The sequence below is a fragment of the Mustela nivalis genome (genome assembly GCF_964662115.1).
Source record: "Mustela nivalis genome assembly, chromosome: 9".
Lineage (NCBI taxonomy): Eukaryota > Metazoa > Chordata > Mammalia > Carnivora > Mustelidae > Mustela > Mustela nivalis.
In genome coordinates this window covers 101,560,194-101,613,148 of record NC_139028.1, presented here as the reverse complement: position 1 = coordinate 101,613,148, position 52,955 = coordinate 101,560,194, and the positions used below count along the sequence as shown (strand labels likewise).

Here is a 52,955-nt window from a genome sequence, read left to right as displayed (position 1 = left end):
AGGTCTGAAAGGAAACTATAAGAATGTAAGAACATTGCAACACAAATGCGTAAAAGATGATTTCATGAAGTTCCCAAATTCTGTCACGAGCTTGCTTTGTGACCTTGGGCAAGTTCAACCTCTTCCAGCCTCATCTCATAGCCTGAAAAGTGGGGGCTCATAATAGAACCCACCTTATAGATTATTATGGGGATTAAATAAGATTGCTCATGGGAAAGCCTAGAGACCAGCACCAGACAGAACAGGCATTTAATAAATATTTGCAATTATTATTATTGTTATTACAATAATAGTGTACAATTACATTGGGGAAAAGTGCAAGTAGACATATTGTTAATCTTTTTTATTATTTCACCCAGGGTCATGCTGGGAGTGTGGCTGGCTGGCTGGTGGTTTAGAAGGTGAGGTGACTGGTCTGCTGGAAGAAAAGAAAGACAGTTGCAGTGCAGAGGAGGCTCAGAGGCTTAATTCTGAGGGTCATTTAGTCACTCAACAAACACAATGATTCCTCAGTGCCCCACGAATATAGCTTGGTGGGGGGTTGCTCACAGGTCAGTGAGGGGAAGACACCCGGGGTGGGGGGTTAGCCTAAATAGCCCTAAGCTCCTGTCCGCCCCTCAGATGGACAAAATCAAGCTGGGAGCTGCCATTGACCCTGAGCTGACCCATGGTTCCAATGATCGCAGCAGCTCATTGTAGAAAGTGCTTGGGACAGTTCTAATAGAGGAACAGACACTTTCACCCAGGAAGTAGTGACATTTAGACTTGGCAGTGATAGACGGGAGCATCCCGACAAGAGGGAGGAAAGGCTTTCCAGGTGAAAGTGCAGAGGCATGAGAATAAGGGATGTATCTGGGAAACATCCAATACTGTTTTTTTTGTATCATGGGACTTACCCCTTCCAGCCCAGAAGTGCTTCCTGGAGGAGGGGACACTTGGGGGCTGACAGCTGGCTCTGGGTTCAAGTAAATGGCTACACTGCATTGTCATAGTCATCCTGCCTAGGAAGTAGGTGGTGATGTTGTTATTATTATTAGTATTGTTATTTTTAAGATTTATTTATTTGTTTTGGAGGGGGGCTGGAGGAAGGGCAGAGGGTAAAGGAGAGAGAGAATCTCAAGCAGACTCCATGCTGAGTGTGGAGCCCCATGTAGGGCTCAATCCCACTACCCTGAGATCACTACCTGAGTCGAAACCAAGAGTCTGACCATCAGCCAACTGCACCACCCAGGATCCTTGGAAATGGGAGGTATTATTATCCCCATTCTGCAGAGGTGGAAACTGAGGTGCAAACAGGGCAAGTGCCATGGCTACAGGCTTGCTCAAGGTCGGAATCCCAGCTGGTGGGTTCAGAGCCGGTCCTGGCTGTCCCTCCTCTCCTCCTTCCTAGGGCCTAACTTGCCCTCTCCTAGGCCCTGGCTCTGGCCAAGATGAATGAGTCTTTCTGGAAGCAATTTCAGGCAGGGGAAGGCCAGAGAGACAATTCACAGGAGTTGAACTGAGAGGTCATGCTTGCAATGTAGAAAGTCTGCAGGTAAAGGAAAGGGAGGTAAAGGAAAGCTGGCTCTCGGTTACCTCCTAACCCAACGTGCATCTAAAGCCCCTTCAGGCTCCACATTGGGGAGGGGTAGCTGGGACAGAAGGAAGGACAACTTGGACCAAATGCTGATGGGAAGAGGAGGGGGAGAGGAGACCGGAGGCGGGGAGCCTCCAACGGGGCCTCTGCTGATGCTATGAGATGAGTGGCTAGAAAGTTCTGAAGTCCCCATCTGCGATTGTTGGGTGGGGTCATTCATTTCCACCCTTCTGGGGTTCAGGACCTAGCAAGGGAGATCATGCAGGGTGAGGTCACAGTTAGGAGAATTTCAAGTATGTGGCTTTGGAGAGCTGCAACATAAAAATGCTAATAAATGTTTATGCACTGAGTTGGGAATCACACGAAGCCCCTCAGTTAAGACAGATTGTCAGAATTGCAGTTTCCTGGACTCGGAGGAGCTAAGTGAGTTGTTAAGTGGGAGCTGTAAGCCTGCCACATGGAGACGCTGCTCTGGTTATGAAATAGAATCTATATGCATGCACTTTTTTTTTGCATGCATCCGAATTTCTTCCAATTTCGGTGTGGGGATGCTGGAGACAACTGTGCAGTTTTCCCAACATTCACAGTTATTATAACTTTAAATCTTTTATCTGTATCCTGTCACAATGTCATCCAAGTGTTCTTTAAGTGGTGGGGCCGAAAAATGCACCCGAAAATCGATCGCGTTGGAAGGGAAGTGAGATGTGATAAAACGTTATGAAGAAGGCCAAACCACCGGCAGGAAATGCTGCGCTGTTAATTTAGCAGAGAGCGCGCTGTGAAATATTAGAGATAATGCTGGGAAAATAAAAAGCAGCACTAAAGCAAAAATATGCCACAATGCGGGTAGATTTATGCAACACATCCTTGCTATTTTGCATTCATTTCCATGGCGAAATTAGCCTGGAAATATGCATGTTTTGAATTATGCAGGGTCTTCAGAAACATGGGCTTTTTGCAAAAGGTAAGACTGCCCTGTTGCTTATCAGTGGCTGGTGTAATGGGCCAGTCACTCTAGGGCTTTCTAAGGCCAGGCAATTTTATCTCCCCATCCTGGCTTGTGCCTCAGTGACTCCATCTTTAAAATGGAGCAGTCGGACTGGCTTATCTCGCTCTTTTAGACTTTCTAGAGCTAGTCACCATCTGTTCTGAAGGTGTCTTTTCCCGGATGGAGTCCATGGTCCGCACTGAGTTCATCTTTATTAATTGTGAGGCTGGCTGGAGACCAGCTCTCTTTACTTCCACCCCAGATTTTACAGACATTAGCCCTGGTGAGGACGGGTGGGAAGTTAGAAGACCGCCTGGGTGAACAGGAGAAAGCCAGATGCGATGGCGACCCAGCGCCACCAGAGGGCAGCACCAGCATACAGCTGAGGCCGACTCTCCCAGATGGGGTGCTGGAGGGAATGCATCCCACTCACCGCAGCCCACCAGGTACCAGGCACCTTGCTGGGTGCCAGGCATGGGGGAGTGGGGGTTCGGAGACGGGTTGGGGAACAGGAGACCCTAAGTCCCTGCTCTTACGAGGTTCACCTTCTCCTGGGGGAGACAAAATGAGCACTTAAGCACATTAATAAAGGAGGCAGTTTCAAAGAGGAATAAGCAGTAGTGAGAGGGCAGGGCACCAGCAGGGAGGTGTGTTTGGGGAAGTGACAGCTGACATGAGATCTACCTGGGAAGCAAGAGCAGAGATCTCAGGATTTAGATGCAGGCAGATACGGAAGGGTCGATCTGGGGCCTCCAGAGGGACTTGGCGGTGTGGGTGAGGGACAGCAGCTTCATCACAGAGGAGGAAACCAAAGGACAAAGCAGCGAAGGCACTTATTCGGGGTCACAGTACTTTATGGACAGAGTCTGACAAAACCGGAGGAGAACTTACCTCCGACATCCCTGCTTTTCTTTGACCCTTCCTCTCTAATCAGCCTGGGACAACAGGTTCCAAACCATTCCCCATTCCTGACCATCATCCCCTTTGGGAGACCGGGAAGGGGTCATGGGCTGTGAGCTGGCACACGTCTTCTCCCACGCTGGGTCTCAGCTTTCTCGGTTATAAAATGCAGGGTCCCCCAAGCCTTTAAGTTCTGGATTCTAAAGTAGCCGCTCTTCGGGCGCCTGAGTGGCTCAGTGGGTTAAGCCTCTGCCGTTGGCTCAGGTCATGATCTCAGGGTCCTAGGCTCGAGCCCCACGTCGGGCTCTCTGCTCAGCGGGGAGACTGCTTCCTCCTATCTCTTCCTGCCTCTCTGTGTACTTGTGATCTCTCTCTCTCTCTCTCTGTCAAATAAATAAAAATCTTAAGGAAAAAAAAATAAAGTAGCCATTTTTCTGGGACTCCTGAATTCTAGTTCCTGTTCGCCCTCTTGTGGACATCTTTGGAAGCACATGCTCAACTGGAAAGGATAATGGGAAACTGATCAGAGCCAATTTCTAAGCGGCTGGTGGATTCTAAGGGATTGCCGAGTGAGTGTGCATATGTCTGGGTCTTTCTAAGTGTGCTGCGTTTGTGTGCACATGCATGCAGGCATCTGTGCTTGTCTGTGCCCGCGTCTGTGTGTGCAAGTCGGGGAGGATGTGTGTTTCAGCAGCTGGGACATGATGTTGATTTGGGAAGTCCTCAGTCTTTCTCATGAAACCCTAACCACTTGCCCTGCAGCTAACTTCCTGCTCCTCTTGCTTCTGCCTGAGCCACCACCTGACTTCTGGCATTCTGGGATCCTGGTCTCTCCTCCCTCACTTCTCCCCTGCACTGTGTCAGTAAGCTTCTTTGTTTTTCTCTTTTGTGTCACTTGAGGCTCCTTTGGATGTTATAGATCATGGCTCAAAGAATAATTCTGCTCTGTTCTACCCACTTGGACCTTCAGATTCATGCCCCACACCCCCGGAGTGGGGTTGATTACCCACTGCCCTACTGCAAGGGTAGCAGACACGTGGGGACTTGTGCACACTTGTGCCCTGGAGAGATGAGCAGAAAGCCAGGTGTGTGGTAGCTAAGACACGATGGCTTGTTAACACGATGCTTTAAATTCCCCTCACACAAGTGCGTCATCTCATTTGAGTTCCATGATGATCCTTCAAGCCTAGGTGAGGCAGGACTTATCCCCATTTTACAGATGAGGACATTGAGGTCCAGACAGGGAGGTGATAACAGGAAGCCCTGGGGTAACCCTCGGAGCAATACACAAACTCTTATCTGGTTTTCCTAACACCCTAAGAGGTGGTTATTAGCACTACCTTTCTTTAGCAGACGAGGACATGGAGACTTTCACATTAGGTGAGTGCCTGGCCACTGTTAGGCCTGGGGGTTGGAGGGTGGTAGAAAAGGCAGGATTTGAACTTAGCCTGGAGGTTAAAGGCTGATCATTCCCTCAGGCACAGTGGCCTGTGGGACGGCTTCCCAGCCATTCCTGCTTCCAGCTCCCTGCGCCGCGTCCCCTCCCCGTCTCCAGGGCTCCTTTCTTAAGAACCTTCTCTTAGGGGCCCCCGGTGGGGCAACCTCTGTCTGGCCTCCCTCAGTCCTCCCTGGAGTGGGGGTGGGAGAGTCAGTTTACCTGCACTGCTTTCTGAAGCTGCTGGATGGGGGCTGAGCATTAATTATGCAATAACCTCTCTGTGGTATGCCTAATTGCCTGATAACCATAATTGAATCTTATGGATTACACCAACATTATTGCAGGAGGCCGTTAAGGCAGTTAATGGCATTGTGATATTTGTTTCTGATCTCCCTGGCTGGTCCTACTGTCAGCCCCTTTGTGGGGGCTGGGCTGGGTTTGTGGGGAGCCTGCGGTGGGGGGGGGGCGGTGAGAAATAGCCCAAATATCACATCCCCTTACTCCAGGAGGGAGAAATGCTGTGGCTGCTGGCATTGTCATTTGATTAACGAGAAGGTGGCCTGGGGAGGTGAAGATTTTCCCTGGCTCATTCTTGATCATTCCTACGGGCCTTTCCAGCCTCTGCTGGGACCTTTTGGAAAGGTGGAATCTCAGAGCCCATGGTGAACTCACAGACTCAGGACCCGCATTTTAGTAAGAACCCCAGGTGACTCATATGCATGTCCTAGTTTGAGAACAACCCAGGGCTGCTTGGTTTACTTATTTATTTGTTTTGCCTACAGGGGATCCCTTCTTATTGGAGTAACAGCATCTTGTTTTCCCTTCAGGAAACAAGCCCCTCCCCCAACCGCATCCAAGGCTTCAAGAGAGTGTAGCTGCTCCAAACCAGGCCATCGAGTCCATTCCAAGATTTCTGAGGCACTATGGAGGAAGATATATTTGGTGACCATCTTTCTTCCCTCTCTGTCTGCCTGTCTGCCATGGCTTGCTGGTGGGGAAGGGTCTTCTTACCCAGGGGAAGGTGGCCTTGGCCATCTGACTTGCTCCAGTCAAGGAATGTGAGTAGAAGTGACAAGGCACCAGTTTCCAGCCAGGCTTTTGAGAGGTACCTCAGGAGCTGCTCTTGAGCTGCTCTTGCGCTCCTGACCCCCACCATGAGAAGCCTTGACCTTCATCTGGAGTTCCATGGTGGAGAATGTGAAGCAAATGGAACCCAAGCTGAAGATCTGAGTCCAGCCCTACCCAGCTCATATTAGGTACCCCCCCACCCCCCGCAACTTACCGATAGACTCATGAGTGTGCAATGAATGATTGTTACTGCAAGCAATTGCAATTTTCAGGGCTGTTTGTTAGACAGCATCATTGCAACAGACACTTGACTGATAGAAAGGAGATGCGTTCTTTCCAGAGTCACTAAGCAGAATCTGGACCAGGAGGGTAGAGCCTGCCTAAGGCTGAAATCAGCACAGAAGGACAGAAAGCTAAGCTAGAATGAGAATCTTAACCCTGAGGACAGTCTTTGTTTTTGTGGATCTGACCTTACTTGAGTTAGTCCACTGGTCTAAACCAGAAAGGGAATTAGTGGCTCCCATAATGCAAAAATTCAAAGCAATTTTAGGTGAGGCTTGATCCAGTAGCCAACTGATGGACTAGTGTCTTTGTCTCTTCATTCTGCTTCTGGTTGTGTTCATTTCATTTTGATGCTCGTTCCCCTTGTTATATGGCAAGATGGCTTCCTTATTCAGGTCCAATAGGAGAGAGTGTTCCTTCTGGCAGCAAGGAAACTTCTTTTCCAGGAGCTGGAAGTGCATGTTTCCTCAAGTCTCTCTGCCTCACACTGGGTCACACACCCAGCCCCTAAGCCATTCTTAGAGGCTGGGGAAATGGCAGGTACCAAGCTGTCTAAGCCAACTGAGGTGAGAGCAAGTCCGCTTTATAGAACCACATGGATCCTCAAGAGGGAATCAGAACTTTTGGACAGCGGGGCAGGCTCGAATGCTGGTAAGGAAGTGATAGGCATTTCCTAGGCTGCCCTAAAAAGTAACCACAAACCTGGGGACTTAAAACAACAGATATTTATTCTCTCCCAGTTTTGGCGTTTGGGAATCTGAATTCAAGATGTCAGCAAGGTTGGTTTCTTCTGGAACCTTCTGAAGGACAATCTGTTGTACACGTCTCGCTTGTGGCAGTGGCTGGAAACCCAGGGCTGTGGATACATGGTTCCAGTTTATGGCTCTGGTCATCATAATGTCCTCCCTGTCTGTGTCTCCGCAGGGCCTGCTTATAAAGACGCTAACCTGTCATCATTAGAATCAGAGCCCACCCGAATCCAGTGTGCCCTCACTTAACTAACTGCATTTGCAAAAAACCTATTTCAGAAGTCCCCTTCTGAGTTTCCAGATGGATATGAATTTTTGAGGAACACTATTCAGCTCAGTACAGAAGACAATCAGCAAATGCTCACAAGATTATAATTCTTTTATACAAAAATAGGATTATAGGATCCATTCTGTTAAATTTTTTTTTATTTGGAAATAATTATAGACTTACAGAAAAGTTGCAAAAATAGTACAGAGTATCCTTAATATCCTTTGCTTAGCTTTCCTTCATGTTAACATCTTGCATAACCATAATGCAATTATCAAAACTAAGAAAGTAACATTGGAATAATACTATTAGGTAACCTACACGCTAGATTCAGATTTCACCGGTTTTTCTATTAATAACATTCTTCTGTTCTGGGACCCAGTCCAGGATTCACACTGCATTTAGTTGTCAGGCCTCCTTAGACTCCTCTGGTCTGGCAAAATGTCTCCGTTCTTTGTTGCTCATGACCTTAACACTTTTGAAGAGTACCCATCACTTATTTTCTAGAACATTCCTCCATTTGGTTTTGTCTGCATTTTTTTTTTTTTTTTTTTACATGACTAGATCGAGACTTTTAGGCAAAAATACTCAGAAGTAAGGTGCCTTTCCCTGGGGGAGTGGAGGGTGAGGTTGGGTGGGTGGGTGGGTACGATGTCCATGGGTCATATCACAGGTGTCACTAACCTTGGTCACTTGGATTAGTTGACATCTGGTGGGTTTGTCTCCTGTGAACTTACTGTCTAACCCTCTGTAATTACTAAATATCTTGGTGGTGGTTGGAATACTTGGGTCATAAAAAAGGTATGTTTTCTCCCCCATTCATGCTGTTTTTATAACTTTATCCCCCCACTTAATACTAACTCTTGGAGTAGTCTATGTACAACTCCATCATGATTATGACTCACTCATTTTTCAAGTGCTAGACACTATTTCCTCATTTTTTTCCAGTTACAAACAACATGGCAGTGAATTGAGTGTACTTGTATTTATTGTGACCTCCTTCTGGGAAGATTTTTCGGGGGGGGGGGTTTGCAATCCCCCAAATAGGAAGTGTGAGGTCAGGGGTATGAGCATATTTAGTTTTTCAAAGATATTGCCAAATTGCCCCTCAAAGAGATCGTACCGAGCAACTACACCACCCTCATTCATTCATTCGAGGAGCTTGTCCCTGCTTAGACTTCCGGAGGGCACACGATGGGTACAGAAAACCCCCAGACCCTTTACAATCTTAGCTTGCTCCTCCTGGGCTCTTTATTCCCTTTCCTGTCTTATCTGCTTTGGCATGAATAAATTCCATGTGTACAGTGTTTCAGAAGAGCATCTTTTTTTTTTTTTTTGAGATGGAATTCATACAAAATTCCCTTTTTAAAAAGAGTACAGTTTAGTGTTTAGTGTGTGTGTGTGTGTATTTACAAGGTTACGCAACCATCCCCACTATTTAGTTCCAGAACATTTTCCCACCCTCCAAAAAAGAAACCCCATCCCCCGTTAGCAGTTACTCCCCCATGACATCCTGCTTCTAGCCCATGACAAACAAATCTATTTTCTGCCTCTATGAATTTGCCTGTTCTGGACACACATATGGAGTTGTACAGCATGTGGCTTCTTTTCATTTACCATAACATTTGCCGGGGTCATTTGGATGAGAGCACAAACCAATGGTCCATTCCTTTTTTACGACCGGATGCTATTCCTGTGCATGGCGATATCACATTCTGTTTATCTGTTTCTCAGTTGATGGACGTTGGCTTGTTTATACCTTATGGCTATTACGAATAAGGCTGCTATGAACATTCATGTACGAGTTTTCATGTGGACATAGATTTTAATTTCTCATGGGTATACATGCCGAGGAAAAAAGGTGCTGGGTCATAGGGTAATTCTTTTTAACTTTTTGAGGAACAGCCAGACTATCTCCAAAGAGGCTGCACAATTTTATTGTCTTTAAAAAATAAACATTTATTTATTTGATAGAGAGGGAGAGCGAGCACAAGGGGAAGGGCTGAGGAAGAGGGAGAGAAAGTCTTTTAAGCAGACTCCATGCTGAGAATAGACCCCGATGCAGGGCTCAATCTCATGACCCTGGGAGACTCTGCGATCACAACCTGAACGGGAACTGATAGTCAGACTCCTGACCAACTACAGCACCCAAGAGTCTCTCATCGTCTCTTTGATTACAGCCATCCCAGTGGGTGGGAAGTGATAGCTCACTGTGGTTTCGATGTGCATTTCCCTGATGACTAAAGATGTCAAGCATCTTTTTGTTTTTTAAATTTTATTAACATACAATGTATGATTTACTTCAGGGGTACAGGTCTATGGATTATCAGTCTTACACAATTCACAGCACTCACCATAGCACACACCCTCCCCAATGTCCATCACCCAGCCACCCCATTCCTCCCCACCACCCCCTAGCAACCCTCAGTTGCTAGTTTCATGAGATTAAGAGTGTCTTATGGCCTGTCTTCCTCCCTGGTCCCATCTTGTTTCATTTTTTTCCCTCCCTTCTGCCCACAACCCCGACCCCCCTTGCCCTGTCTCTCAAATTCCTCATATCAGAGATATCATATGATAATTGTCTTTCTTTGATTGACTCAATTCACTTAGCATAATACTTTCCAGTTCCACCCATGTGGTTGCAAATGGCAAGATTGTTGATCATCTTTTTATGCACCTGCCAGCCACTCACATATCTTTTCTGGAGAAGTGTCTGTTCAAGACCTTTGCCCATTTTTAAATAGGGCTTTCTTTTTATTGTTGAGTTGTAACAATTCTTTATATATTCAGGAAACTAGACTGTTTTCAGATATGTGATTTGCAAATATTTCCTCCCGATCTGTGACTTGCCTTTTCACTTTCTTAATAATGCCTTTTGGGGCACAATGTTTTAAATCTTGATGGAGGTCAATTTATCTATTTTTTTCCTTTGGTTGCCTATGCTTTTGGTGTCATAGCTAAGAAAACTTTGCCTAATTCGAGCTCATGAAGATTTATAGCTATATTTAGAGCAGTGTGCTTTCTTTTTAAAGTTTTTATTTAAATTCCAGTGGAGTTGACATACAGTATAATATTAGTTTCAGGTGTACAATGTAGTGATTCAGCACTTCCATACAACACCTAGTGCTCATCATGACAGCTGTGCTCCTTAATCCCCATCACTTATTTCTCCCATCCCCCCAAACCCCACCTCCTCCCTGGTCACCATCAGTGTGTTCTCTATAGTTAAGAGTCTGTTTCTTGGTTTGCCTCCTAGAGCAGAGTACTTAAAAAAAAAATTTTTTTTTAAATAGGTTTGGTTTATTTATTTGAGAGACAGAGATCACAAGTAGGCAGAGGGACAGGCAGAGAGAAGGGGAGAAGCAGGATCCCTGCTGAGCAGAGAGCCCAATGCGGGGCTCTATCCCAGAACCTTGAGATCATGACCTGAGCTGAAGGCAGAGGCTTAACCCACTGAGCCACCCAGATGCCCCAGCAGTATACTTTTTTTTTTTTTTTAAAGATTTTATTTATTTATTTGACAGACAGAGATCACAAGTAGGCAGAGAGGCAGGCAGAGAGAGAGAGGGAGGAGCAGGCTTCCTGATGAGCAGAGAGCCTGATGCGGGGCTCGATTCTAGGACCCTGGGGTCATGACCTGAGCTGAAGGCAGAGGCTTTAACCCACTGAGCCACCCGGGCGCCCCAGCAATATACTTTTTAATACAACTTTTTTGACCACTACTTATGGGAAGAAAATAGTATATACTGCAATCCAGAATTCCCATAAGTGCATACATTCCCATATGTGTGCATATATATATTTCATGTTTCATAAAAATTCTGTAAAGCAATGTTCTTTAGCCTATATTCTATCCCATTCTATTTTGTTAAAAATAATGCTGGTTGGGGCGAGCCCCACATCAGGTTCTCTGCTCTGTGGGGAGCCTGCTTCCTCCTCTTTCTCTCTGCCTGCCTCTCTGCCTACTTGTGATCTCTGTCAAATAAATAAATTTAAAAAATCTTTTAAAAAAATGCTGGTCAAGAGCACCTAAATTGATCTCGTGACTCCTTTACCGGCCAGCCCTGCGGAGTGAGGAACTACTGTTTAAGAGTTTACAGTGTGCTCTTGCATACCTTGCATACCTGACTTCCATTTCTCCTCAAGGCAAATGGGCGAGGCAGGCGATCCTGTGTCTGTTTTACAGATGAGGAAACTGAGGCTCAGAGGGGTTCAGTTACTTCCAGTCACGTAGCTGATCCATGGCAGAACTGGAATTCCATGGCGTGCTTGCCTGTGTCCATCTTTGCACTCAACCTCCCCGTGGTGATTCCCATGCCTTAGTGTGCTTAAGAATTCCCTGGGGTGACTTGTTAAAAAAAAAATGCCGATTTCCAACTTCTATGCACAGAGACTCTGACCGCATCTCCAGGAACAGAGGACAGGGAGACTAGCTGGGAGCTTGTGGAAAGGAGCCTTGCCTAGGACTCAGGATGCCTGGTATCCCCTTGCTGGCACCGGCCTGGGCTTCCACGAATGTTCCCTACCACGGATTGAGCACTCCCTGTGCTGGCCTGGGAGATGGCTGGGGACAGGCATGAAGTCAGGCCTGGAGCTCAGGAGCTCACACTCCAGTGAGCACATTTATGAGGTGAGGTGATGGGATTGGATTTTTAGAGGTTGCTGACTATGGTCAGTAGGCTAGAGCCAAGAAGCAGTGGTGTTTTGTTTGCCTGAACTGTGTTTGTTCATTCTCTTGAACTGCGAGCCAGCATAGACAGATAGGAAGATTTCACGTGATCATTTGATTGCTGGCATTTCTTGAAAAGTCAAGCGATTGGATGAGCCTGGGCTGGTGTTGCTGCATGCCCTCGGTGGGCTGGGGTCAGACTGGGTCTGCGCCTGCTCAGTCATCACGGTCCCCCTCGACCCCCTACTGTCTTGGACCCCACCAACTCCTTCACGGGCCACCTCCCTCCTGCGGGCATGTCCCAGTGTGGCCTCTGGATCTCCACAGTGCCCAGAGACCCTCTGGGCTCTCACTCTGAGGCAGCAGATTTTCTCCAGCTGCACTTGACCCACAGTTGGATGCCCTTAGCTTTCCCTCTGCCCTCTTCCCCACACTCTCTCTTTGTTCCCTTTTCCTCGCTCTCTGCTTTTCTTACAGAGATGACTGTGGTGATGTTGAAAACCCACAGTCTCTGGAGCTGGACAGCCCCAGGTTTCAGTTGCCAACCCCACTGTTTCCTCACTGATTGACCTTGGACAAGTTACCAAACCTCTCTGTTGAGTAACCTCTGTTTTCACATCTGTAAAATGGGGAGAGCACTTCTCACCCACTCCGAGGTTTCTTTCTTCCACGTGGAGGAAGCGTCCATTAGAGTAACATTCTGGGCTCCCCCCCCCCATCCCCGCCACCCCAGTCTTTTCCGGGAAGGAGGGGTGGCATGTCCCTGGTGCACTGGGGACTAAGCTGTTGCTGTGTGCAGCCTCCCTTTTCTTTTTGGGGGTGTAGCCATTACTTACTGTTGTGTGCCCCAAGTTTCACAGGGCTCTTTCTCCACCAGAGGAGACTGGGGTGTGGTGCCCACAGTCTAGTAATGAGTGTTTGTCTGGTCCCTGAGTTCAGAATTAGGAAACTACAGACCTAAGACAGAGTATCCCCAGTCAGCTTGCTCAACAGTCAAGAGGCCATTTGAAATTCATCTGCCTGGGTCAGTCTCTGTTGGTTCTGAACAGGGGCTGGGAAGAGGGGTTCTCTTTACTGAGTACCCTCAGACGCCCTCAGACAGTAGTTCTTGGGAGGGGCAGGACAGGACACAGAGAAGGTGCTCAATAAAGGGTAATTGTTCTTTTGAAAAAAATACTGCTCATCCTGTTTTAGTTCCTACATTCAGAAATAGGAAAGCAGGGCCTGTGCCTGGGGGCGGTGGTGGGGGGTGGGTTCCAAGGAACAGGAAGAAACTGAGAGATAAGGAGGAAAAAGCAGTCTCGATAATACTTCACTTGAAAACTGCCTTCCAGGGTCCTTATAAGTGAATGCAAATTGCATGCAAATCTCACGCATATTTATTAGCAGCTCTCCTCAGGAAGTCGGCCTGGATGTGGCCCTGGGGAAAATTTGGGTAGAGGTCACAGAATTCCAGGGAGTTTGTGGTCAGAACTAGGGGAGCCTGTTGCCTGGGAACAGTGTGAATGGGGGGTGGGCGGGGCGGTGAGGGGGGTAATGGTGGGAAGAAATGGAGGGGTGAGTCCAGTGGGGCTGGGATCTCTGGAGTGGGATGGGGGTAGAGGTTGGGGGTGGGAGGAGGCCACTCACGATGGAGACAGAATCCTATGGGAGGGGGGACCCCTGAGTGAAGGTCCCAGCTGCTGCCATGGCAATGGGTGTTTTGCAGTCCCGTACCCTGGACCCTCCATCAGCCAACCCTGGTCGGCTCCTCGGGGTCCCAGGTCCACTCCTTAGCCATTCCTGAGGCTTACAAACACAGTATGGGATACTGGAACAGGCCCAGGGGTCCTGGGCTCAGCCAAACCTCATTTACTTCCAGCTGCATGTCACGTCCAGCTGTGTGACTGGGGGCTAGTTACTGAGCCTCAGTTTCCTCTTCTATAAAATGGGTTCATAGCAGTCTCTCCCTCAGAGAGTGCTCATGAGGACTGTGGAAGATGAGGAGCCGTGAGGCCTGAGAGGGAAGGCACACAGCAAGCATGACTTGCTATAACTTGCCCCAGAACCTTCACAGCTCAGCTCGGATCTGCTCTCTCTGCGTTTACTCCCCGTGAGCTCCCCACATGGAGACACCACAGTGCTCCCATTCTAGGGATGCAGATGCTAGGGTCCAGGGAGGCTGAGAGCAAGGACAGTCGGCTTTGCACCCAGACCTATGCTCTTCCACAACGCTCGACTGCCTCCTCCCCAAATGTTAGATCTCGGGGGTGGAGGGGTGCGCGAGGGCAGGCAATCTATTCATTTTATTTTATTTTTTAAAGATTTTATTTGTTTATTTAAAGATCACAAGTAGGCAGAGAGGCAGGCAGAGAGAGAGAGAGGGGGAAGCAGGCTCCCTGCTGAGCGGAGAGCCCAATGTGGGACTCGATCCCAGGACCCTGAGATCAAGCTGAAGGCAGAGACTTAAACCACTGAGCCACCCAGGCGCCCCCAATCTCTTCATTTTATAAAAGAAATGAAACCCAGAGCGGTTGGGTGACTTGCCCAAGGTCATTTAGACAGTTGGAGGCAGAGCCGGGGCTAGATCCCTGTGACCTGACTACGGTCATAATTTCTTTCCTGCATATATCATTCAAGACCCTCCCCAAGGCACCCCAGCCTGATAACTGTGGGGGACTCTGGTTCCTCTTCGCTGAGTACGAGAGGCCTGGGGTACATCTTATGGCACCAATCATAGGGGGTGAATGCTGGGAGCACTTGGGGTCACAGTCTCATATCTCCGGGGAGTAGGGGGATTGCAGGTCCTAACAGCTGGAGAGTCCAGCGGAGGCCTGCCGGGAGCTTCTGGGGGCCCCTCACTCCGTCCTCTTCCTTTCCCCCTGGGTCTCTCTGCCCCCACTCATCAGCTGTCCCTTCCTCTTTCCCAGCTCTGAGGCTGTCAGTGTTTGGGGGAGATTATGCAGTGTTGACATTGGAATATGAATTAGGCGGCAACAGCAGCCAAATATTGGAATTAGGGAAAGCAGGAGCCCAGGCTGGGATCCAAGAGTGGCTGAAACATCTGTGTCTTGGCTGTTCCAGATGCCTGACCTTGCCGCCCACCTAAAAACGGCTGGTCCCAGAGCCACAGACAAGCTCTGCTTCAGCCAAGCTTTGGTCCTCTGGTTGCCAGCTAGGAGTCCCACAGACCTTGGACTCATCAGCAGTCTGTTCTGAGGCCCAGAAGGAGGCAGATGCTTCTGTTGTGATTTGGGGGACAGATGGAAGCCTGCCCAAGGAAATATCCTTCATTTAAGTGTCTGCAAACTCACCTTTAGTGCTGCTTCTACTGGTGAGGTCAGTGTTTGTCAAAATGGGTTTCATGGACCCCCAATTCTGCAGATTGTTAGTAATTTTCCATAAGAAGGAGTTTCACGACCACGTTTAGGGAATGCTGAGTTAAACAGAATTACTGCAGGACTTCTCAGAGCCTTTGATAATTTCAGAAGCATGGTGGTTTTTCAAAAGGGGGATCAAGTTTGTATTATTTCCCAAACTTGCTTGACAGTAACCCTTTCCTCCTGCAGGAATGTCTACGCTAGGGTTAATAGATCTTACTTTAGCCGAGCAGCTGCTGGTACCGCTATCCAGGGACGGGTGGGAGGTAGACACTCAATGCATTTGGGTTGAATGGGAATCTTTCTGAACCTGTTTCTTGCATCTGTGAAATGCAATAGCTGCACCTGCGCTGGGTGTTTATTTAATTTATTTTTTGGTCAAATGAGAGGACCTCAAGGGTAGAAGTGCATTTTGAAACGCATACTTGTATACATTTCAGGGATGATGATGATCAGCCCTGTTTCTTCTTGTAACTTATCTAATAAATGTCAACACATGGGCAGCTTGGTGATAATGCTCCCCCAGGGGCTTTTCTGCTTTCCTCTCCAGGAAGAGGGTCACGTTTAACACAACATTTGTCAGTATGAGTTCTGTGCCTTCATTAAGCTTCTCACATGGGATCCTTCCAGGATGAGCTCAAGGCCAGCTTACTGAGTGTTGGGACCGGAAGGCACTAGATTCCAGGGCTTGCCTCCTGAGTCCAGAGCTCTGTCTGAGGCACTGTGGTGCCTGTCTTCTGGCATGGGGCAGGGTGCCAGAGAGAGGCCCTTACTACCTAGGCCAGCTCTTGGAGCCACCATGCCCACTAACCAGCCATCCTTCCCAGTGCCCCAGTACTGCCCAAGGCCCCTGAGGTCATCCGTGCTTGAGTCGTTGCTCTGAACACACCCCTTAGGGAGGCCCAGATCTCTGAGTGTGACCTTTGCTGCCCAGACATCAAAGGGGGGTGTTCTATTCCCTCTCTCTTCTTGCCTGTCCCCCTGAATGGGTATCCTCTGAATCAGAAGATAAACAAGATCATATTCTAGAAGGACTGAGCCACATCTTCCAAGAGGCCCAGAGAAAACTCAAAGTCATAAAACCAATGGCCTGGAAGCCCTCATTCCTCCTATCTGGGCCTCAGTTTCCCCATCTGTAAACTGAGCCGTCCCATCTAGCTCTGGCAGAATGTAAATCTGGATTGGTAAACATCATAACCTCCTGTCCTCCTTAGGAAATGTCTCCTGTAATTCCCTTTCCTCCCATCTGCCTTCTGATAGGGTCCTTATCTTCTCCCCCCCCCCCCCCCGTGGGATTCTAGTAGCCTCCTGGGGCATCTCCCTGCCTCTGGTACTTGTCCACCCACCATGCTGGAGCCAGAGAGATCTGTCTGGGTGCTGTTCTCCTCAGGTCCTTCTCTTACTTTCAATATTGAATGATTTCCTACTGCCCCAGGGAAAATCGGTGGCCTCAAACCATCTCTGCCACCTCCATCCAGAGAACAGAAGGGATATCTCTAAGCCACCTGAACTTCCACGCTTCCCCGGCTTTGCTTTTGCTGTCCCTTCCGCCCCAGATGCTTTCTTCCTTTGCTTTAGGATGAAACTGTAGGCGACCTACAAGACCTCACTTCTTCCCACCCCCTTTTCCTCTCTTCACCTCTCTAGTACTCCTGTTGTGTAGCTGCCTCTCTGAGATGGTTGCACTGTATGCTAACCATCCGTGTACACACTTTTCACTTCCATAAATCTCATTATAGTATCAACCATCCTCTATAGTCTCCAGTGTGTGAGTTTTCTTTAAGTTAACAAAATAATACATGCTCTTGTAACATATCCCAATGGTTCAGAAGTGAAAGTGACATTTCCCCCTTTTCTGTTCCTGTTGGTCAATCCTGCTGCTAATGCTAACATTTCTTGTGTTATTCCCCACACATTCATCTGTGTATTCAGCATATATGGCTGCACAAGATCTGTTTAACCTGCTCCCACTGTTTCCCCTTCCCCACTGATACAAATATCACTGCAGTGACCATCTTCAGATGCAAATATTTCTGAAGGTAGAGTCTTAAAAACGGGACTGTTGGATCACAGAGTATGTATACTCAGAATTATAATGGGTACTATCAAACTGTCTTCAGAAAAGTTGAGCTATTCACCCCTCCCAGCAGCAGTCTTGCAATGATGTTTCAATGTCTGTCTCCTTCCCTCAAGAACAGAGACGGGGGTCTTATTTATTGCAGTGTCCCTGGAACACAGTACTAGGTAAATTCTTCTTGAGGCAATCAATGGGTTGCCAAGCCCTGGCCCTACTTTCAAGATGCCCATCTATCTCTAAAAAGTCTGTGAAGTGTGGGATCAGGAGACCTTGACCGTGCCATTCAGCTCTCTGGATTGCAAAAAATCTAAGGAGGTCCTGTGTACCTCTTTGAAAGTGTGGAGTGTGTGGTTTTTGTCTTCATAGCTGGCCTCAAGGAACTGGGTTACCATGGCAACTCCTAAGCAGAGCCCCCCTTTCCCTACCCTCCATCTTGGGAGGCCTGGTTGCCATAACAACCACTGATTCACTCCTCTTCCCCCAACCCTGCCACAGGGCCTCCATCTTTCCTGTGTGGGTGCCACTATTCTCAGGTCTAGAGCAACCTTGATGCCACTGGACCCAGGCATGTTGGGGCCTTCTTGAGAGGAGATCTGAGGGGGATCACTCCTGGGGAGGGGTGGCAGCAGAAAGCAGCATCGCTGTGAATGGGGGGGGGCGAGATGACGGAAGAGTGAGGACTTTGCTCCTTCTGAGCCTGGCAGGGTCACTTGCCTGTGACCAGAAGGTGGGATTTGGTGGTGGTTTGGAGGATCAGCTAGCTAGAGGGGCTGTGTGCCTCTGCTTCCTCAACACTCCCATTTTAGATGGCGGAGCAGATGGAATGGACACCACCAACAGGGCCCTTGGGGGGACCAGGTCCTTAGACTTGGAGGAAGCAGGAGGCCTGGGCCATGGGGCCACTCACAGGTTCTGCCAAGAGCACCTTGGAGTTTATTGAGGTCCTTTTTAGAATACTTGGAATGGTGGTCTGTGGAAGTGAAATATGTGCATTTATTAACATGATGGAAGACGTTGGGCCCAAATTAAAGGACTTTTGAGGATTCTGTTGACACTTGGAAAGTGCTGTTAAGAGAAAAAAAGCAGGACCCAAATTGCTATGTGGATAGTGACTGCAACTCCATAATACCAGTGTGGACTTCTCAGAGGCTGGAATTTGGAGAAATGTAATATAAATGCAAATATAGTTTCCCCACACCTGCTGCTCCACTAGCATTCCTCCCTCTCTGTGGACAGTCTTGCCACCTGCTCTGTGGCCCAAACTAGAAACTTGGGATTCAAACTAGACTCCTCCCACTGCCCTCATGCCCAATTCCTATTAGTCACAAGTCCTGGTGATTCTATCATTGAATAGTTTTCATATTTATTCCCCCTCACGTGGCAAATGCCTTGAATTTACCTCCTTGCCATCTCTTACGTGGAAACCACTGTCCTATTCCCAGTGGCTCTCTCTCTTTTCAGGTGTGTCTGGCCCCTGCTCCCTTAGCACACCTGCTATGTTGTTCCTTTAGGGGCAAATCTGGTCATGTGACTCCTCTCCCTTATGCTTCCCAATAGCTCCACGGTCAAAGATAAAATTCTTGGCACACAAGGCCCTGCATTTCCTTAGCACCCACCCAGCTTCTTCCCCCCTGAACCTTGCTTCCTACCATCCAACATTGTAGACATCTCTCTTTATTCTTTTTGAGTGTGAACACACAATTCTAGGAATACTTTTCCCTGTCTCATCTGCCTGGTCAGCTCCTATCCACCTTTGAGATTTAGCTCAAGACTTTTCAAGGTAATGGAACAAAGATGTTTCCACTCTGTGTTCCTCCTAAAAACTACAGAAACCACCAGAAGAATAGGAAAAGAAGGCTGAATTCTGTCTTTGATGGATACATACTCCTAGATGTCCATACATGAAGGGGAAAAGCTTCTCAGGGAGGGATAAATGACTTACTGGAGAAGTGGAAGACTAAACCTCTGGGTTTATGAGTAGGGAAAGCAATCAGATTCCTTATGCAGTAACTTAGACGGTTAGGGATTAGAGGTACCAGGTGCCACAGGAAGTGGACTAGAGGTAGAGGCTAATGGGGGCGGGGTGTAGTTTGAAAGTCTGTTAAATCTTGTAAGATTTATAAGGGGAAGGAGTGAGTAGTCCTACCAAAAGCAGGCGGATTGAGTCTGCAGATAAACCGAGAGACTCCCAGTCCCCTCTCCCACCTACCTACAGAGCACCAGAATCAGGTTTTCATTTGTACTCCATCTCCCACTCCATTAAAAACAGAGCAAGATATTTTCTTGGAGGAACTAAAGACCCCCCCCCCCCCGCCAAAATGACCAATAGATACTTACATTGAGGGGTCCATAGCAGAGAAGCTGGTGGAGGCAATCGAATGTCCTAAGGTAAAGCTTATCCAATAACCTTGTCAAATTCAAACACTTAAAAGTGGTGGCCTTCTGGTGGTGTACTTTTTAATGTGAACACACAGCCAAGAATCACTGACATCCAAAGGAAGCTTTCACTCATTTTTCCTGAGGAAAACATGAATCAAGAAGAAATGGAGGGCGCCTGGGTGGCTCAGTGGGTTAAGCCGCTGCCTTCGGCTCAGGTCATGATCTCAGGGTCCTGGGATCGAGTCCCGCATCGGGCTCTCTGCTCAGCAGGGATCCTGCTTCCCTCTCTCTCTCTGCCTGCCTCTCTGTCTACTGTGATCTCTCTCTGTCAAATAAATAAATTAAAAAAAAAAAAATAAGAAATGGAGATTATGCAATGAGCAGGATATAAGGTCAAAGAAACCATAATTAATATCTTTAGAGAAACAAAAGAACATACTGCATTCATGGAAAAATAACAAAGTGGAATTAAAAGAAATAATCAGAGACCAAGAAAGAACTCTTGGAAGTAAAAACTCTAGTAGTAAACTTAAAAAAAAAAAAAAAAGAGTTGGAAGATGAAGTAAAAAAAAAACCCCTTTCTTTGGAAATACATAGATATGGGCTAGAGAGGAAGCATAAAAAACTAGGGGATCAACCCAGGGGGGCCAACATTCAGCTAACAGGAGTTCTAGAAATAGAGAAAGGAGGGAATGAAATTGTTAAAGAAATAATACAAGAAAAATTTCCAGAATTAAAGGACATGAGTTTCTAGATGGTATTGTCCATTGAGTATCCAATATTTTGGGATGAAAAAAAAAAAAACAACACCCCACATCCAAGCTCTTTATATTTCAAATGCAGAGGTCAAGAGTAGTTAATTCAAAGTTCCTTTAGAGGAGAATGGGATTAGGATGAAGTAAGTGAATTGCTTGCCTTGTGTGCAAAATTTAAAAAGCACCAGAAAGCTCAGTAATCAAGATTAAAAAAAAAAAGATGTACTACTTAAAAAAAATACAAAACAATTCAAAATAAATAATGGTGAACAAAATTCACCATTTAAATAGCAAAATTTAAAATAAAGTCAAGATCCAACAGTGTTGGGATTTGGGTCAGGCAAGTGAGGTCTCTGTTTTTATTTAAATTAATATTTTGTTTATCACAATTTTTTGTATTAATTTTGATTTTTAAAAATATGTATATCTTGATCATCAAATTTTGGTGCTCCTAAAATTTGTTGCTCCCTAAATTTTCCAGTGGAGGTGAGTGCTTCACTCACCTTACCCTGGGAAGGACTGGGAATAACAGTGGTATTGAACTTCTCAACAGCAACGTTGCAAGTCTGAAGTCAATGGAACCAAAGCCTTTAAAAATTTTGATTGAAAATGTTTTTCTACCTAGCATTTTATACCAACCCAGACTCTCAATGTGATATGAAGGAGATATGAAATAAAGACCTTTCTAGACATTCAATGTCTTGAAATTCCTATATACCTTTTCTTACAAAACTACTCAAGGATGTACTCAGTTAAAACCAGGGAGGAAAGAAAGAAGGTGTGGGATCCAGGAATAGGGACCTCAGCACAGAAGATAGGAAGGAAGGGATTTCCCTGGGTAAGGGCTAACAGAGTATGGGGAGGACAGCTGTGCCTTGGCGCAGAGAACAGCCAGACCCGATCAGCAGGAAGTTAGAAGGCTTTAGGGCATGAGGGAGTTTGTCCTCAGGAAAATAAATGAGACTGACAAATTATCTGACAGGTTTGGTCATGTGGAAAATTATACTGAGGGCATGGAAAGATTTAGTCAATTGTTTTTTTTTAAAAAAAAAACCAACAAACCTAAGTTGATGAAAAATGAGGTAGTTATTAACAGGATAAACAAAAAAAGAAAGAAAATAGGATCATAGTCAACTACTTTGCTTAGGAATAACATCTATGTTTATGGTCATTATGTGAAGATGTAGAATAAGAATTTAAAAAAAATTGAGATGTAAGGATTTAGGGAGAGCTTGGGAAGGGGAAGATGACTTCTTGTCTACCACACTAAGAAGATGTTGATCGCTGTTTAAGATCATGACTCAAGCTATCCAAGAATACATGTGTTCTTTACAAATAGGTAATGAACGGAAGAAACAGATTCAAGAGAAGAAGGTGAGGAAGATGGGATTGCAGTGGGGGATGGATGGGTAGAGAACAGGAGACTGTTTTACTTGCACACCTTTTAATACTTATCTGGTGTTCCAAAAGATTTACAAGTAATACTTTGATTGAAGCAAAAAAATTTGAAAAACAGATTTGGTTCATGTTATTCTTCTGTGAAGCCTTCCTAACTTCCTCCCTCTGGGAGCTGCTGGAGCACTAGGGCACGTGTCCTGGCACTGACACACAGCAGGGGTTTAGAGAGAATTCTTGAGGAATAAGTGAATGAATTCCTTCAAATAGGTTGGTTAAGTTCAGGAGAATTAAAAAAAAAAGAAAAACTTTTGAAGAGGTTGAACTGGGAAAGCCACAGTAACAGAAGGGAGATTTGTCTTTCATTGGTTGTCACATGTGCTAATGACCTTTTTCCCCCCTTTCATTTCTGGGGGTGGGGTGGGGTGGGGTTGGTTGAGGTCACAGGCAAGATGGGAACAGATTTAGAGAGAGAGAGACACCTGGGTCCCAACATTATCTCCACCATTCGAGAGCTGTGAGACGGACCCAAATCACTTTATCTCCCTGAAACTCGGTTTTCTCATCTGAGCAGTGGGGAGAATAATAGAAAGAAAATACCTGTTCTTAAGAATGAGGGAAGTATAGGTAAAGTACCTAGCACACTGTAAGTGCTGGCTGAATGGTGGATGGGCTATTCAGTGACCGTGGCTTTTCCCTTGACCCCACTTCCCGAGCTCCTGTCCCTACAGTACCTCCAGGAAATGCCAGCCTTTGCGTTACACGCCCTGGACACTGGGCTCTGGATGGGCAGACCATATACTGGCAGAGTGGTTCAGAGCATCTACACATTTTCACATTTTCGGGGCCGTCTGAATCATGCCATTTGGGGAGCTGTGCTGAGATAATTTCAGTGGTTTGGGCTGGTTTCTAAACAAAAGTTATTTAGGTGGGAACGAATTCAATTTGAGGTTTCCATGATTTTCACATGACCTCTAAATACCCTAGATTTGCAGTTTCCCGCTTTCTCTAATGAAAATGTGGATCATCTTGGAAAAAAGAAACAGAATTTGATGCCATTGCCCTGCATATGTCCTAGCTTCCCTCTCCTCTTTTCCTTGGCTCCAACTGTCTCTCTGGCCTCCCTTCCAGCCACCCACTCACCAGGCAGTCAGCTTCCATCCATCCCTCCCTTCTGTCCGTGGGAACTGCTAGCTCAGAGATCCCCAGGCTCCTCCCATTGACCACAGCGAGAGAGAGCTTTCGCAAGTTCCTTCTGCAGGCTGGCTTCAACCCCCTTCTCCAAACGCTCTCCATGTGTGCTCAGGAGCAAGGAAGGAGGAGGTCCCTTATTTATTGTTAAAAACATCTTCACTCTTGATTCAGGGATCATTCCTGAAGGTCCAGTCCTGTCATTTCTTTTTACTTAATGGTCTTTATTCTAATGATGACCTGTATGTCTCTGAATTGTTTCCTTAGCTCTCCCCTTTCCATTCCCGTCCCTCCCTGGAGTTGTACTCTTGACTCTCCAGTGACCTCCTGGACATTTTCCCTGGGACGTCACCTCTAAGACAGACCCTCTCCTCTGTCCCACCCTCTCACTTCCTTGTCCTGGCCAGAGGCTCTTGAAATCCTAGTGTCATGTTCTGCTTCTCCCTCCTTCATTCCTCCCTGCCAACAGCCCCCTTCAGCTTTAGTTCTTAAGCCAGCCCTCTGATGTAGTCGGGTGGCCTCCACACTGTCCCCAATTATGTGGTCACTACTGGGAGGGAACACTGTCACAGCTGCCTTTTTGTTTTATGAGTCTTAGTGTTAGCCCATTACACATTCCCTCAGAAACTAAGGGTGAGGCAAAGCATCTTGTCCCAGTCATGAGGTTGGGATATCGCTGTACAGAGGCTCTGTCCCCCAGGGGCAGGCTGGTGGCCTCTAGGCATTTACTGGATTAAGGATGTGTGTGCGGGGAAGTGGTTCTGCAAGGTTCAATCAAGGAGATTAGAGGCTCAGCTCTGTTCTCAGTCCTGGCTCCACTCTGCAGGAGAGATGTTAGACCCTGAAGAATTGAAATTCTCCAAATTCTTAGAGCATGTCTAAGACAGATCAGTTAGTCTCTCACTTCTCTGATGCATTATTATGCTAACAAAGTCTCTGCCTTTTTCCTTAATCTTGCCAAGGAGACACTCTGCTCAAGGATGGGGAGGGGTTGCTCTTCCCACCCAGTCTCCAATGTCAGATTCTTCCCCACCCTCTCTTTGTTTCTGTGGGTCAACTGTTTGGGATTTCTGTCCACTTCCGTATCACTTATGTAGGCACAATCTACCTATTCTCCAAGTTTAGAAGGGGAACATAGCCATTTTTGCATCATAGACCCTTTTGGTGATCTCATGGATACTGTAGACACCTCAAAAATTTGATTTGAAAAATTTTAAAAAGATTTATTTATTTTAGAGAGAGAGGTGGGCAAGCACACAAGCAGGGAGGAGGAGCAGAGAGGGAGGCAGAGAGAGGGAAAATTTAAGCAGAATCCCTGCTGAGGACAAAGCCTGATGCAGGGCTCCGTATCATGACTCTTGAGATCAGGACCCGAGCTGAAACCAAAAGTCAGATGCTTAACCGACTGAGCCACCCAGGCACCCCAAGAATATGATTTTAAATACATAAAAAGGATTATAAGGAGAACTGAGTGTGATGTGGTTATGAAAATAATAAAAACAAAATTGTAATATAGTAATACTATGATTCTTTACTAATATGAAATAACCACTATAATTTCAAAGTAGTGATGAACATAAATGATCTTTTGAGATATCTGTAATATTAGATGTGATAGGAAAATATCTGTTATATCCACGTCTGTGGTTTGTAGCCTACATTTATAATGGAAGGAAATGCTAAGTTTCAGTTAGAGATTAGTGAACACAAAGATGTAATTTTTCCTCAACCAAGTTCATGGGCCCCCTGAATTCTGTCTGTGAATTCTATGAATTCTTATTGTGAGTTCATATTCTGGGCCCCAGCTGAGAACCTCAACTCCCATTTCCCTTATGAAACCCTCCGTAACTACCACACTTCCATTTGAGTTTTCCCTTATGCCGAACTCTTTCAACATTTGTTCATTTAACTAACATTTATGAAAATTGTCCATATTCATGCAAGGCACATAACAGATGGTGGAGGTCCACAGAATGAGAAGCAAGACCCAGCTTTATAATCTGTGGACACAATGGACATATTCTCCCCCAACCATAACCCCCAATGTAGCACACAAAAAGCATCACAGGAGAACTTTGAACAAAGGTCTGCAGTATCCCAGAGGAGGGAGAAGTTAACAGCTCAGTTTAGCAGTGAGATGTTACAAGAGGAAGAGGACATCTGAGCTTGGCTTGGTAGAGAGAATAGGATGGAAACAACTTCCACATGGTTTAAGCAGGTTGGTATTTTTCCTTTGTCTCTCTTGTCACAAGTAAATATGAAGTTCCAAGCAGGTAGGGACCAGGTTTTATGTGTTCTTTATAGCTCTCAGAACCTATGACAGGACTGAGCATGGACACTGAATATATGCTTGTTGGTTAATTAATGGTGTTTCTTTCTAGTCTCTGTTTCAGTTAGTTACTGCTGTGTAACAAACTACCCCAAACTCAATGGCTTTAAACAACAATCTGTTCTGTCTATAGGCTGTTCTGCTGATCTGGGCCAGAACCAGCTGTTTTCAGGTGGGCTCCATGGTCACTTGCAAATCAGCCAGGGCTGGCTGGCCTAGAATGGCCTTGGCTGGGTGACCTGGCTCTCCTCTGCATGATTTTCAAGCCATGCTGGCATCAAATCTGCTGCTGTTCCACTGGCCAAAGCAAGTCATCAGGCCAATCCCAGAGTTGATGCAGAGGATGCTACCCAGGCGTCAGGATTCAAGGGGGCATAAACAATCTTGGCTGCTGATGTAATCAGTCCACCATTACTTTCACAATTAAACAATCCATGACAAATCCTTTGTGGACCAGGACAGATTTAAATCATTGGATAAAGACATAAATCAAAGTGTAGCATGGCAATTTATAAATTCAACTACTGATGTGGTCTCTCTTGTGGCTGCATCCTGAGTGCTCGAAGAATGTTTTCCCAGAGACTGGCTAGGTTATCCTTTTATTAGTGTTATTTTAACTCGGGTGCAAACCTGCTGCCTTGTCCTTTCATGCTGGATATTCCATCAGTTAAGCCTCCCACACAATTTTTCATAGAGATGTTTTCTTTCCCCCTGAGGACATCTGCAACAATCCAGAACACACTTTCTTTGGTACTTGACTCTGAGTTGCTATAAATATCGGAAATTCTTTCAGCAGCTTAGGGTCATAGCTCAGGTCTCCCGAACCAACATTGTTTGCCTCTCTGCCTTGACTTGCATCTGTGGTGGCAGCAGCCCAGTGGGCAAAGTGAAGTGGAAAATACAGGTCAGAAAACATGTTCTCTGAGTAATGGAGACAAAAGCATGTGCGTGTGTGTGTGCGCGTGTGTGCGTGTTTGTGCACGCGTGTGTGTGCGCATGTATAGGCAGACTGATCCACAAAATTGCTTTTCATTCTTCAGGCTTTAAGGAGGGTGACAGTCCATTTTGAAAGAAAAGTTCAAGGGCATGGTGTGGGGAGGTCGTGCAGACCTGAGTGCGAATCATCTCCTCACCCAGGGGCTAGGTAGCCTCTGGCAAGAAGTTTTGACCTCTAAGCTCCAAATTAGTTGTAAAACGGAAAACTTCATGTTTAATGTGACTGCTCAGATTAAAACAAACAAACAAACAAACAAACAAACAAACAAACCAACCCTGAAGTCAGGTACCAATAGCAGGAATTCGGTTCTCTGTTAGTTTGGGAGCTCGCAGGAGGCCTGTGTTCTAATTGTCGCCTTGTCACCAGCTAGAGGGCCAAGCGAGCCTCAGTGTCCTCACTCAGAGGGGCGCAGAGCAGTTTCATGCTCTTCTGCATGGAGCCCACAGCCTGGTTTTGGCAAGTAAGTGGTGTATCGTACCGGGAGTCCTTTTGCAAAGTAATTTGAAGTCCCCTTGAATACATGTGAAGTAATGCCGCAGTGAAGGGTCCCTCCCACGTGGGATTTTATGGGGCGCCTAATGTCCGCCCAGCGCTCGGCGCGGCCCCTGTTGTTCGTGGTAATGCGGAGGAGAAATTAAAATTACAAGCGTGTTTCCTTCCAGATGTTGTTGCTACAGGCTCAAGGTGCTCTTTTAACTGGGACATCAGGCTTTCTTGAAATAGACAGGAATTCTAGAAACATGACATGGTGCCTGATTCATCGCTTAAACTTGTCGCTGACTCATTTTCTCCTTGATAGTTTTCTTCAACAGTAACTTTAATTACATCATTTGCTTATTGTCCCCCCACCCCTTGATTTGTTCTCTTCTTCACAGTTCTTGTTTATCGTCTCAGTGATTGGGCTGTCTCACCTCTGAGCCTTGTGGACTCTGGAAACAGAAACGGAGTTTTTCACGTACCTGTCTTAATGTGTACACACACCACCCCGAGGCTGGCATCCTTGAAATACATCAGGAGAAAGAAGACGACTTTTGACTTTATTAGTGTTTCATGGAAATTATCTTTTTATTTATTTATTTATTTATTTATTTATTTGCAGACAGAGGTCACAAGTAGGCAGAGAGGCAGGCAGAGAGTGAGGAGGAAGCAGGCTCCCTGCTGAGCAGAGAGCCAGATGCGGGGCTCGATCCCAGGACCCTGGGACCATGATCTGAGCCGAAGGCAGAGGCTTTAACCCACTGAGCCACCCAGGCACCGCTCATGGAAATTATCTTATTGAATGCTCTTAGCCAACCTACACAGTAGATATAATCCAGCTTTAAAATGAAACAAACAAAAACAAAAAAACAAAAAACCCTCTGGAACAAAGGCTCCAAAAAGGGGCTATACTTGCCCAAGGTTAGTGTGGTAGATGGCAAAAGTGTGGTCACAAATCTTTATCTTTCCCTGTACCCACATCCTTTGCCGCGTCATCTGCAAGGTCCTCCTCCTCAGACTCTGGGTTTGGCAACGTGACTTGCTCTGGCCCCTGGGACAAAGGCAAATGTGATGTAAGCGGACTGCTTAGGACTTGTGCCCTCAGTGGGGTTTGGCCTTCTTTCTTGTACCTCTGCTGCTGTCATGAGAACATGCTTGGGCTGGCCTAACGGAGAACGAGGGCCACGAGCTGAGTGGCACCAACAGACCCAGCTGAGACAGCCTCCGTCTGTCAAAGGACCGCCTGGGGTAGGCTTGTTAGCGAGCCTGGCTATCGTCAGTAGCACCCACTAGCCGACGGTCATGCCCAAGCGGTGCACGTGTATTATTGCATACCGTGGAGGTTTTATGGTTGCTGGTTCCTCAGTATTATCGTAGCAATATGTAACTGACCCAATCAGCATACGGGAAAGAGCAGATCCTAGGAAGAGGGCAGGTCTGCATGGGAATTCCACAGCTCTGCTATTTGGAATGCACTCCTTTTTGAGATTAAAGTGTCTTATCCTTAATATGATGGACTAGTCCTTCCCTCATCGGGTTACTGGAAGATTCAACACAAGGCAAAATAAATTAAGCTCTTGGCTCCATGCTGGGCGGGGGAGCCTGCTTAAGATTCTCTCCATCCGGTAGTACGAATCCCCTCAGGATTGGAACCATGGCGGTGGCCAAGGAGCTCTTACAGATGGACCTGTATGCGCTGCTAGGTATCGAGGAGAAAGCGGCGGACAAAGAGGTGAAGAAGGCCTATAGGCAGAAGGCCCTCTCCTGCCACCCAGACAAAAACCCGGATAATCCCAGAGCAGCTGAGCTCTTCCACCAGCTTTCTCAGGCCTTGGAGGTACTGACCGATGCTGCAGCCAGGGCTGCATATGACAAGGTCAGGAAAGCCAAGAAGCAGGCAGCGGAGAGGACCCAGAAACTTGATGAGAGAAGGAAGAAAGTGAAGCTTGACCTGGAGGCCCGAGAGCAGCAGGCCCAGGCCCACGGCAGTGAGGAGGAGGAGGCAAGCAGGAGCACCAGGACACTGGAGCAGGAGATCGAACGCCTTCGAGAAGAGGGCTCCCGGCAGCTGGAGGAGCAGCAGAAGCTGATCCAGGAGCAGATACGCCAGGAGCGGGAGCAGAGGTTGAGAGGAAACGCAGAAAGTCCTGAAGGCAGAGGAACCCCTAAGCTAAAGCTAAAATGGAAGTGCAAGAAGGAAGATGAGTCAAAAGGCGGCTACTCCAGAGATGTCTTCTTACAGCTTTTGCAGAAGTATGGAGAGGTGCTTAACCTGGTGCTTTCTAGTAAGAAGGCTGGCACTGCTGTGGTAGAGTTCGCAACCATCAAGGCTGCGGAACTGGCTGTCCAGAATGAAGTGGGCCTGGTTGATAACCCTCTGAAGATTTCCTGGTTGGAGGGACGACCGCAGGGTGGGAGGGGCCCCAGCCACTCAGGACTGTCACAGGGCTCAGTGCTGTCAGAGAGGGACTACGAGAGCCTCGTCATGATGCACATGCGCCAGGCAGCGGAGCGGCAACAGCTGATCGCCCAGATGCAGCGAGAGGACGAGGTGGGGCAGCCCACGTAGTCTTCTAACTCTAGCCCACTCACCCACAGCCCCCTTCTTGAACGTCACCAATAAACCTTTCTTTTTTCTTTAAAAAAAAAAAAAAAAAAAAAGATTCTCTCCATCCCTCTCCTTTTGCCCCTCCCCCTGCTCTAATAAATAAATAAATAAATAAGGTGCTTGGGTGGCTCAGTTGTTTAAGTCACTGCCTTTGGCTCAGGTCATGATTCTGGAGTCCTGGGATCGAGTCCTGCATCGCGCTCCCAGCTCTGCGGGGAGCCTGCTTCTTCCTCTGGTCTTCTCCCCTCTCACGCTCTCTCTCACTCTCTCTCGCAAATAAATAAACAAGATCTTAAACAAACAAATAAACAAATACATTAATAAAACAAACGATCCCTTGGGACACAGCGTGATGGTAGATGATGGCCAAAAATAGTGGCTTCTCGCAGCAATGCCCCAATTCCCTCAGCTACGGGGTTCTGGAGCTCAGACCAAGAACCATCCAAAAGTGAAGCTAATACCTTTCACATCAGCTCAAAGGTGAAAACAAAGGCCAGATGGCTGGATTCTCTCCTTACCAGGACATGCATCTTTCTGGAATCCCTCATTGCAGCAGATTGAGTGGGATGGCCTTAATAATTTTGCTTAAATTGAGGGGACTGACCATGAAAGATTTTCCTTTGGGCCTGTGGTTAAGCGAAATAGATGATCATGAACGGGGAAAGGAGTGTTGCTTTTGCCCTGGGGATGGATTTGGGACTCAAAGCCCTACAGGGTGCAGAGGCCGGCCCGTTTGGGCAGTCTTGCTCTGGTGCTGGAGCCCTCCTGCCCCTTGCATGCAGTTTTGATGACAGATCATTCAGGAAACATGCATTTTTCCCTGGGAGGTTTTGAGATTTTGCTTTGTCCCTTGGCTTTCTTTTTCTGGGCCCTTTCCCTTCCCTTGAAGCGTTTGTCTTCCTGACATGACAAATGTCCTCGGGAAAGCTTATGGTTAATTATCTCAAGGGGGAAGGAAACATAAAACCAATCTAAGGCTGAAATTCAGGGCAATTAACACTGTAAACTCTCAGAAGGTTGAGATGCTCTTTTTGAAAATTAAAAAAAAAATCATATACATTCAAGGAATGGTTTTTCTCCTAAACAGAATTAACTTGGGATGTCTTCTATACACTCTGGCTTTTTCCAAACTCCCTCCCTTTTCAGTCTTGCCCCAAAGAGCTCATTTCTCTTTCTCTTCTCTGATGCTGGTCGTAAGTCGGCCACAGTTAAATGCACGGAGCTATGCCTCACCGTGCGACCTTGGATGCATCACATGGAATTTCAAGCTTCAGTTTCTCACCAGGAAGGTGACGTGTCTATAGGATTTCTTTATGAATTAAAGTTTTTTTTTTTTTTTAAGAAACGTAAAACAAAGAGTTTATTTTTATCTCTTATAGTTCCTGGCGTGGAGTGGGCCCTGCTGGGAGCTTCTTTCTGGGGATTTCTCATGTGGCTGCATAAGACCATGGTTGGGGCTGGGGTCACCTGCAGGCTTACTGGGGCTGGGTGTCCAAGACTGGCAGCTGATGCCCATGGTGAGAGCTGTGGATTCGGCTGGACCCAGCGGATGGTGTAACTTCATCTGGATTCTCTGTGTGGCTTGGGCTGCTCATGGGTGTGGTTTCTGAGTTCTGAGAGGGAGCAGCCTAATATGAGTGTTTCAAGATACCCAGAGGGAAGCTCCAAAAGTCTCCTTATGGTTTAGACTTGGAGGTAACAGGATATCACTTTTGCTACAAGATTCTGTTCCTTTTGATACTAAAATTTTGATTTCGTGATATGGGTTCTCCCTTCTCTGTCTGAATCAGATGTAAGTTCATGACACTGAGCAGAGAGCTGGCTCAGCCTGGGCACAGAGCGGGGGCCTGTCTCATGCAGAAGATATACAGATATAATGGCCCCATCATCCTAGTTATCTGGGAAGGGAGCTCAGGGTAGATTGTCATCTACCAGTGCCTGCTGCGTTCTTCCTGCACCGAACCCTGGGCTCTGAATCTTTGCTCCTTATTCCACCTTGCTCCTCCTCCCCTGGGTACAGTTACAGTGTTAGGCACATGATATTTGCTCCCATAGTGGTGAGAAAGAGAAGATCTAGTTCCTGCTCATTATTTAGATGAGAAGACCAACTATGGGAGAGGAAAAGATTGCTAAGCGGATGGCAAGTGTTGCATGCCAAATGGGTGTTGAAGTCAGAAAGTGCTAGAAGCATTCAGGGGGAAGGAAATGTGGTGGATGAAGGAAGGGAGGCTTCCTGGAGAGCGTGTCCCTTGATCTGAATCTTGAAAGCTGAGCTGGAATTACCAGGGGAAGCAGGGGGAAGGGTATTTCAGGAGGAGAGACCGTGTGAGGTGTGGTTGTGTCAGGAACCCACAAGCCTTGTGGGGTGGGCGTCATGTGAAGACAGAGCTGGGAGCTTGTACGAGATGGGGCAGGAGGTGCAGGCAGGACTCAGGGTCGTGCATGGTCTTGGAGGATGGATGGGCAAACAGCAGCCCTGTTATCTGCATGAGGATACTGAAGCTTAGGTAGATAAAGGGGTTTTATTAAGGGTATGTGGTGTGCAAGCGACCCAGGCAGAATTTGAACCCAGATGACCTGACTTCCCAGTCCAGTCCCTTCTCCACCACAGTAACTATGATCTACCTTCCGTTGTTGCTGCTGGGTTTCCCCATATGCTCCCCCTGCCTCTCTGAGCCTCCTGGCAGACCAAGGGTGTTGCTTTTCTGCACCATTTATTGTAATGACTTCAATTAAACCATCTTGTGCTGGATCAGTGAGCAGCTCTAGGGAATCGATGAGCAAGCCTGGCTACCAGGGAAGCAGAGCCTCCTCCCCTTATCCCTGCCAATCCCAGGTCTGTGCTCCTGTCCCCACACCTGGGGAGGGCTCAAGGGAGGAAAAGCGAAGGGGGGGGGGTCCGGGGGCTGGTACAAAAAGTCAAGGAAGCAGGTGTCTCTTACCTTCCACACACGGAGGGTGCACTGTCAGCTCTCAGGGGCTCAACCTCCCCGGCACTGCCTGCCACTGACCTTGTTCCGTTGCCTTCCTCTGGTTAATTTGGATTTACAGCTGCAGCTCTGAAACTATGAGCTGTCCTTACTTGGTTGCCTTCCGTTTGGACCCAGGAGGCAATGAACCCTGACCCCAAAGGAGAGGGGTCTTTCTGAACTTGCTACCTGACCTTGGCCAAGTTGTCCCCTGTCTCTGAGACTTCCGGGAAAAACAGTGGGGTGCACATGGAGAGCCATTAGGCTGTGGTTTTCTGTCCTTTCTGATTTAGGGTCTCCCCTTCTTTGACCTACTCTGGGCCTCTGAGCCCATGAAACAAATCAGTGGACACCCTTGCCAGTTGGCTTCATTTTGGTTTGGCCCCTGGGAGGAGACAGGAAGGCGGGGGAGAGAGGGTAGAGTGCTCTTTCACCCTGAGCTCCTGCCCCGGAAGCCCTTTTGCTCTGGCCCCGCCTGTGTGCGGCTCCAGCAGCGCTCCTTCCGCCCTGAAACCCTAGCTGCTTAGAGCCCCAGGGATTCCTAGCCCCTTCTTGCTTCCTTTCATCCTGCCCATCTCCCCGGAAGTAGTCCCTCCTCATTGGCGCCTCTTCAGGTGACCCAGAGGAGTGGAGCTCTGTGTCCTGCTGATGCAGACTCTGAAGACCTCTTCCCACTCCCGGATCTGGTGGGGGTCCCCCTCCCCCCCCCCGACCCCGGGGGAAGATGCTAGGAACTGGCAGGCTCTCAGCGCCCCTCAGCTTGGGTTATCCTGTGTTGGGGGAGCCCAGGAGGAGGCATCCCAGCTCCTGCCAGGCTTTTCCTTCTTTTCCTCTAGTCCTTGGCTCCCAGGGCCTCAGCTCAGATCCCCAGCATTTGGTTTTCATCTTAAAGCAGTTTTATTGCGCTGTAAGCTTTGGCAGGCATGCTGTATCCCCTGGAAGCACAGGTGGGTGGGTGCCATCCTTTTGGCTTGGGTCTGTTCTAACAGATTTCTACCTGGTCTCCAGCCTTCATTCTCATTCCTGCAAAATCATGATCCTCAGATCACATATGTTACTGCCCAGCTCCTGGACCTTGGCTGATACTCCCAATCCTTGAGGTCAAAGCACAAAACTCTCTTGAATAAAGTATGAAGGCTTCACGCTTCAGGCTTGGCCACCCCCTCTTCTTATGGATCTCCCTGCCGCCATGAACTTCTTGAGTCACGGGCCAAGCTCTCTGCCTCTGCATGACCTGTTCCCAGACCTGAAGCACCCTGCATCCACACATCGTTTACCCTCAGCATCCCTCTGTGCCTCCTGAATCCTCTTTGCCCTTGAACATCAAGCTGAAGGTGCCCCTGTAGGAGGTCTTCCCTGATGGGGGCCACAGTGAGCATGACCCCTCCCCTGTGCTTCTAGCACACCGTGGGTATTTCTACTTACACTTATCCAGAACTATAAATGTTGTCTGTCTGTCTTATTAGAGTGTGATCAGAGTCTGCCCTTTGGCTCTGTGCCCCTAACTACTACCACTCTACACGGTGTGTCATCCATCATTCCTTCATTCATCCATTCAACAAATATTGAGTGCCTGCTCTATGCCCAGCACTCCTCCGGCATGGGGGCTAAGGGAGTGTCTGAGACAGGTGTTCTAGTCATTTGGCTGCTGCCTCCCAGGTCCAGATCTATGTTTTACTCAGCTGTGTGATGCTGGGGGGGGGGCGGGGGGAGGCTATGCTCGGTTTCTCCTTGGTCGTGGAACTTCCCGTTTCTGCCAGCAGTGGTGCCAGAGGGAGGCAGGAGGCAGGAGGACCAACCTGCTCCATCCTTGCCAGCTGGATCCCAACAGGATTGCCCCAGCATTGGCTCTTCTTCCTGGTAGCAGCAGCTGGTTCTGGCCTTCAGCTGCTTTGGACCCTACCAGGTCCTACCAGGACCCTATCGCAGAGGTGAGGAGCAGCAGGAGGATGCCCTGCTGGAGGGCCCTGTCCCCCTCTGCAGGTTCCTCCGCCTCCACGTTTCTAGAGTCCCATAATCCTACTGTTCCCTGTGGCTGTTACTTCTGGTTACTTCGGTGCTATCTTTTAATTTTTTCTTTCCTTCTAATTTGTCTTAAACTGATTCCTTTCACTGAATTATCGCTGTTGAGGTAAATAGCATGATCCTTGGTTTCCCAACTGGACCCTGAACAATGCAGTGGGGAAGGTCCCTGGTCTATAGGTCTCCAATTCGAGTGGGGCAAGAGAGAGAGAGAACCAGCCAGTGAAAAGGGCAATAGTAAAATGTATTCTGATGAAAAATAAGGCAGGATGATGCTTGGAGCCTGGACTACATACTGTAGATGGGGTAGTCAGGGAAGGTCTTTCTAAGGTGACATGAAAGTAGGGCAAGACATGGTAAGTTTCCACCCATGCAAAGAGCTGGGGAAGAATATTCCAGGGAAAAGTGCCAGCCAGTGTGAGGGCCTTATGGAGCAAGAAAGGGGTGCTGCAGGTGATGAGCTCAAGGAAGGCAGGGGCTAGATCACATGGGCCTCCTTAGCTATCGGACTATTTTTTTTTTTTTTTAATTCTGAATGTGTTGGAAAGCCTTTGGAGTGTTTTAAAACCTAGGAAATGACAAGATATGACTTACATTTTATTTTATTTATTTATTTTTTTAAGATTTTATTTATTTGACAGACAGAGATCACAAGTAGGCAGAGAGGCAGACAGAGAGAGAGGGGAAAGCAGGCTTCCCGCCGAGCAGAGAGCTCGATCCCAGGACCCTGAGATCAGGACCTGAGCCAAAGGCAAAGGCCTTAACCCACTGAGCCACCCAGGCACCCCCTGACTTACATTTTAAAAATATCTCGGTGGCTGCTGAAGAGGGGACAGTCCATAGGGCACAAGAATGGAAGCTGTTCTTCCAGAGCAAAGGGTAGGTGCCTTGCAAGGATGAGGGAACGGAGACGAGAGAGTTCACAAGACTTGTCTTGGGTCGCCGGTTTTGGACTTTGGGTCCCCAGATCAGTGCTCCTCTGTGGCTACCCATTCTTTTTGTGAGGTGTACTGAGACAGCTCTAGACAGAGCGTTCTCCCTTGTAGCTGGACTGAGGTCCTGCTTCTCCCCACCCCCAATGCTGTCCCCTGGTCCGGCCACCAGCTTCTCACCACATTATTATAGCCGAGACCAAGGTCTTAGGCCAGGGAGAGCCCAGGCCAGAAGTGGCCTCACAGCCAGAGTGAGGGATGCCTGTGGGGCTTGGGGTTCACCTTTAACAGGCAGCAGGGAGGTTTCGGGTAGAAGGGAGGAGTCTCTTTCTAAGTAGAGGTGGGAGTATTGGAAAGATACTTCTACACGCTTCAGGCAATAGGTCTGTGCTTTACTGAAAGAATCCTTCCTCCTGTGAATAATATAATCTGACATTTAGGGCGATGGGAGAGAATGGCTGGATGGATCCTGGGAGGGCTGCTGAGGTGATTTTAGCTGTTAGCATTTTTTCCTCACAGCTTGGGCAAAAGAGAGGGATGGAAGACTGGAGAGACCCTTCCACACCCAGGAGCTGGAGAGGCATGAACTTTGGGAGGCCCCAACCACACTGTGTTCTGACTGGCTGTCTCTCTCTGCCTCAGTTTCTTCTTCTTACAGACTGGCCACAACCTTCCACCCACGTCAGATCCCTGTTCCAACCAGTCCAGTCCTCCCTGGATGGGGAGGGTTACCTGGGATGGGCTGGGTCCTGAAGGGCTTCGCCGGCTTGCCTCTCACCACCACCGGATTCTTCCTCATTAAACAAATGAATCACAATCCTAATTAATTTGAGCAACAGAATTTATGTAACTACTCCCAGCAGGATGTCTGCTCTCAGTCGGTAGCAAGATTAATTCCTCTCTCTGGGAAATTCCAGCCGTGCTGGTCAATAAACCTTAATGATGACTGAAATCTCCCATCTGTCTCTGCTCAGGGCAGGTAACCCCTGCTAACCAGACACCCAGTGGGCTTGAGGCGGTACCCCGGGCTCCGAGAAGAAGGGACAAGAATCTCCCAGCTTGGATGGGTTCTGAGCCACGCGGAGTGCACAGTAGGTATTCAATAAAGAACGGGGACTGCCCATTCTAGGGAGGGTCTGAATCTCTGAAAGCCCAGAGAAGGTGTTCAATTTCTTTTTATGGAATGAATGAGAGAGACTGTCTATTGCTCAGCTACTCATAAAACAGTCTCAAGCTCCTGAATTGCAGCCAAGCCCCTCTTGCTCTTTCTACCACTTACTTCCACTATTTCCCATGACCATACCCAATTCTGTCTTTTCCCTATTTTAAACTTTCTGGACTCAGAGTCTTGGCTCTTGATGTTCCCTGCCCTTGAACTGTGCCAACCCTGTCTCTCCAAAACAGGCCCCGTGCTGGCTGCCGAGGTGGGAAGGGTAGTGAAGTGGAAAGTATTCTGGAATTAGTTCTAATTCTGGCTCTGCCACTTACTCATTGTACTTCACCTCTCTGTTTGTCACCTTCCCCTCCTATGTAAATGACATGAGGTTCTTAAGAAGAATAAATAAGAAAACACCGTGAAGATGTATCACTCAGTGCTTGACTCACGTAACGACAGGCAATGTTTTAGGCCCTGGGAATACAGTGGTGCTCGACAAGATTCCTGTCTCAAGGTATTTCATTTCTAGGAGAAGACAAGCAATAAGGACCATATGTAAGTTTCATTAGGCGCTCAGGGAAAAGAAAATAGAAAAAATGTTATGGAAAGTGACTGGAGGAACTCTTTGAAGAGACACTATTTTTGTGGAGACCCAAATGCCAGGAATGGAATGGACATGAAGATCTGGGGATGTGGCATTCCAGAAGCAGGGAAAAGCAGTGGCAAAGGTTCTGAGATGCAAAGTGACTTTTGCTTTGCTTCATCAGTGGGCCAAGGTTCCGTAAGATTGAATCACTTGCCCAGTTGCCTGGCTAGGTGGTGCTGGGGTTGGGATCTGAACCCACGTCTTTTGCCCTTAAGTATGGAGTGCTTGTCACTCCAGCAGGAGAAGGTGTAAGAGAAAGGAAGAGTGACTGTAGATAAGGTGGGACACCTGTCTTGTCCTCCACCAGATCAGATCCATCTGTGTATTCCTGACAACTTGCAGGATTCCAGGATCCTGGCTCCTATGAAAGCCTTCTACCTTCACTGGCCCAAGGTATCATACAGGGACCATCCAGCTCTAATATCTCCCTGAATGTGCCAGCTCCAATACCTTCTACCTTTATGACCAGGAAAAACCAACTCTTTTTGCCATTTTTTTCTCCCCTGATTATAATACATGTTCATGGTTGAAAATCAGAAATGAATAAAAGCCGTAATTTCAACTCTTCGGGAATGTTTGATATTTATCTTTCTGGTCAGTTCTATGCACACAGATGCCTTACAAGGTTATGAACATATTGCACTTACAGTTTTGGAACACCCCTTTTCCTCTTGTAATGAAAAAAGTGTCTTCAAATGTATTTTTAACAGCTGACTACAAGGACCGACTCAAATGTAACTATGTTAGGGCTTTTATTATTACATGTAACACAAAGATCCTTTTTACCTGTAAATCTTTGTTACAGGATGTCCTACAGAGCAAGAGAAGTGTCCCCTTCCTTGAGTGCTGTGTCCTGTGCTCAGCAAAACCATCTTCTGTTGGGGGGAGTAGGGGCCTTTGCTCGTGAGCGTGGAGCAGAGTTCATGGTTGCTCTCTACTGAGAAATGGACCTGGTCACACTGTCCTTAACTTTCCCTTGCCCCTCTGCCTCTCCCTATCATTTTGGTCCCAGGACAGATACAATGGGGAGAGGAGGAGAAAGGAGAATGCAATTTAATGTTCTATTTTGAAACAGTAGATATCGAGATGGTGTTTTCGACATAGGCATATTATTTTTTTTTAAGATTTTATTTATTTATTTGACAGACAGAGGTCACAAGTAGGCAGAGAAGCAGGCAGAGAGTTGGGGGGTGGGTGGGAAGCAGGCTCACCGCAGAGCAGAGCGCCCGATGTGGGGCTTGATCCCAGAACACTAGGATCACAGCCTGAGCCAAAGGCAGAGGCTTTAATCCACTGAGCCACCCAGGCGTCCCCAACATAGGCACATTATTAAACAATATTTTTATTGAGTGATTAGTTGGCAGGAGAGTGAGATTGATGGAGTCAGGGTCTGGCCTAAGTATGCCAAAGTCTAAGGTGATTGTGTTTTGTTTCTGTATGGGCCTGCCATGCAAGTGGCCATGGGATGCAGGGATCCAGGGCTCTAATTCTTGGGGATGTTGGGTTAGGGTGTGGGGTACTTATCTGTGGTAGGCCTGGAGAACAAACCTGGTAGCAAGATGGTGTCTGAGAGAGCATCTGAGTAGCTGGGTCAGAGGCAATGTTCACTCCCACTAGGGCAGGGAGAGTTGGGCTGCCTCCTGTGGTAGATGCTCAGGTTAAGGCTCCTCCTTCGTCTTACCACCATCCCCACATCTTCTCCAGGTTCCTGTGTGGCCTCAGAAGACAAAAGGGAGAAAAAGATTAAACCAGAAAGAAAAGACACAAAAGAAGAGACAGTAAGGACAACAGAATGAAAGTGAGAAAAATGAGACAGAGGGAAGACGAGACACCCTTTGTGGGGAGGCTGATGGTTTGAAAGTAGACATCTTTATGGTAAAAGCTTAAGCAGTAAGAGCTACTTTGGGTCTAGACAAACTTATTACACCTTCACAGCTGCCAGGTCCTAATTCACAAGGGCCAATGTCCAGTAGTCCTGTCTCATGGGTCAGAAATACGGCTTTGTCAACTGTACTCACTACAGACCATCTCCCTAAACTCACTGGGTTGCCTTCTTGCTGAAAAGCAATTTCTCAAACTTTTTGGAAGCTGACTGCTTCTCAGTGGAGCAGACAATGGAGAGCCCATGTCAATGAAGAGCCCTTCATGAACATGTCTTGGGCCCTCCTGAGTTTCTCAGGGAGGGAGTGAAAAGTGGAAGCCGGAGTGGGCTAGAGTCAGCAGGTGGGAGGAGGGAGGGCTGGAGAGAAGAATATGAAGAGAAGAGGAGAGAAGAGGCTGGTTGGAGGAGGGGTTCAGCTGTCCTTGCCACACTCACTTCTTGCAGCCAAACAATTATTCTGCCTCCTCCGCCCCCACAGCTGGGGGAAATGGCGTTCCAGCATCCACTGGAAAAGCCCAACAGTCACTCTCAGCTTCCGGAGGTGGTGTCGGTTGAGAAAACAAGACAGCAAATACAAGAGCTCGCTCTATTTGTGGGTAGAGACGCTTGTTCAATTTGGCCTGTGGGAACTTTTTGAAAGGACCTCGTACAGGAAACTGCAGGAAAGAAACAAAACAACCCACACGCAGGGGTAAAGGAGGATCTTTGAACTCCATTGGATTCACCACCAACCCTGCTTGAGCAGACACTGGACTAAAAGGCCTCCTTTCGAGTCTGCACTCAGAGGATCTTCTGGTAAGCAACTTCCAAGGACCTCATCCCCCCACCCCCACCTGCAGTGCCAGGGCCCAAGTTCTCCCCAGCAGAGCAGGCACCCCTCCTTCATTTGAGCACTCCTGCGGCTCTGGATGGTCAAAGTGTCTCTTCGCCTCTGGCCCACTGCCTTCCCTGAGGTCCAATGACCTGGATTGTGGATAAGAAGAGTTCCCTCTCTCTGGAGGCAAGGTGTCTTCCAAAATATCAAAAAGAAAAGGGGTTTGAGAGATCATGGTGGATGAGCCAACTCTATGAAAAAGCAGCTGAGGCCCAGGATCACACAAGGGAGTTGCTGGGGTGGGGAAGAATCCAGCCAACACAGCTTCTCTATTATTATTCCTATTTCTAAAGCCCAACACTGGTGTTAAGCTTTTTTCTTTTCTTCCTCCAAGGGCCTAACCTTGGCATGGGTCTAGGCAAACTTGACTGTCCCCTCCCCACTGCCCACGTGCCCATGTTGCACAGTCCCAGCAACGAGGGCAGCACACATAAGGAGTAAGACAGTGGGCAGGTTCCAAAAGCCAGGGAAACCATTCGCCTGCCCTCCAACCTGTTTCCTGTGAGGCCGTGCCGCTCATTGGCCCAGGAGAGGTGATTGGCAGGTCAGTAACGCAATGGATGATGAGTCTGGAAAGGGCAGTGGCCGTTACCCGCCAGTTCTCTTATCGCGAGAACGTAAGATAACGGTTGCGGCAATATTCGTTCAGCCATTTTTCATGCTCAAAATCCAGTGTAGTTTTAGTAAAGAGTGGAAGGCAGTTTTCTCTCTCAAAAGGAGGAACACATTTGGAGGTCTAAAAGGACAAAATGAATCCTCCAAACGAATATGGTTTTGTCATGCTGAATGAGTCACTTTAATAACGGGGGGCTTGGTTTATTAAGAAGTTGGTGGGAAAGTGAGTGGGCCAGAGAGAGGAAAGGTGGACGGGGGTGGGGACTCCCTCAGGAGGCCAGAGTTCAAGACTTTTTTTTTGCAGCTTTTGTAGACTGTGTGAAAAGCTGAGGCTATACCTGAGGCCTGGATAGGTTCTGGGACCTGGGTGAAATGGTGGGGTTACTGCTGGGGACTCTGTAAATGCCCAGGGCGTGGGGACCAGGCTGGCAGGCAGATGAGGCAGTGATTGTACCCTTCTTGCACATGGAAATGGTCTCTCTGCAAAGGCCTCTAAGTAAGAGCTGGCTGGGATGGTAAAAGGGAGGTCTGGACTCTGTGGAATGATTCCTTAGAGTATGTGGGCTTGGTTGGAGCACAGGGATGGAGGGGCCCAACCTTTAAGGTTACAACCACAGATGGAAAAATGGTGGTAGATCACTCTATAGCTTTTTAGAAGAGGGAGTGGGAGGTGGAGAGAGATGAGACAGGGCGTTAAAAGAGATGGGAAGGATGACGAAGGAAAGAGTCTGTTGTAGGGCCTTAAAGCTGGTGGCCTGGAAAAGCTGAGCAAATGTGTGCTTGCTATATGGTTGTCACTCAGTAAGTGCTAGCTATTATCATTGCTCCTCTTCAGGGGTGAGCCACGGGCTGTTGAGTCTAGTAGCTCACATGGAATAGGAACCGAGTGAAGTAAAAGGGATCCAGGAAGACAGGCCATTCCAACTGCTTTTGAGAATCACAGAGGCTAACCCTCCATTGAGGGATGAGAAGGGGGGGTTGAACTAAAGAGTAAGGGTGTTGTTGGTGGTTGGGCGCAGAGTTGGGAGCTCAAAGGATGGGATGTAGGAGTGAGGAGAGGTTGTCCTGGGATTCCCAAATCAATCTTAAATAAGGCCAGATAGACGTGAGGTGTGAGAAAGGGAGGTTCAGGTGGGGAGGAGAATGGGAAGTGGTGTGGGCCGGCACTGGGCCAGCTGTGTGGTCTTCTGCTTTACAGCTGTCGTGGTTGCTGGGCTGGGGCTGGGGGGAGCAGCCCACTTAGTCCTCTCTCCTGGGGGAAAGGGAATGGTGCTAAGGTTCAAGACTTCCTTTGGAAATTTCCATCAATCATTGGCACAAGTTGTGAACTTTCTCAGGGACCACTGGTCTCTGAGAGCTGTGAGGGGAAGCCTCCCCCCAAGAAGTCCTGAGACAAGAAAACCATTTTCTGTTTGACAGGAAGAGTATAATATCAATGGAGGCTCTTGAATACTCTGGAGAGTGCATAGTGTAGTTCCTAAAGGTTCTGAACAGAGAAAAGGAAACTCCCCACATCATACTCCCATTTCCTGTGGACTTTACCATCCTCACAAGTCTCTGCATTCCCCTGTCACTGAATCAGAGGCCGAGGCTAGGGGATGCAGAGCGGGCAGCGCTGAGGTAGTTAAGCAAAGGTATGCTGAAAGAAGAATGAAGAAGGCTTGTGAGTCCCCAAATTACTCTTAGAGTGCTGAAGCGTGGGGAACCAGTTGACCCACAGCTGAAGCCAAAGCCACATGGACTAGCTAGCTACCCAAGCAACGAGCTCTGTCTAGTCCCTAGTGTTTGGGGGAGAAAAAAGGGTCACGGGGAATAAGGTAGGCCAGAGGGACCTAGGAGGCGATAGGAGAAACTATGGAGAAGAAGACAAAGATAAGGATGAGAATGGCCAAGGCAAAATGGAGACCAGTGGCAACAGACCCTGAGCCTGGACTGAGAAAGCTGAGGGAGGTGGTCCTGAAAAGAGCTAACTTAGCTGCCAAGCCTTTACAGCCTTTTCTAACTCTACTTCCCCTGGATATGGTTCCGCTAATTTTCAAAGGAGATTTATAGAGTTTCTCAGAGTCTTCCCAGATTCCAGAAAGCATTACATACAAAATCATACTAACTTACACCCATTTTATATAAACCCATCAGAATCTTGCTGAGGCTTACAGGCAACTCCTGATAATCTTATAATGGGGTTCAAATCTGGGCAAATGAGCTAGGCGGTGGGTTGCTCGTAAGAGCCAAATCTCAGAAGTCAGCTTCGGGAAGCTGCTATCATTTTTCACCTCCGTGGTTGAAGGGTGGAAACAAGCAGTGGGATAAGGGGCAGAATGAGCTGCTTTGGAGCAGCAGGGTTTGTCTTGCTGGGATGTGATGAGAGAGTGGCATCGCAGGGGGGCACTAAGGCAGTGATCCAGCACCCAGCATGAGAGGGCTGTTGGCCCAGGCATGGAGTGATGGTGGCGACTGAACTAGTTTCTGACACTCTTTGGGTGGTTTTCTCACTGTCAGTGAGTAGAAATGCTTCTGATGAACTGGGTTGGGACTCAGGCAGGAGGCTGGGCTGGAAGCAGACCCTGGGCAAGAAGGACACAGCTAGTAAATAGGGCCCAGAAGCCGGCTGCTGCTGGTGGGGGAAGGTACTCTCCCCGCCCTCAGAGGGAAACCAAATAGGCCAGAGAGGGTCATGAATGAGTCAGAGATGGAGAAGAGGACATCAACAGAGGTGAGAGAGGCAAACAAATGTGCCAGAGAATCTAGAGAGAAATGCAGTGCCATCAGGTCATCTAAGGAGGTGTCTCTTTTGCTTTCCTGAGGTGCTAACACAACACCAAAGATGTTTAGAATGGACCCAGGGTTTCCTGGGGCTTCAGAAAAGGACCTTCATCCTCAACAGTACTCACTTCAGCTAACCCCTCTCAATGTGTGGGAAGTCTGTTCATAAAGGAAACTGGGCTTTCCGTGCGGGAAGGTGAAGGCTTTCCCTGAGCAGCGACCTTACGCTTTTCCAAGTGTGGGGAATGCCCAGCAAGAAGGGGGCTGGTTGGCTGGCCAGGAGCTAATTATCCCCATCTCACAGTATCTTAGCTGAGGTCTTCCCTCCCGCCACAGGAAGTAGTGGTGGGCTCTGATGGTCATGAGGATGTTTTGAGGAGCTGAGGGGGGTTGTCAGGTAGACGGAGAGGACTTATTCTGAAGGGAGAAGCACTCTGTGGGCAGAGCGCAGGCAGACACACAAATCTGCTCCCTTCCCTGTCCCTCCCAGGCTGTGTCCTGCTGCTGGCCTGTCTGCGAGACTTGACTTCCCAACCTTCTTCAGCCTCTTTGCCTGTCATCTGTCATGTGTCTTACAGTGAAATGAGGAGTGAGGAGAGAGGGCGGGGGGAAGGGAACATGGGAGACAGGGCTGGGGAGAGCCTGAGCCATGATAATCCCATACACACAGATGGAAAGACAGATACACTTTAATGGTAACAGAGCCTCTGCCTCTCTGTACTGCTTTTCATCATAGTGATTATGCTCCTTCTCAAGGGATACTTAACCTCCTCAATCAAGAATTTAGAGCCTGTGCTCCGACCATAATACTCACTGAGCAAAATTTGCAGTGGGTGCCTCTACTTGCTAAATATAATGGCTCCTTGGCTTAATGAGGAGTTGAAGTGATTCAGAGACAGTGGCTTGTACTAGTTTTCTAACAACGAAGAGCATTTCTGGGGGACAAATCACACCAGCTGCTGCCTTTCCCCTCCACGTGGGCAAATATGGAGAAAGAAACGATGGGGGATAAAATGTGGAGTAAGGGGCAGGATGGAGTTGCAAGTCTTTATCCCCTAAATCTGTTGGGATAATCTGATTGGGAGAGGAGTGTTGGGGGCTGGACAGGGATGGGTAGAAGAGGTGATGAAAAGCAACCAGGACTGTGGACAGGGTAGGGGCAGAGAGCTGTCTCAGTGTCACTCTGCTCTTTGGGTGGTTATTCTATGAAATCGAGTCTGCCCAGAGGCCACAGATACAGAGATGGGTCCTGGATGCTTCTAGCATCCAGGAGAATTATTTTCCTATATGAGGTTGGGAGGAATAGCATTTAATGTGTTGTAAGTCTCAAGGGAAATAAAAGCTCCCCGTCCCTGGGAGGCATTTTCTTACTATTGTCCTTCTCTGTCCCAACTCTCCTTCCCTCCCCCAAAGTCCCTCTTCAGAGAAGGGCAGGACAGGCAGGAGAGAATGTGCCAAGTTGGCTGTGGTGTTATTGTTGCCACGGGAGTGGGTAGAGCTCTTTCACCATAGCAGCCTATGAAAAGACTGGACTTTTTCCAAGGAACTTTTTCAGGGAAATAAAAAGTAAAACAAAGAAAAAACCAACCCACATAAGAAAATGTGAAAGAAAGTAGCCAAGAGATCCTTTTGATTGGTTTGTAACCCTCTGTGATCCTACATTTTGCTATTAGCCATTTGGCTCCATTGGATTCCGAACCTGTTCTCAGCTTGGTTTTGTGGGAAATGGATTCATTCCAGACTCTGGGACTTGTCTCCTCCATTGTAGTGTCTTTTTTGCCCTACTTGGTGGAGGGGGGGTGGCCTCTCCCAGTCTGCCCAGAAATCTCATCTTTATAGTTCTGTCTCCTTCATCCTCTGGATGGCCCCTCCACTTTTCGGGGTCTAGTGCTTTAGCTAAGACTTCTTTTTGCCAACTAGTTTGGGTGCAAAGCTCTGTTATCCTTCAGTTCCAACCTGTGCAGTGGCTGGTTTGGGGCTGGGGAGGAGAGTTGGGCTGTCACTGTGCTGGGCAGAGAGCACAGCTGTCAGGTCATGAGCAAAGGGAAGTAAATGCCGTCCAAAGATCACATTTCCCTTTTTGAAGACTGCTAAGGCCCCTCACCCCCAACACCCATTACCAGCCTCCCAGTCTTCACAGTTTTCCAAAATTAATACTGAAAATACAAGCACTGTCGAAGGAATTTTTCTCAAAGGAAAAAGAAGGGTCGTTTCTTTCCAAGGAAGATGTGTATGGAGTCTAATAGTACAAACTCAATCTCAAAGAAAATATGAACATACTGCATATTCAACTGAAAATTATACAATATTTATGTTAATAGTATATGCAAATGAAAGAACCGCTAACATAGTAGGCAAGCGGGAGGAAGAGAAGAGTGTGGACAGGGCAGGGGCTGCCTTCAGCAAGCCCTGGAGTCTAGCGGTCTGTTCAGAAGTCTTCTTGGACATTGGCAGGCTTATGAACATGTGGCAGGGGCCTCAGGGCATCAGGGCTGTGGTGTGGGATGTGGGTGGCAGGACCCAAGTTCTGAGTGACTTCGGGGTAGCTAAGGTACTCTGTGACTGAGGTGACTGATGAGGGTCACTCTGCCTGAGGAATCTGCAGCAAAAGACTGAGAACTGGGCCTCAGTTGGTGTGAGCAAACTCAGTTGGTGTGAGCAGGTGGGTCTCAAAGGAAACTGCTTGGCAGTGGGGAGAAGAAAGCTCTCCAGAGAATGGCATGCCTTTTGAAGTAGCCCGAGTGTGTCCTGGCTGGTGGCAGGAGTCCCAGGGGGGAATCCTGGGCCCCATGGGCAGGGCACAGGTCTTCCTGATACAACACTGTGGGGCAGAAACTTCTAGACCAAGATGGTTTCTTGTCAAATCCCTGAGCCTTGATAGAATGAGAGTCACGATGGCAGTTTGGGGTAATTTACTGAAGAAATACATCCCATTCCTAGATACAAGGTACCATTTCAGGGAGGAGGAACAGGCAAGAGGACTAATGTCTTTGTTCTCTTGGCATGCCTGAGGAAGAAGAAGACAATTTCTGCTTCTTGTCATCTTGATTTCTTTAGTCTCCAGAGTTTCTGACTCTTCCCTCCCATCCCCAGGCTCCTTAGTTATTGGATGAGGTGAGGTCAAATGGCCAGCAAGGGAGATAGTGAGGAAAGAGACAGCTTCACTGATGGATGATAGAAGCAATCTTCCAGTCCATAATTGTAAACGGAAGAGTCTAGATAGATAATAACTTGGTAAGGTAGCAGGAAGGGCAGGGTCATGATCATGGTGGCCGTCAGCAGGCTGGAGTCTAAGGTGCCTGTGTTTGGCTGCTGTAACGGACTTGGTAGGCCTCTAAAATTTGTTAGGAGTGTTGGAAGGGCCCACGGGGGCTCTGAGTGTCGTGACTGATCTCCCTGTGGATAGCTGAGAAGCCTTTGAGGCCAGAGGAGAGAGACAGAAGCATGGAAAGAAGTTAATGTAGGTAGAGACAGGCCATCTAGAAAACAGTGACCACCCAAGTTTTTGTGTTCCACCAAAAATATTTTTGTTAAGCTAATTGGCAGAGCACAGATAGAACATTCCCAGAGCACTGCGAGCCTCAGGAAGAACTGTTCATTAACACTGTGCATCTCAGGTAAATCTTTCCAGCTCAGAGGCATTCACTTTCACAGTAGCAGGCCTGAACCTGGTTAGGATTCATTGCTCCTGGTCTCCAGTCTGCTGGGGGGGAGGGGGTGTGAAAGGGGCGATAGAGCATGTAGGGAGGTAGAGCTTCTGCCAGCTGCCTTCGTTGTCTTTCTTCTGGGGTCTGGCATAACAAAGACAGTGCTTGCACATTTGTGGGTTGCCTAGAAAAGAAGCATGTGAAAGGCAGAGGGCTTGAGTGTGGGGAGGGCTGGGTTAGGGGTCCAGTGAGGAGAGGAAGAAAGGAAACAGTTTTACCCCTCTGACTCAGCCCTAGTCAGACTACTGGTGTGAGGGAGGACGCTGGGGACAGAATGGGAGGACAAGGAATGGGAGGTGAGCGGAAGAGGGAGAGTTAGGTTCCTCCCATGCCACTTACAGCTCATTCTTGATATGAGTTTTCCTACTGTGCCTTGATCCCATTGGGAAGGTTGGGCTACAATATCTGGGGACATGGTGGACACAAGTACAAGGGAGTTGCCCATGAACAGTGCTCAGGTAGAGTGCGCCTGCTCCCTTTTCTCAGTTCTAAGAGAAAATCATTCCTTTGCTAGCTCCTTCCTGATTTCTTGGCTATCCTAGCTCTGCTTTCTCCCTTTAACTCTCTTTTCAGATTAGTGGTGGTAGAAGAATGGTAGGTTTAGCAAAACAAATGCAGGTGATAGCAAAGGGCAGAGGTGGCTTTTGTGGGGAGAGGAGAGCTTCCAGGTGTGAATTTTCCAATTCAACTTGAGCTTAAATCTAGTAACTACATTGGTAGTTAGAATAAATAATAAATATGCCGGGGGGGGGGTTGCTGAGGAAGAATGGTAAATGGTCTCCGTTGGCAGGCAGAATCTAAGGTGAGCGTACTAGGAAATGGTAGGTCCTTAGCTTAGTTAAGTGAGGTCATGGGTGAGGACGTTATGCAGATTGTGTGACGTGGATGGGCCTGGGTCACTCCTGCAGAGATGCTACGTGGAGAGATTCTGATGAATGGGAAAAGCCTTTTCAGAAGCAGGGTCTCCAGCTGAAACATAATGTGGTTGGGTTGGCTCCCCCTGTTCTCTGAAGCTTGCTCTTAGAGCTGGTGGTGGCAGGTGCTTGTGCCTTTTGGAGCTTCCCAAGGTTCATTTCCATTTTGAGGGGGAAAAATCAGATGAGCTGAAGGAGAGATACAGAAAGAAAGCAAACCAGATAGTGACCGAAAGGCAGCAACCCAGTAAAGACTATATCTACTGAGCTGTCAAGCCCCCCCAAGTTGCTTATCCTATTCGATCAGCCCTTTGAAAGGCTTCTGCTGATCCAAAGTTATATTCACCACATCTTCAGAGGTTGGAAAGGGGGAAAAACAACAGAACCATACAAAGCCACTTCTGCTAAACTTCCTAAGCTTGCAAGAGGCACCATCTTGGGGAAAATCTATTACTCATGCTGTTAATTACCCATGGGACTCAGGTTTGTGTGCAGGGAGGGGGTGGAGAATGGAGAGACTTTGAGTCAGAGCCAGGCAGAAGACTACTTCTTCCCTTGTTTCTCTGACTCCCCGAGGGCAGAGAGCAGGCTCTTTTTATCTCTGTATCCCGGATGTCTAGCATATTGCAAGAGCTCAATAAATAGGCATTTATTGAATAGAAATAAATCATTTGTTGAATTTCCTGTGGGTAAACATGCAAAATTAGCTCCTGCTCAGGAAAAAGCGACCAAGGAGGTAGAAGGTAGAGCATGAGATGGTCTAAATTTGGAAATTCAAAAGAGAGAGAATATATCCCAAATAACCACTATCCAGAATGGGGATAGGATGGGTATTGAAAAGGTTGGAGGGAAAGGAGGCAGAAGAGTGAAGGAAAGTGAAAGGGCATAGCCAAGGTAGCCTAGTGCAAGGAAGGTGGTGTTGCTTTGGAATGCATACATACGTCTTCCTCAGAAAGTCCTTAAGTCTTGAGTCTTTTGAGTTGTAGTTCTTGCAAGAAGGTCCTTGACCCCTCACTTAGGCAACACAGCATAATCAGAGACTACCATTCCATAGCACATGGGAGAGGGAGAACAGGACTCCCTCTGCAGGATGGGGGGAGTGTTAAGGTGGGGGCATAATGGTGGACCGGGGAAGAGTTAAAATTAGGGGTGCAACAGAGGAGACTTACTACCTAAATGAAAGACAACTAGCACTCCTGGCAACAGATGAGTTTTGCCATCTGTAAAATCTCTTCAGATTGAGTCACTCTTTGCTCAGAGCTGATTTGTGACATGTTGTGTCATGAAGGGCCTCTTGAGTTCATCAGGGACTCAACAGCCTCAATGTTACTCCACAGCAATCTGTCCTCTGGGATGTGCCACGGGTTGCTGGGAGGAGGTGTTGTTATGACTGCAGAAGAACGGGAGTTGGCCAGGAAAACTCTGCATCTGACCCAGAGAGGGAAGAGGTCCGGGAGTCTGGAATGTAGGTCTTGGTTTTTAGAAACACGTGCTTTGGAAAGTACCTCAAAGGCCTTTGCTCCTGGTGGTTCCTAGGCTTGGATTCACAAATAGCAAAATTTTGACTCTAAAATTTGGGGGACTAACAGTGTCTTAGGTCAGAATATTAAAAAAATCTAAACATGATCTACAAGTCTTTCATTTTACAAAAGAATTTGCTCTTTTAACTCCACAAAGATAGCAAGGATATAATTTCAGGACAAACACTATTCCTCAGATGTATTTCTGGGAGCAGACTGGCCACCACCGGTGCTGAGGAATCTTGAGCCAATTGGCTCTGACAGCAGGGCGGGCCAACTTGAATGGCTAGTACCTGGGACAAAATGGACTCTTGGTGGCTGGGCAGCTGCTAGAGACACCAGCCACAGCCACTGGTGCTGTAATCACTCTGGACTAGTCAATCCCATATTCCTGTGTATGCCGGGGAGTTTCATGCCTCTGGCTATCTTTCAAGCTATGTTGTCAGCATGGAATGCAATACCTTCTTCTCCCTTCACATTTTCCAAGTGGCAAAGTCTGACTCCTTCAAAACCAGCTCAAGTGCCATATCCTCTGAAGTCTATCCTGGGAGCCTTCACTGCCACATCAGGAAGGAATTTTTGAAGACTTAACTTCTCTGTATTTCAGTAGCACTGTATATTCTAATTTTTCATTCATATGTTCTACTCATAGCATAAACACTGTGCTAAGATGATTTTTCTGCCAGATTGGGGGCTTTTTAGGGGCTCAGACTATTTATTTTTTGTATCCTTAGTGCCCAATATATAGCAGGTGACTTAAAGTCCAACTCATCAGGAGCTAGTGGCAGGGAGTTTTGTTAGTTGCTCTAAAATTGATGCCAGGCCCAGTATCAGGTCTCCTGGTGGTGGATAACAGGCCTTCATCCCGGCTGGCGGCTCTTTGATTTGATACCTTGGGGTTTGGTCAGCCTTACTCTTGAGCATGATCTTGGAGACTTATCCATAAACACTGGGGTTCACAGGTAAGATTCAATCTTAAGAAACAGTGGGAAGAATGGAAGGTGAGATACTAACTTGCTCTCGAGAACCAAGGGGAAACACATGACTTCAGCTATTGACCTCAGCATTTGAGGAAATGACCTGTTCATCAGGAAGAATGTCAAAGGCCTAGATGCGGGAACCCAGGTTCCTGGGTCAGAGCAGGACCACCAGCAGTTCAACTTGGTTCAGTACCACTGGATGGCTCTTAATAATTTTGTTACAAAGTTTGTCCCTTGGTCTCTGAGTTGGAGATGGGGATGGGAGTGCTTCTTGGCAGCTGGTAACAGTCATTCAACCTGTATTTCAGTCTTGTGATGGAGAACTCTCAGTTTCACAGGGTAGTCTTTTTTGTTGCATGATAATTGCAGTTATTTAAAAAAATTGTTTGTATTGAACTGAAAACTGCCTTGCTTAGAATGAGGACCCACTGGTTCTAGTTCAGCCTTCAGTACCCTGTGAAAGTCCCAAATCTTGTGTCCACGTAAATCTATGAAGAAAGCAAGCAGATGGCCCCACTGTTTATATAAACCATTTTGGCTACTTCAATCTTTTTCTCCCCTCCCCACTGCCTCCCTACAGTTCTTCATAAAACATATTTTTATGTACTTCTCACCCTTCTCTGGACTTGCTCTTGATCATTAATATCCTCCATAAGTGTGACACTACAGCAGGCAGATATCTGGGCACAGAGTGGAGAGTTAAATTATTACCTGGATATTATAGTTCAATTAATGCAGCCACAGGAGGTTGCAGACAATTAAAAACCCCGATCTCTGTTATCTTCCCCATTTTTCTTGAAATTTGAATTTCTGTTGAGCCAATTTCATTGAAATTTGAATCCTGAAATTTGAATCTCCATTTTATACTCAGTGCAACTGATTTAAGCACAGGATTTGCCAACTATTCTTGGTAAATGTCTTCTTTTCTTGATTAATGTCCTATCTGTTCAGCTAGTTTTTTTTTTTAAAGATTTTGTTTATTTGACAGAGATCACAGGTAGGCAGAGAGGCAGGCAGAGAGAGAGAGAGAGGAGAAATCAGGCTCCCTGCTGAGCAGAGAGCCCGACTTGGGGCTCGATCCCAGGACCCTGGGATCATGACCTGAGCTGAAGGCAGAGGTTTTAACCCACTGAGCCACCCAGGCGCCCCTGAGATAGTTCTGAGTATTAATTCAGTCGGGCAATATTAGCTATACCTATTTTGAGATATTGGTGTATATTAAAGGACACTACTTTTACATCTTCATTTCCATAATTTTAAAACATGTTGAGCGGGATGGAGTCTTGCAGAGTAGGGCCATGGTGAATCAGGCAGTGATAGGTTCACCTACTTATCCTGTCATCCTGTATGTGTATATCTGCCCGGCTGATGTAGATGTTATGAGACACTTTGTCAGACACTTTTCCGGTCAAGCTGTATAATCTCTCTGTTGTTTCCTCCTGTTCTTAATCTATATCACCGCATCATAATGGGAAATCTGATTAGTGTAGCATGACTTGCTATCTGTGAACCCATGATGGAATAGTTTTATACTGATAGTTATCCTGGACTAGAGAAGGAGAACACCAATCTATCTACATATTTGAGGCTAATATCCTTTGAGCAATACACTATTTTCTGATTCTGTGTTTACCAAATAATAGGATTCTATTCTAATCTCTTCATTGTACTGCCTTTCCAAGGAGGACATGTCTTATGTAGAGAACTGGGGCTGCCGAATTGATCATTGCAAAAGAATTAAGTAGTCATTAAAATCTGTTTCTTAGGAAATTGGTGTGAGAGTGAATCTGTTCATTGGAGCCTGACTGATGAAATAATAAAATCAAGTTTGAAATACATATTCTGCAAATCCTGGGATGCAGTGGCTCCACCAAAGTTTGGCTGTCCAGCCTAAAGAAGCCAACCAGAATTTAGATGACAGAGGTCACTTGTAATTTGTGTGGTAGGGATTAGGGAAAGCTTCCTGGAAGGGTGAGAAAAAAGAGGTCTGCTGTTCATTGATGTTCTTTACAACTTATTCCTTAACCTTCCTAGATTCTAGGAAGAGTTAAAAAGGAAGTTCTCTCTCTTTCCACCTCCCACCCCAGTCTTGCCACTGCCAATTTGTTAGCTTGCTCAATCATAGGCAAACATGAGGCTTTTAGTGGGGTTTCTGTAGATTTACAAAGTCCAGTAAGAATGTTTTCTATTCATGTTGCCTCTAGTTTCTTAGGTCGGGTGGTAATAGCTTACATTTGTAACTTTACTTTTGAACTTCAACCTCAGTCATTCTTATAGCTCCCTACTATCGTGTGGTTCCAAGGTCTTTGCAGGCTAAGGCATTGTGACTCATTAGTGATGAGTCCAGGTTAGGACAACTTGTCTCTCTCTTCTCTCTCATGCTCGGGAAGGAAAGGGAATAAGATTTCTTGTTCGTTTCTTGGCTTTTGCCCCTTTCCTAGTGCCTTGCTTGGGAGAGGATCCCTATTTG

At 47.4% G+C, this 52,955-nt stretch overlaps 1 long non-coding RNA gene and 1 pseudogene across 2 annotated transcripts; one reads left to right on the top strand and one right to left on the bottom strand.

Annotated features, from left to right (window-relative positions):
- Window positions 1–18,273: 18,273 nt before the first annotated feature.
- On the bottom strand, window positions 18,274–33,005 carry LOC309872746. The gene is made up of 3 exons (XR_014316102.1): window positions 32,448–33,005; window positions 19,712–19,891; window positions 18,274–18,439 (listed from the first exon to the last, which is right to left on the bottom strand). It is a non-coding gene; the product is annotated as an uncharacterized lncRNA (long non-coding RNA).
- Window positions 28,528–29,558, top strand: LOC309841450 (dnaJ homolog subfamily C member 17 pseudogene; annotated as a pseudogene). Its single transcript has one exon. The product of its transcript is annotated as a dnaJ homolog subfamily C member 17 pseudogene (transcript).
- Window positions 33,006–52,955: the final 19,950 nt, after the last annotated feature.